Source organism: Akebia trifoliata, chromosome 3 (assembly GCF_017979445.1).
Source record: "Akebia trifoliata isolate Shusen 1 chromosome 3, ASM1797944v1, whole genome shotgun sequence".
Lineage (NCBI taxonomy): Eukaryota > Viridiplantae > Streptophyta > Magnoliopsida > Ranunculales > Lardizabalaceae > Akebia > Akebia trifoliata.
Window position 1 is genome coordinate 49,090,590 of NC_141377.1, and position 69,594 is coordinate 49,160,183.

General features: G+C 36.0%; 10 protein-coding genes across 24 annotated transcripts; 5 read left to right on the plus strand and 5 right to left on the minus strand.

Annotated features, from left to right (window-relative positions):
- Positions 1 to 1,410: 1,410 nt before the first annotated feature.
- Positions 1,411 to 2,504, plus strand: LOC147407606 (glutathione S-transferase F10-like). The gene is made up of 3 exons (XM_086436248.1): positions 1,411 to 1,656; positions 1,750 to 1,798; positions 1,884 to 2,504. The coding sequence occupies exons 1-3, from the start codon at positions 1,507 to 1,509 to the stop codon at positions 2,351 to 2,353; spliced, it is 669 nt and encodes a 222-aa protein (XP_086292374.1). The 5' UTR covers positions 1,411 to 1,506; the 3' UTR covers positions 2,354 to 2,504.
- A 3,005-nt stretch (positions 2,505 to 5,509) lies between these two features.
- On the minus strand, positions 5,510 to 6,563 carry LOC147407607 (protein IQ-DOMAIN 20-like). The gene is made up of 2 exons (XM_086432852.1): positions 6,081 to 6,563; positions 5,510 to 5,976 (listed from the first exon to the last, which is right to left on the minus strand). Exons 1-2 carry the CDS (start codon positions 6,318 to 6,320, stop codon positions 5,806 to 5,808), a joined length of 411 nt encoding a protein of 136 aa, XP_086288978.1. The 5' UTR covers positions 6,321 to 6,563; the 3' UTR covers positions 5,510 to 5,805.
- Positions 6,564 to 10,591: 4,028 nt separating this feature from the next.
- On the minus strand, positions 10,592 to 16,232 carry LOC147407608 (pentatricopeptide (PPR) repeat-containing protein). Its single transcript, XM_086436252.1, has 2 exons — positions 15,722 to 16,232; positions 10,592 to 15,632 (listed from the first exon to the last, which is right to left on the minus strand). The coding sequence occupies exons 1-2, from the start codon at positions 15,980 to 15,982 to the stop codon at positions 14,577 to 14,579; spliced, it is 1,317 nt and encodes a 438-aa protein (XP_086292378.1). The 5' UTR covers positions 15,983 to 16,232; the 3' UTR covers positions 10,592 to 14,576.
- Positions 16,233 to 17,011: 779 nt separating this feature from the next.
- Positions 17,012 to 21,875, minus strand: STR16 (sulfurtransferase protein 16). Its single transcript, XM_086436253.1, has 7 exons — positions 21,717 to 21,875; positions 21,528 to 21,617; positions 21,335 to 21,451; positions 21,140 to 21,213; positions 19,167 to 19,237; positions 19,007 to 19,060; positions 17,012 to 17,300 (listed from the first exon to the last, which is right to left on the minus strand). Exons 1-7 carry the CDS (start codon positions 21,776 to 21,778, stop codon positions 17,229 to 17,231), a joined length of 540 nt encoding a protein of 179 aa, XP_086292379.1. The 5' UTR covers positions 21,779 to 21,875; the 3' UTR covers positions 17,012 to 17,228.
- Positions 21,876 to 24,818: 2,943 nt separating this feature from the next.
- LOC147407610 (GPI mannosyltransferase 1-like) lies at positions 24,819 to 31,594 on the plus strand. 3 transcript variants are annotated; one of them, XM_086436249.1, is made up of 5 exons: positions 24,819 to 25,134; positions 27,261 to 27,533; positions 29,213 to 29,395; positions 30,227 to 30,774; positions 31,007 to 31,594. In XM_086436249.1, exons 2-5 carry the CDS (start codon positions 27,263 to 27,265, stop codon positions 31,319 to 31,321), a joined length of 1,317 nt encoding a protein of 438 aa, XP_086292375.1. In that variant the 5' UTR covers positions 24,819 to 25,134; positions 27,261 to 27,262; the 3' UTR covers positions 31,322 to 31,594. The 3 variants fall into 3 exon arrangements, with proteins under 3 accessions (XP_086292375.1, XP_086292377.1, XP_086292376.1); XM_086436251.1 differs by having other exon boundaries at positions 27,303 to 27,533; XM_086436250.1 differs by lacking the exon at positions 24,819 to 25,134 and having other exon boundaries at positions 26,303 to 27,533.
- Positions 31,595 to 32,349: 755 nt separating this feature from the next.
- LOC147407611 (Tetratricopeptide repeat (TPR)-like superfamily protein) lies at positions 32,350 to 34,707 on the plus strand. The gene has a single exon (XM_086436254.1). The coding sequence runs from the start codon at positions 32,698 to 32,700 to the stop codon at positions 34,594 to 34,596; it is 1,899 nt and encodes a 632-aa protein (XP_086292380.1). The 5' UTR covers positions 32,350 to 32,697; the 3' UTR covers positions 34,597 to 34,707.
- A 99-nt stretch (positions 34,708 to 34,806) lies between these two features.
- Positions 34,807 to 36,178, minus strand: LOC147407612 (uncharacterized). Its single transcript, XM_086436256.1, has 2 exons — positions 35,777 to 36,178; positions 34,807 to 35,682 (listed from the first exon to the last, which is right to left on the minus strand). The coding sequence occupies exons 1-2, from the start codon at positions 35,988 to 35,990 to the stop codon at positions 34,991 to 34,993; spliced, it is 906 nt and encodes a 301-aa protein (XP_086292382.1). The 5' UTR covers positions 35,991 to 36,178; the 3' UTR covers positions 34,807 to 34,990.
- Positions 36,179 to 39,905: 3,727 nt separating this feature from the next.
- LOC147407613 (F-box protein SKIP23-like) lies at positions 39,906 to 40,871 on the plus strand. The gene has a single exon (XM_086432618.1). The coding sequence runs from the start codon at positions 39,906 to 39,908 to the stop codon at positions 40,869 to 40,871; it is 966 nt and encodes a 321-aa protein (XP_086288744.1).
- Positions 40,872 to 44,362: 3,491 nt separating this feature from the next.
- LOC147407614 (Pseudouridine synthase family protein) lies at positions 44,363 to 46,448 on the minus strand. Its single transcript, XM_086436257.1, has 2 exons — positions 45,107 to 46,448; positions 44,363 to 45,025 (listed from the first exon to the last, which is right to left on the minus strand). Exons 1-2 carry the CDS (start codon positions 46,276 to 46,278, stop codon positions 44,713 to 44,715), a joined length of 1,485 nt encoding a protein of 494 aa, XP_086292383.1. The 5' UTR covers positions 46,279 to 46,448; the 3' UTR covers positions 44,363 to 44,712.
- A 3,325-nt stretch (positions 46,449 to 49,773) lies between these two features.
- LOC147407615 (putative alpha-amylase 2) lies at positions 49,774 to 62,308 on the plus strand. Of its 13 annotated transcripts, none has more exons than XM_086436269.1 (14): positions 49,779 to 50,181; positions 50,353 to 50,408; positions 50,555 to 50,686; positions 50,842 to 50,881; positions 52,535 to 52,566; positions 52,836 to 52,962; positions 53,067 to 53,293; positions 54,834 to 54,979; positions 55,075 to 55,187; positions 57,187 to 57,275; positions 57,408 to 57,530; positions 58,102 to 58,137; positions 61,782 to 61,880; positions 61,958 to 62,308. In XM_086436269.1, exons 3-14 carry the CDS (start codon positions 50,669 to 50,671, stop codon positions 62,147 to 62,149), a joined length of 1,242 nt encoding a protein of 413 aa, XP_086292395.1. In that variant the 5' UTR covers positions 49,779 to 50,181; positions 50,353 to 50,408; positions 50,555 to 50,668; the 3' UTR covers positions 62,150 to 62,308. The 13 variants fall into 13 exon arrangements, with proteins under 13 accessions (XP_086292397.1, XP_086292395.1, XP_086292396.1 ...); XM_086436270.1 differs by having other exon boundaries at positions 49,780 to 50,181; positions 50,848 to 50,881; XM_086436264.1 differs by having other exon boundaries at positions 49,781 to 50,181; positions 50,327 to 50,464; positions 52,529 to 52,566.
- The last annotated feature ends 7,286 nt before the right edge of the window (positions 62,309 to 69,594 follow it).

Genomic DNA, 69,594 nt, shown 5'->3' on the forward strand with positions numbered 1-69,594 from the left:
GGCAAAGTTTCTAATATTAACACATGAATTTCTTTGTTGGGATCCTTATTAGCAATCTCCTGTGGAAAATTTACAATTTTTTCATTTTTTTTTTCAATGAAAGTATTATTCTCTGGATTATTGAATTATTATGAATAATTCATGTATTTAAAGTTTATAAAGATTAAAAAGCATATTTTACGCCTTTTATGAATTTTTATAAAACTCGATAAAAAAATAACTTTAACTAGTTGTATGTTGTAAAATGTAAGTTTGTACGTTGTAACATTTAACACAAGTTTGACTTCGAAGCAGTCATGCTTTAAAATTTTGGAGGAATCCATGTAACAAATGTCCTTTCATCTATTAAAAAAACATACATGACCCTTTACATTTATTTGAAATGGTGCCTTAATTTTTCAAATTGATGATCCCTTGACTCTAGTTTTCTTTTATAAGCCAAAGGAATAATAACCTCAATGTTGTCATTATCACCACCATCACTATTACCATCACCACCATATCATCACCTTCACCATTAAAATCATCGATTTCATCATTCCCCATCACTATTAACATCACTATCATATTATAGAATTTATGATTTTTGAGTTTTTGAAATGAGACGGATAATAGACGTATAAAGCACATGCCGCATATTTTCCGTTTATCAAATTTTTTATCAGATTTTTGCAACCCTAAATCGAACATAACTCGAATTTTTGCAGTATTCCAAATTACTATGAAGGGTTGGATCATGATTTTAAAACTCGTTTTGACATCTCGTTTTGTCTATGAATAAGACCAAGTCATTTCGAATGAATTTTTCGATATGTTCGAATCGTCTCATTCAACAATGAGAAAAATTCTCGTCCATACATTTGACTTGTGTATCTGTCTCGTTGGTGGATAATATCAAGATGCGTCGGATGAGATTTAAAACCATGGTTGGGATTGCTTCAAACCTACCACTTATAGTGAATAACTCCGCTCCCACCACTTACAAGTTTTCTTGGAGTGCCTTTACAGAGAACTAGCGAGATGATAGATCTTGTCCTAGCAGACGGGGACTCCGTACCTTCGAATATATTTTCTTCTTTTTCTTTTACACTTTGGGGTCCAAAGCCCCAAACCAACCAAAGGCTTTTTTTCTTTTGGACTTTTGTAGGATTGAAGCTTTCCATGAAGCCGACGGTCAAGATAAAATGAAAAACACAGATATTCCTATAGATAAGTATAGATATTCTAGCGATTAGTACAATCTTATAGAGATCCATTATTTTGAAAATCCTTAGCATCTCAACCGTCGGATGTAGTCAACCCATGGTTGATGAGGTTGCTGTTTTGCTTTTCTTGTACACTTTGGTCTTTGGAGCCCAAAGCCCACTAACAAATCATGGGCGGCCCAACTATCTCTCTTTATAACTCTGAAGGATAAGGTAGGTGTGTTGTAATGGTGCACTTGTCATTTTTGTGAGGTTAGAAACACAGTGACAGAGAGTAACCCAATCCTCCAAAGGTCCTCTAATGGCAAGCGTGAAGGTGTACGGACCACCTTTCTCAACTGCTGTTTCGAGGGTCTTAGTTTGTCTCATCGAGAAAGAAGTCGAATTTCAGATCATCAATGTGGATTTGGCCAAGGGACAACAGAAGAAACCAGATTATCTCAAACTCCATGTAAGTACAATAACAACCCAAATTCATAATTTCCCATTACAGATATATTCGTAAACTTAAAATTGATTTTTTTTTTTTTTTTTTTTTTTACAGCCCTTCGGCCAAGTCCCAGCTTTCCAAGATGAAGATATCACCCTCTTTGGTAACTAAAATAATACCCACTTATTTCCTTTAGGTTTTGAGAATCTCGATTTATAGATTAATTGAGAAATTGATCTGTAACACAGAGTCCAGAGCGATATGCCGATACGTAACTGAAAAATACGCAAAACAAGGGAATAAGGGTTTGTTCGGGACAAACCCATTAACGAAAGCTTCGATAGATCAATGGTTAGAAGCGGAAGGACAGAGCTTCAACCCTCCTAGTTCGGCTCTGGTTTTTCAGCTTGCGTTCTTACCGAGGATGAAGATCAAGCAAGACCCAGGTTTGATAAAGCAAAACGAAGAGAAGTTGGCAAAGGTGCTTGATGTTTATGAGGGGAGATTGGGGGAGAGTCGGTATTTGGCTGGTGAGGAGTTCACACTAGCTGATCTCTCTCACTTGCCAAATACCGAGTTTTTGGTGAATCGTACGGATAGAGGAGAATTGTTTACTTCGAGGAAGAATGTGGGGAGATGGTGGGATGAGATATCTAGTCGTGAATCTTGGAAGAAGGTTGTGGAGATGCAAAATGCGCGTCCAAAGGCGAGTGCTTGAAAATGGGAAGAGTTGATATTGATATTGATATTGATATTGTGTGTTGAGTGGGTTTCGTTTTCTTGAGCTTTTGGTATCAAACTATATCAATTGTGTTGTGTATGGTTTTCTATTTTGCTGCTTTTTTTTTTTTTTGGTTGTTGTTTGCCTCATCTTATGGGTACAATTTTATTATTATTATTATTATTATATATATATATATATATATGGGAAATGTTCAGCACCCTAAGTTTTACCACACACTTTAACAAACGTTTTTTGTCTTACATGGGTTAGAAGTTTAGGAATGGGCTGATTTTTGGTGAGGATGATCTCTATGATTAGAAGACCATCCTCCCCAAAAATCAGCTCATTCTGAAATGTTTAGCCCCATGTTTACAAGTTGAAAAATCGTGGACCGTCCATTTTTTGTAAATCATTTTTGATGGGGTTAGAAGTTCTGGAATGAGCTGATTTTTGGTGAGGATGATCTCCTCACCATAGAGATCATCCTCACCAAAAATCAGCCCATTCCGAAACTTCTAACCCATGTAGGACAAAACGCGTTTGTTAAAATGTGTGGTAAAACTTAAGGTGTCGAACGGGACCATATATATATATATATATAGATATATTTATGGATATACGAATATTCCAAAGAAAGAATGTATAGAAGAAGTCTTGAATGGAGAGAAGATTTGTCCAGGGGAGGAGAAGAAGGAAAGTTGGCACCCCAACTTTTACTTATCATGGAGAGAACATTAACAGTTTGTAGTTTGTTTGGATTGAGAGAAACGGAGGAAGAGAACAAAAAACAACTTTCTCTCCACCCTATTTTGATAGGTAGGAGAGAAAATAATAGAATAAAAAGTAATTTGTTCTATTTTCTCACCTTCTCTTCGAATCTTTAGAGTTGGGGGAGAAAAAAATTAAACATTGTTCTCTCTGTTGAGTTTAGTCCCACGTCGAATACTCATTGTCTCATCTCTCTCATTAAAAGGTCTTGAGCCTTTTCACTCATTGTCAATTAGTTTTGAGTTGGATCCCACAACTTATCATGGTATCAAAGTGGATCTTTCTCTCTTCCACGTCATCTAGTTTATATCTCCATGTGTTTTGGTCCAGTCCGATCAATGCATGTGGGGGCGTGTTGAGTTTAGTCCCATACCAGACACTCATTGCCTTATCTATCTCTTTATAAGCTCCTAGGTCTCTTCATTCATTGGCAATTGGTTTTGAGTTCGATCCCTAAATGTATCACTCTCTCACTTTCTCTTCATTTTGCTCCATTAACTTTCTCTTCTCTTTTCACTTAACTTTCCAAACAAGATAAATGGAGAGAAAATTGATTAATTTCTCTTCTCTCCATTTCTCTCAATTCAAATAGAGTGTAAGACTCAATATTTTTCTCTCTAGTGGAGCTAAATTTAAGAGTAAAAAACAATACATCAACGTCAAAAGATCAGAGTAGATGATTCTTGTCCAATGTTCTCTTTAATGGATTGTAGGGTGGTGATTTTTTTCTTATCTAACTTGTAAAAATTTTATTAGTATATCATGAGAAAATTCCTTGCGGAAATATTAGTTCTCATTTTAAATATCTTGTGTTAGCTTTTATTCGGGATATGATAATAAATAATTTAAGTAATTGAGTTGTAATAAGTGAAAGTTAGAATGCCAATAGAAGTTCTCAAAAGAAAAGAGGAAATAATTGCCTATGAGTTGACCAATTGATTATTAGTCATAATAAAACATTGACCCTCTAATTCATAGATTCAGATCCCGATTTTTGAAGGGAATCGTGAATGTAGTAGACAAATCCTGAGAGGAAATTGATGGCGAGTACACCCTCAGAGTGAATAGAGCCTCACATGGAGAATGTTTGCAAGCACATCTTCCAAATGCGCAGGTTACTTAACACTGAGCATATTGGTTTAGAGGAAAAAAAAAAAAACACTGAAATCAAAGAATCTATAAATAGATGAGCAAAAGGAAAAAAAAAAAAAAGCAAATATACTCAATCTTTACTAGGTGGTCATACTCTATCAATTGCGATTTACTTGTCATCAAAGGGTATTAGTATGTTCAATCATACAATCAGAAATTTCAAGTGGCATCAACACAGAAAAAGATCAGAGAGTAATGATTGAGCAAGTTAAAAGAACCCCCAATTTCAAATTATAAACATCCTTAAAGATTTTTTTTTCCAACCTGGAGAGGATACGATTCGATAAAACAATATAGATTTGATGGCCAAAATAATAGTACGAAGATTCTTTTTCTTAACTTTGAAAGTCCTATGAATTTTTTCCTTCTACATACCTCAAGTTACTAAAGAAAGCGTCCTTCTTGTGTTATGACCTCTAGTAAATGCAAAGTGTAGAGGCAAAATCCTAGATGCTCCTAAGATCTTGCCCCATTGAGCAATGTTCTTCCTTTATTGCACGTGCATAGAAGATCACACCACATGCATTGAACTATAGAGACACAATAAATTTGTTAGCAAGGTTTGTCGCAAATCCAAACTACCTCCATAGGCTCCGAAGAGCATTTAACCATCACGAAGAAGGTTATAAAGCTATTCGGCCTCCCCACTCTCTCTCTCTTCTAGAAGACCCTTAATTAAATTAAATTAGAAAAAAAAAAAAAAAAAAAAAAAAACCAATCCCCCAATATATGTGACCCACTTTATACATATCTATCCAATCAATGAATGATTTAAATAAAATCTTTCTCAATGAATATAACTCTAGTTGGATCTTGCCATATTCATTATGTCACATGGCACCTTGATGGAAGGTGCATCACCACGACGGGATACATGACCTTTATTACCTCATGATATGTGTTGAACTACTTTTGCCTTAAGTCCCTATCATTATCTTGAGATACATGTTTTGGGGTCATGTGTCTGCTAGCATTTTTTTGCCCATGTACACTAAACACTAACAACAGAATTGGAAAATTCGCATACAACATCAAATTGATAGAAAATATAGACAACCATTGAATGGAGGCGATCATAGGAGCTGAGAGACCTCCTCAGCTAAAATCCAACTGATTGGATGACTTAACTGCTCACAATATTTGTGGTGCCATCAAAAAGAATTTGGGATAAATCTGATGGTCACAAATCGAATCACACCCTCCCCTGGCAAAAGATAGTTCAAACAGCATCCCAACATACTGAATGCCTCATGGCGCTATTATTAGCCCCATCTTGGCTAGGATTGTTTTGGTCTAGCAGATTCATCCTAACTGTGGTAAGTTATTATTTCTTTGTGTAGAGTTGCATTGGATATGAGCTTAATTCGATACATAAATTAAATCAAAATGAATCAAACAATACAATGTTCTTAGTTCCCAAAGATCAAATCAAATATTTCAATTCTGTTGCAAGAATGTCAGAAATATCTTTGTCACAAGGCATTCAAAAGCCAATGTTATTTGTGAAGGTTGTTGATGATGCATGATCAATAACCACCTGCCCTGCATAGAAGCTGCCTAGCTCGAACCCTCACCTGCAACTGGACAAGTGCGTGCATGCAATGCAGGGCGATCCGCGACTGCTTCCTCACTTGCACTCCACGAACCACTGCTTGCAGCTTCACCAGACTCTTCAATGCTCGAAACGCCCGACGTGCCTGTTAAATTGAAAAAAGTTCATAACCAGGACATTTAGTTGGTTTGAAGACATTTGAATATTTTCTAGTAAACCCAACAGATGATTTTTCATCAGTACACATACCAGATAACCTCTGAAAAACGCTTGAATCTTTATGGCAGCAATGTCTTCTTCAGAGAACTCTCTCTTATTCAATGATGAACAATCATCATCAGCCTCTTTGAAATCAACAATTCCTTCACTACCCTTCTCTTCTTCTTCTTCTTCTCTGATGCATTTGCTGTTGTTGGCGTGAACAATGATGATTGTTCTCTTGGAAAATTTTCTCCGGACAATGCCAACCCAATTTCGATACACACCCATCTCCCTCTCTCTCTGGATTGTTTGAGATCGAAATCTGTTTTTTTTTTTTCTAATTGAAAAGCAAAGGAGAAGGTCGCGTAAAGGTTGGAATTGTGCTCAACATGTACAGAACCAGTTGTTGGGACCACTACAAAGAGATCTTCTTTCTTTTTTTATTCTTTTAATGTTCCCCTCTTTTCCTCTACCTAGTAAGGAATGAGAACGTGGTGGGATGAAGTTTTTGTATGGTTAGACTGATGTGTGATTGTAAGTTTGAAGTTTTCTACGGCTCTCCACCAGACAAGATTGGCATATTAGAATTTAGAAGAGAGACCGGCATCCCAACTTTTAGTTAATCCATCCCAATTACTTATACACAAGTTAATCCTAAATCTAACAAATAGAATTCGAAACAAAAAGATGAGAGAGTTTCTATTAGCACCCCAACTTTTACTTATTCTCAACATTGACTTAAAAAGAAAAGAAAAAAGAAGGTGAATCTGATCCATTTCGTAAGTTGAATATGACAAAATTCCTAATTTGGTGAATTGTTCATTTTAATTCCCAAAACATGCATTCGTCACTTTTATAACCTACGAACTCATGAGTTCGCCACTTTCAATATCTACGAATTTGTAGATATATCAGTGAATTCATTGATTATGAAAGTGGTGGAATTAAAATGAAGTGTGTACCAAAACTGGAATTTGGACATAAGTTGCCTACATTTTGAAAAAAATCCCTATTTTATTTTGAATGTAACAAGTAAAAGTTGCGGTATCAATAAATATCAACTCTCTTAAAATATAGATGAATAATGCTAGATTGACTCAAGATTGACCTCAATTCACATTTGAGTAATGTTGGAGTGACATTAAAATTAACATTGATTCACACATTGCTGTTGTGGAAGTGTTCAAAGAACTCTAGATATTTTTCACTCGTATCTTGATGAAAAGCATCTATGACTTTGTACACACATCCCCATCAACACTGTGTGAATCGATGTCAATTTTAATGTCACTTCACCAATTTCCTTCACATTTTACTACTGTAGAGGCGCGCAGAGAACCATAGATGCTTTTCACTAGTATCTCATTGAAAATCATCTATGATTTACATACCTTGAAAAACAGAAAAGATGAGGAAGAAAGGATTCTCTCCTTGATGGGACCGACAATCAAATAGAACTTTATATAACTATTTCAATATCATCGTTAACCGGTTACAATGCTATCATGAATTAAGATAAGAACCAAATAATAGAAAAGAAAAACATAAAATATTCTCTAACAAGAGATGTTAGAGATGTGTCTCATTAACAACCTCCACGTCAGTAAAGTGCCAGATGAGGTCAATCGTTGAGGTAACTTCAGCATTATTCTATACTTTTTCCTCACGATTTCACGACCAATTACAATAGCACATGTACTGGGAGTTCAATCAAATTTACGAGACTACCCTTATTAGGCTTCACTTTTATCACCTAGCGAAAAGCCAGTGGGATCTGTGCAAAAGCTTTCTCCTTTATGTATCCCTAAATGACAAATATTCTTTTATCGATTATTTAAATTAACCAATATTGATTTCTAGGAAATCCTCCGTGTTTTTCAATTTTATTAAATTTGTTGGAGAACCTCAACCAGATTTGCAATTATAGTAATCATTTAAATATAATAAATTTGAGTTATAATATTTTGATTATCCCAATTCCCAAGAGCATGAATCCAACTTAGCTAAGTTAGTAAAAAAGCGTGTGAGAGTGTTGATCCCATGACCTTGATTCAAATTCAAATCTTGTTGAACCCACCGTTAAAATGAAAAAAAAATAACTGCCATGGTCCCTATCTTTTTCTCCATGAGACATCAGAACTCAAAAGCACCTTTGTAATGTTTCGCTCTTCCCACTTGGTGGAGTATTCAACTTGCATAAAGATTTGATTTTCGTGGGTACATTCAGATCTTCTAACATGTACACTTCCAATTGTGGCTCTCTGTATCCTGTTTGTGCAACAGAATGTATCGTTTTTTTTCTTCTTCTATATTATACAAATTACAGTAAGATACCCCAGTGAGATGCTTAAGACTTCCCATAAAACAAATAACCATACAAATTCGAAGTTACTCAAATCACACAAGAAATAAAAATGTATAAGCATCAGAAATGTCTCATCCAAAATTGAGTTACCAATTTTAAGTAACTAGTTCCAAGCGCAATATTCGAGCACGGGTTGTTGTGGAACCCCTTGAAAATAATTATCAGAAGCTGTAGAGCCTTAAAGAAACACATGCCCATTTTAACCTGAGGGCTTCAAGTTACAAACAAAAGGATAGTGTTTGTAGTGTATCATATGGCGAACCCCTTACGTCTATAAAACCGAAGGTAAAATTGAAGATCAACAAGAAATGCAAAGTTAATGACCATCTACATGTACATAATTCAACATCAAACCCGTAAATTTCACATGAAACAAATTACAGTAAAATCACAATCTCAAACGCTTGGACAAAATAATAAAAATATTAATTCATGGTCCAATGGGAAGAAAACGAAAAAAAAAATACTATGACATTGGTTTTAAGTTTACCGGGCATGTCAGCCCGAAACAATATCACAAAAGTAATCCTTTGGGCACTTCTCTACCATATGGAGGATGTAACCAAACAGGTTTTGTTGACCGATGAAATTTATCAACAGTACAACAAAATACATGTTGAACACTGCCATCCTCTAACACATACATCCCCCAAGCTTTCTTTTCATATCAATAGGCGAACTAAGTGCAGTTTTTCTCTAATAATATTGGGTAATCAGAGTAACCCTTACAAGCAAGGTCATCTTAATTGTTACAAAGATTGTGATATCCGAATTCAATTTTTGACTAAACACCAGCAATACAGTTAAATAATTCACTGAAAATATGTTCTTTAAATTATTAATTAGAGTGCACAACAAATCTAGAACAGTCTTTTCTCGATTGCAGATAAATAAAACTAATTTTGGTCCAATTTCAAACTCTCAAGACTAAACTGAACCGAACCAATTTGATTTTGATTCAACTCGGGTAAGAATTGGGTTTGGTCTAAGTTTGGTTCCGGTTCAAGTATTGATTTTTTTTTTTTTTTTTAACATCCCTACTGCATGGTTTGTTAAATGCAACCCGAAAACCTACCAATCAACATTAAATTTTGATTTTAACAAAGATTAATGTTGGAGTGGGAGACACACGGGGGACATCTTGATGTGGTGGCACGCGCATGCCCGTAGATGTGTTTTCTTCAAGATACGAGTAAAATGCATCTATGGACATATGTGGGCCACCACGTCTAGGTGTCCCCGTTGAGGTCCAGCACGACTCTTTAACAAAACCCTCCTCTTTTTTATAATAGTATATGAGATACTCCTACCGAACATAACAAAAAAAAAAAAAAGAATTTTAATGGTAATGTTTCCATCTTTTTTTTTTTATGATTAAATGAAAAATAAAAATTGAAAAAAAAATACTCTAAAACCTAATCTCCATTAATTCAACCTCTCACAAAACTCAAAAGGAGATAAATATGAAGAGAGAAAGAGAAGAAGAAGAAAAAAAAAGAAAAGTATTTTTTGTTCGACGGATTGTGAAGAAAACGATGGGTGTGGAGAGTAATTCAGTGAGGGTATTAGTGTAATTTCTTCTCTTTTTTGTTTTTTTTCAAAAAAAAATCTTAAATAAGCATTGAGTGCTTGCATGTTGAATGGTGAGGGTATTATTGTAATTTCCTTTTTTTTCTTTTTTTTTTTTCTTCTTTTTTCAAAAAAAAACTCTTAAACAAGCACTGAGAGCTTGTAAGGTGAGCGCCAGTAACACGACTCAAGGTTAAACCCATCCTGTTTATATTTTGTTTGACAACGTAATAGCTGCTATTGGCATTCAACTTTTACTTTTACAACCCATTTTTCTTAAATCATTTATGATACCCCAAGGCGTGTGACTCCCTTCCCCGAGCATGTGCAACACCCACACATCATACGCACCAGGTAAGTGACAGTGCACCCTCACAAGTAGTCCCGAGGAATTAATGCTCATACTGGGTATTGAACTCACGACCTATGAACTTTCTTTGCTTATCGATTTGAAATTGCCATTGAGCCAACTCGTCAGGAATTTTCATTTTATACCTGTTATTTCACTGTTTGAAGGGAATTTTAGGTCAGTCGATCATGTATTTCTATAAATATCACATAACCCTTTTTTTACTTTAATTTCTTCCGCACAATTTCCATCTCTTGTAATCTCTACTGCTCTTAACTTTTTCTAAAACACAACATACTTCAATTTTTAAATTTACTTGCAAAATCAGAAATAGAGTACGTAACAGATATAGAAAATACTACAAGTCGGAAACATCGATAAATAAATAAAAATCAAGAAGTAACATTATATTGGCCAGAAGCTTATTTCGTTATCTACAATCACGTTTTGAGTTGATGTTGGTGTAATTTTGTTTTAATTTATTTCGATCTCTACGTTCACATGTGGCAAGCTTTTACTTAGAGTAGGGCTGGCAATGATCCGATATTTATCTGAAATCCAATCCAAAAAAGTAGGATTCGGATCTAAAATTTTGATATTCGGATTGAATATGTCAGATCTGATAATTTTTTGGATCAGTTTTGAATCAACACCAATCCAACCCAATAAATATCCGATCCACATAAATAATTATATACACATTTTTAAATAATTTAACATATTTCTCAGTTCTGGCATATTATTTCATTTTTAAAGAATTATAATTTAACATATTTTTCAGTTCTGCATATTATTTCAATTCCAAGCAAAGTGATCCACTGACGGCCGACGCCACCCCCCAACAGAATACCTCACTAATGAATGATCTACTCTACTCTATGTGTGTGCGTGTGTTTGTTTTCTTTTAGTTCTAAAGCTTCTTTGGTAGAATGAAGTCAAAAGGGAAAGAAATTTTTGGAAAAGCTTCAACATGGAAGAGAAAACGAAATGCACAAGTCTGATGGCCGGAAGAAAAAAAAACCCAGAGTTCTTAAGTTCTTTGACGTTTCCATCAGTGTCACCAAGGAAAAAGATCTAAGCAAAGATGATTGATTTGGGGGGCTTGATCAGATTTCCCTTCTTTCTTCTCTCTCTCTCTCTCTGTTCTCCCATGGATATGAAGGAAAAGTATTGACAGATCCCGAGTATGACCTAGGAAGAGAATTGGGTTACCCTATTCATTTCATCTGTTGGATTTGCTTCTTCGATGGATGCATTTAATCTGATCGAATCTGGATCAGAGGATGATTATTTCGGATCGATAGAGGATTGGCATTGATCTGACATCGAACCGATCCGTTGCCAGTCCTAGTTTGGGGAGGGTGTTACAAGAGGAAGGACAAAAAATCTGGAGGGTGTTATTGAAAATGGGAAAAAGAGGAAAGGTAGCATAGAAATTAGAAAGTTACGCCAACCAGTTAGGGCTAGTTGGCTACTTGATGACTCGAGAGCCAAGAGCTGTTTTTTCCTTACCTATCCGACTAGCGGGTAACCATTGCTTGGCTTCTGACCCAATAACTGAGACCCTTCCCTCTCCTTACAATCGAGTATGAGCTTGCGCTCCCTCACTCTTGCTTCAAACATTGGCTGGTATTCTTAGAAAAAGTATCTGTTATCTGCCCTGCTTTCATCTCTGTGGAACTATAGAACTGCCTAAAGCTTACCACGCCTTGACCTGTGTTTGCTGCTGGCCCTATGTTTGTTTATCACTTGCTAACCTATGCGTGTTTAAGACCAGTAGAAAGAGGGCATTGACTTGACGCCTATTTTCTTTTCTTCCCTGGCTCTTTTGAGTACTCTACTCTGTATTTTTGAAAATGGGGTAGAAGAGAAAAGATAATAGAGTTGAGGAGTATTATTGGGAAGGGGAAGAAGAGAGAAGACAAAGGAAGAGGAACAACCATCCTTGAGACACTTTCTTTATGGGGTTGAGCAACCATACTCAAACTACGAACAACCATGCTCAAATACTAGTAGACTACGAACAATCATCCCATTGTCTTAAACCTCTTGTACGCCTACTAAATTAAAAAGAACCACTCCATCCAGCAGTGTTTAATTCGCAACGGTTCCAATTCTACTTGAGATTTGGGGTTCAGGAAAAACTTTAATAATTAGGAGCTAAATGAGGTAACATCTTTCCTTGATTTCCTGCATTCGGTTCATCTCAACGATAGCGAACAGGATAGGTGGGAATAGACGAGGGTTAAAGATTCGAGATTCTCTGTCAAGTCTTTCCATGAATGGCTCATCCCTTTAGTTGAGCGAACCACCTCAGAGCCTATCATTTGGTTCAAGTCAGTTCCCTCTAAAATCTCTTTTTTTGTTTAGTTGACTTCCCTTGGTAGGATTCTCACGATGGATAATTTGATTGTTTGAGGTTGGATTATTCCCAACTGTTGTCCCCTTTACTTGAGAGATAGGGAAACTGTTGGTCATATCTTAATCCATTGTTCTTTCGCTCATAATATTTGGTCAACTTTCCTTGGTCTATTCCGTATTAATTCGGTCCTTCCAAGTAAGTTCTCCTCGTTGTTAGTAGAGTGAGCCAGTAATGTTTTCCATTCCAGAAAAAGAATCTTGTGGGATATGCTTCCATCGACTATTGCTTGGGGGGTTTGGAACGAGAGAAATAACAAGGTGTTTAAAGACAAGATTAAAAGCTTTCATGCAAGTTTCTTGGAGATCTTGGGGTATTTATACCTTTGGATTAAACAGAACATTGAGTTTGCAGGATCCACTTTTGATGATTTTGTTTTTAGATGAAACTCTTTATGTAATCATTGACGTTTTTTGTTTGTTTTGTTGTTCTTACTTTGTTGCCTCTTTGTGAGGCCTCCTTGTACTTTGTTCCCCCTTCTTTTGTCAATATATTATACTTTTCAACAAAAAAAAAAAACCCTCTTGTCGCTCCAACTCGCTTTGGCTCTCCTAGTACGCTCCTCCTCCTCTCTCTCTCTCTCCACCACCAAACCCTAGGTATTTCTTCCCCAAAACCCATTGTCTCCAACCTCCACTCAAATCATCCATGTCATTCCTCAAAAGAGAATATGTTTCTCAATTTTTTCACGGTTAAATTTTTTCCTCAATTTCTTTGAAAAAAAAAAACACAAGTTCCTAATGATTGGATCGTTTTGGATTGAATAAAATTCTAATAAGTTTGGATTCAATTCAAAGAATCACTGATCCAATTGGATCCGAATCATAAGCCAAGGATTTTGAATTGGAAGCGGTTTGGTAATAATAAATATCAATCTAGTTTTAAGTGGTTGATCCCAATGTATAAGTTATACAAACTAATCATCATAAAACCGTATGTAATACCATAGATTGTATTGTGCATACCATTTCATTCACCAGATCTTTTCCACAAAAATGCCAATCTCCCTACTTATATGCTCAACTGTTCAGTCCAAGCATCTTTGTAGGTCAGGAAGTTAGAAGATAAATTGAAAATCTGCTTTTATGATAGTGTCCAAGAATGCTCAAACTTGTGGAGTTTGAAGTAAATCCCTTTGGAGATTATAGTCAATGTCCACAAAGGTACACACCCCTTATAAAGAAGACAATCTGTAACTTGCAACTCATGTTGAGAGGAGATTGATAATGTGAAAGAAAGGCGGCTATGAAAGAGGGAAAAAGACGTTCATGGAACAAAACATGACACACAGAATTACATTAGTTCTAAGGAAGTGTTGCAGAGTTCCATGACTTTATTTTCAAGATTTCCGTAGTTAGCTCTCTTTGAACACCAAGGGGTTAACCATTCAATTGAAGTGAATCAGGACCCAACTATGGTGTCAGGGAGATTTTGTGCACGTAACCCATCTAACATGCTTATACACAAGTTTGTATCTCTATACAGAAATCTAAAGTGTTTCCACGGAGAAATGTGCTTCATCATCAATAGTTTACTAACGCCACACCAACTGTATGCAATTCTTTGGTGATTTATATAGGAATTGGTGTGGCATTAGTAAATATGGTGTGGTAATAGTAGCACTTTAATAAAAATGGCAGAAACGAAGTTTGTATGCCAAGTACTGTATAGGATTTAGATCCCAAAGGATTGCATTTTTTTGCTTAACATTTCATACAAGCAATTAATGATATATTTTTTCAAGAATCTTTGATAAATTTACAGTGCAATGTCCTAAAAACTGGTCAAAAATCAAAATTGATGGCAGAAACACAAACCTCGACTTTTCCTCTGTATCAACACTCAAGATAACCAGTCCCTCACAGATTTCCCTTTGGCAACAAAGGTTGCAATGTTCTTCCTATCAATTCTCATTGGACTCTTCATCCGTACCATCATCTCTGAAACCAGAGCTTTAACAGGAGATTCCCCTCTAACGTTACTGTGCTTCCCTAACCCACAGACCACCTTAATCTCTGTCGGAATCTCTGCATTTATGGCACAAAATCTCGATCTTAGCTCTTCTAACCATTGTAACACGATCAAATACGCAGACCCCAAGTGCATTCCATGCAAATCCAACTTTCCTTCCGAAGAACACCATTCCAAGCTCTCCATTAGCACGGATGAATTTATTAGCTCCTGAACCAGTGAAGCTTCGTCTCTCTGCAGCTTGTTTACCAGTTCATCAATCGAAAGAGGGAGAGATTTGGGTTCTTGAAGCAACGACATGATGGTTGGGCACGAATTCAGGACGGAATTGTAGGTTCGAATGGAAAAGGAGATGTTTTTTGTATCCTTCATCTTTTGAATCCACAAAACCATTTCGGATAACTCTCCGTGGGATCCATAAGAAGAAAGAACAATGTTGGAGCAGATTGTATCCAACATGAATCCTGATTTCTCAATTTGATTGAGAAATCTTCTCATCTCTACGAACAATCCTGATCTCCCATAACAAAGCACGATCGATCTGAACTCGAATGCAGAGGACTTGAATCCTGCAATTCTCATCTCTTCCAACATTGCCTCGGCATCATGAGGTAGATCCAGCACACATAAGCCATTAATCATTGATTCGTAAGCTCGTCGATTCTCAGAAGACAATGATGAAAGTTCCTTCAGACGATTGTAAGAATCGAAAACACCTCGCTTCGATCCTTGCTTGGAGTAAGAATCGATCAGATCACAGTAAAACATGGAAAGATCTTTCTCTCGAAAGCCTAATTTCTGAACCGATTCTGAAATTAGGGTTTCAGCTTCATCGAAGAGTTCTAGCTTATCCAGTAAAGCGATGACACCTGCAACAAGTCTAGGGTTCCAAACAAACCAGGGAGTTTCAGCGATCCTTCGGTACATCTGCGAGGATGAAATCTTAGGGTTTTAGATGGCGGAATGCAATAAAGGAGAGATGATAGGGGTAAAGATGTAAAATTGTGGAGGCTTACAGGTAGAGCGAGGGAGGAGTGGGAGTGGATGTTGGAGGAGAGGAGATGAGAGAGGGCGTTGAGAGAGACGGCCTTTGATGATGAAGAGACGAACTTGCGGATTAGGCGGCGCGCCGCAGTTGGGTCAGTGGCTGCGGCGTCTAGGGAGGACATGAGGCGGTGTCCCTGTTTGCTGAGCGCGCACAGTAGCCGAGGGACGAGCAATGGTGATGGTTGGTGTTTCCATGTGATGAGGGGCAATGATAGCTGCTGCAGCATCATCACGTCAGTGCCAGGCAATGGTGCGCTCCCACTCACAGTCGACTCCCAGAGTCCCAGTCCCAGTCCCAGTGTCCCTCCCTACAAATGAAGAAGACAAGTTTCCGCTATCCGGTAGATTATAGATAAGAGTGGGACTCGCTCGATACCGAACTGACTCTCTCGAGTCATCTCGTCTGATTCACCGTTCAAATCATTCATGTTGCTCGCAGCCTCTCCAGGCTCCCATAACCCCCGCGAACAATATAAAATGCGTACACATAACAATTGCTTAAAAAAAGTTTATTACCAAAATACTCTCAAATGATAAATCCCAAGGTGTATTTATTGTACTTTAACCGTTAACAAAACCCTTAGGGCACACCTTCTAAATGCAAAAGCCAAAGAATAAATGACATCTTATCAAACTATTAAATTCTGAATCTTTGAGTTTTACTTGTTAGAAATCGAATAAAGATCATGGTTTAACGTCAAGACTAGATCATGGACAAGACCAAGTTGTTGTCATCTCATGTCGGATGAGATAAATTATTCAAGTTCGTTTAGAATTTTTTTATTTATTGAGAAGTTCACAATTATTTGTTAGTATATTTATATGTAGGTAATTATAATTTTTTATAAAATAAGTTAGATTAAAAGGTGCTTAGTCACAAAATCACATTTCATCCAATCAGAACAGCGCAAAAATTCTTCTATTGTAGACCGTGGATAACTTATATACTTGTGAGTTAAGAATTGTATATTCACCACAGATCATTTTCATGTGTATTTCTAATTTTTCATTTAATTTATATCTTTGTCCTGGATTCAAAGGTCAAAGAAAGCAGATTTTTTTTTTTTTGTCTGATTTCAATGGTTTCATATAATAGGTTCCATAGGTATTTCATATTTTAGTCTACCAGTGTCACAAGCATATGAGGTAAAGCCTGCAAATGATACGTTCCATTGTTTTTCCAGTCAGGGCGCTTGTGCTCTCCCTAGGCGGGAAGTGCTATAAATCTTCAAACACAAAAAGGAAGTATGCAAGCTATGGAACTTATGAAGAGTTGCTTCTTGACCATAGATGAAAATTCATAGTTTCATTCCACATTTAGCGATACATTTTTTTTTCAATATCCTCAGTAGACCGGTGGAGGATTTATTGCCCTATGAAACTGTATTCTTCTCATCATCTATTTTATTTTTCTTGTCCAAAGCTTTGCAATAAGTTAGGGTGTAGTGCATAGAAGCATATGATCTTGCAGGGCCACTACTCTGTAGGAAGTCCAATTTGTTTCCATGCAGAATACCCACCAGCTATGTCAGTGACACCACTGTAACCCTGAAGGAAGCAACAAAACACAGTTGATTTACCATCAAATTCTAGAACTACTTCAAAAAATGAGTTAAAATTAAATCAGTAATCGGAAGTAAGACAGAAAGGCACTTCTTAAACTCAGACGTTACTGCACAATGAAAATCATCTTTAGATATTCAAAACCCTGGAAATTGAAAACCAAATCAAACAAGTGAAACCCCACATATCTAGAATAATTTGTTCGTTGTATCCAAGGCCTATAATGGGGTGGTATGCATCTTTTTCCTTGCCCAGTCTTTCATATCTTTATCTGTTTCAATATTGAATTAATTTTGGGTTACATCACCATCCTAAGCAATTTCACCTAAAACTTCCATTTGCAGAAAATGTTCCTCACTTCAGTTGCTCAGGCATATCTCACTTTTTTTTTCATTTTCAGCATTCCTGACTCAGAACTAGCAAGAGAACATGACATACACATAGTAATCCATGGTGGAACAACACTCTCCAATTAGAACAGATACCACATTTAAGTGTTTTGCAACATCCAACTTTAACATTACCACATATGCTACCTCAGTCATGCTTTTAGAGATTAACCGCCAAGTAAAAATGGGTAATGTAGGATGTAAAATTGGACATCTCATTGTTAAATTTCCAAAGCAATGAGGCAGTGGGAGGCTGATTTCATCATCATCATTTAGGCTGTCAAACTAGTTATAGTCGACTAAAGAAGAAATGGAATTCAATATCAGAAAGAGTATAAGATAACCTTGTGGCACACAAAAAATTGGGAACTGATTAAGAATTTTTTTTTTATAAAATATGGCCCTCAATCATGCCTCATAAAATTAAACCAGAATAATTAACAACAAAACAGATATCATTTCACATAAAACTGAGGGACATTTCAAAGGAAGAATGAAGATAAGCATAAGGACAGAGAGAGAGAAGAGGATGTTTCCCTATGAGTTAGAGCTGGATTGCTAGAGTGAAGATATAATTCTGTAATGCTATATGACCAAAGAATACTGATCACATTTAAAAAGTTATTAGGGGTATGACTCATAGCTCAGTTGGTTTGACACATTGCAAAGCAAGTTTGAGGTTGTGGGTTCAAGTCCAACTTACCTATCAAAAAAAAAAAGTAAGCCTCATGGAGCAGAAGACATGCATGTGCAGAATGCGTACCAGAGATGTGTGGAACAGATTAGGAAGGATAAAGTAGAATGAGAAATCCAAGGTTTAATAACACTAAATGGGGATGAAATAATAACAGATCGATAGTTCTGGTACAGATTGAAGGCTCTGAAAGAGTGAGAGGAAAGTCAAAAATCCTTGGTTGGAGGTACTAAAAAAATGACCTTAATATATATGCTTTAACAGAGTATGTGTCCCTCGGTAGAATAGAGCTACATAACAGAATTTCAGTAGCCAACACCCAAAGGGTTGGAACAAGCCTTCTCTGATCATCTTAATGTTTGAGTGAAGAAAACGATCCCACAAAGCTGAACAGTAAATAAATAAGAAAATCAAAATCAAATGATAAACCCAGCCTTAAATGAGTTGACAGATTATGGAAAGAAAAGAAAAGAAGAATAGGACTAATTATCAATACATTAGTTTATGTTAATATGATGAAATCTCGTCAAAAATATAGGTGATAACAAGTACATGGGAACATTTCTTATGTTTCTGCAGCATAAAAAGGGACGAGTTAGAACACTTACAGCAGATGCAAGATCAGCTGCAGCCATGAGCGACCTCTTTCCACTCTGGCATCCCTGAAAAGGCAGGAAAGTAAATAACAATCTGCAATACTGTAAATCAATGAAGGCAATGGGGTGTTTCAAGGAAGTAAAATAAAAGATTTCTAGCTTGTGGACCCACAACAATTATCTCGGCATCCTTTCCAAAATGTGTTGATACTTCCTCCACAAATTTAGGATTTTTTGTCATTCCTACACCACAGAGGAAAATAGTCTATTACTCACTCACCAGTATAAAAGAACTATCAAAATTAATTGATGTAACCAGCATCCAAAGGAAGAAATATGTCCATATTATCGACTTATTTACTTCAATGACTTTATCTTTTAAGCAATAATACTTCCTGTTTGGAATTCTATTGGTCCCAGTCCCATCAGGGAAGCTACATTGGATATTTCTCTACTACTATATCCCTTACTGGCAAATTGGCCCACAAAAGAGAACCTATCCATGTTGCGGTTTTAACAAGGCCAGGTTTGTAATTGGTCTACTCACTTGGCCACTGCTCTGACTTCTATTTCGTAAGAGATTTTAGATTGATAAATATTTACTTGACAGCGATTAGTCTGACCTCTATCATAGTGAAAAATTAGAGAAACATGCGAGTTTGAAGAGATAATACCTCAGGCACATTGACTGACAAAAATGAGGAAGATGAAGGATAGCAAAATTACAAGTGAAGGGCTAAACCAGAACCAAATAAAGAGGAACCTTATCTCCCTGTACTCAACCATATGTGATTGGGTTTGAACCATTGGTTGTAGGTCATAAGCAGGCACCATCACAGAACACTTCAGGAACGAAGGTGAGTCTACAAGTGTGAACAATACAAACCACTGGAAAGAGTCCAACAACATCATTGTCATCATTATGCATTGCCATCATTATTGTGCGAGTAAGAAACGGGGATACACCAGTGTTGTCAGATCAAGTTCCTAGAGATTGCTAATGGGAGTACAAATTAGTTAGCCAAACTAAGAAATGGAATGCTGATTCTAGGCCATGAGCCTCACTGCATTGGAAGGGATAGACATCCGTTTCCAGGGCTATGGGAGACAGGAAGATACCCATCATCAGAGAAGGATCCCATTCTATAGTACAGGAATGGGATTCATAATGGTAGAATAGAAACACCATGAATGTGTCTGTAATCACCGTTTATCCAAGAAGATATAATGGCTCATCAGTTATGTTGAAAACGCGGGGAAGTAACCAAAAAAAGGTGTAAGCCTAGTCAAGATTATGGCCTTAGCCTGTTCTATCATATGTTTCAAGGAGTTCATGATTTATTGACAGGTTTTTCGGGATTTTTTTTCTTGTTCTTTGATTAGATTTGCCAATTCGGGTATCAAGGCATGGGAGGTTGTGGTTGTGCAAGAATTGTTCTTTGATTACATTATTATTATTAATAATTAATTTTTTATGTGATTTTACCTAAAAATGTTTCTTTGGCAAGTACCACCCTAGTACTTGGCATTCTCATCAAATGAAACACTACATGGATATTATTTATTATAAATCTAAAAGCAATTAAATGAGACAAATAAAGAACCATAATAATAAGGGATATATACGAAAAATTGATCAACATTTGACGAATTTACGATTCCGGTTCACTATTCATTTTATTTACCAAAACCTGAATGGTAAATAGTCACTTAAAAAATCTGTGAAATAGTCAAAAAACCTCCAAATTCTTTACCTTTCACATTTTGGTAATTAAAATGAACAGTGAGCCGGAATCGTAAATTCTTCTAATTCAGCTCACGAAATGGTAATTCACCTTCACACTAAGTTTGGATTGAGAGAAGTGGAGAGACGAGAAACCCATTAAGAGAAGAGAAACTCAGTTCCTCTCCACCATGTTTGGATTGACAAGAGAGAAATTGGGATAGCTTTGGAATTTTAAAATGTCTTAAAAGAGATCTAGGGGCAGAGTTGAAATTATAAAATTATTTAAAAGGGTTTCTCTCCAAATCTCTCCACTTTCGGAGAGAAAGAAAACTCACCTTTTTTCCTTTCTTTTCTCTCCCTCACTTAACAATCCTAACACAGTGTAATAATAACGTATAAACACAGAAACTGAATCATACCAGCTCCAGCCTTGAACATGTAGGGAACATTTATAGCCCCTAAAGCATGTCCAGCACCGAATTCCTCGGAAGTCCTTCAAATTCACAAAACAAAATAACAAATTCAATAACTATCTAACCTTTTCTTCTACAGAATTAAACAATACTATATAAATTCTTCCACAAATTCCTCAGAGAACTAAACAATCACACTACCTGACGTCCAAATAGTGGTGTCCAGCTTGAAGAAGCTCATGCGCTACACGGACTGGCACCGACTTTGGAATTCCAATCTTGTCTGGATTCCCTCCTGCAGCAGCCATTGCCATGGACCTGCAACATTATAGAATTAAAACAGAGTTTGAAAACCCTAATCTCTCACATTGCTTGAGAAACCCTAAAAGAGTACCTGAAATTCGAGAAACTCGTAATTCTTTTGCCGGAAACAAGCGCTTGTGGGAACTGGTACTGTAACTTTGTAACCATTGGTGATAAATGCCTGTAAATTGAGGGAAAATGAAAGATTATAGAGAAAGATTTATAGAGAATCAGAAAGAAATAGATGAAGTAGAGATTGGTGAGTGAGTTAGAGAGTCACCTGTTTAGGCTTTGAGGACGAAGAAGAAGAACCAGAGGCAGTGCGGAGGAAACGAGGGACATGGCTGTCAATTTTCTCTTCTTTTCCTTGTTTTCCGTACTATGCCTTGTACAAACACACTGTTTAAGGAAAGAATCGTAAGTTTTTGACTCTCCCTATCTACATACTATCCCTACGTGGCATTCTGAATAACCGTAGATTTTCTTTCCTCGAGCTGTTACATCCATAAACATGTACACTTGAGTATCTCGAGGAATAAAATCTAGGGTTTTCTCTCATGCCACGTGAGGGAGTATATCAGAGAGGGAGTCCAGAAAAATCACTTTTCTTAAGGAAACGTAGTAGTGGTGATGACGTATTTTATCTCTCAAGTATCCTCCATTGGAAGATAGAGTAGTACGTCCGTCTTCGACCTTTCAGGATTGATTGAATAATACTAACCTGACTAAAAAAACACACTCAAATACATTCAACTGCGTGAAATGTGCAAAGGACCAAATATTATTCTTTTTGAGTATCTCGATGAACAAATCTATGGTTCTTTGCACGTTTCACGTCATTTGAGTATCTTTGTTTAGTCCGTTTAGTACGGCTCGGTTGGATAAGTTTGGTTATATGGAGAAGAGACTGGGAATCAAATAGGCACGTGGGCTTCATGCATTCAAGGACAGAATATTGCCGATAAAATGGGTCCCACTCAAGGCATGGGCCAAAAATAGTGGAAATTTATCTCATTGGAAAAAATTGAACCTAGGAAAATAACGGGTAAAAATGAGTTGTTATTGGCACCCGAACTTTTTCTTACTATAGTCCAATTAAAAATTAAAAAAATAAAGAGATATTTCTCAAAATGTACGTAACTTATATCAAAATTCTAATTATGGCACACTATTCATTTTAATTATCAAAATATATTTTTTCAGTGAATTTGTTATTTTTATAATTAACGAATTCGCTAATAAATTGCCAACGAGATCGTTGATATGGTAAAATCCCTTATATTTTATCAATAGATTCTTTTAATAAATTGCCAACGAGATCGTTGATATGGTAAAATCCCTTATATTTTATCAATAGATTCTTTTAATAAATTGCCAACGAGATCGTTGATATGGTAAAATCCCTTATATTTTATCAATAGATTCTTTTATTATAAAAGTGACTAATTTCATTTGAAAATTGTGTTTTGGGAATTAAAATAAACAGTGTATCGACTTAGAATTTCATCATATTCAATGCAAGAAATGGAGATTCACCCAAAAATAAATGAATGATTGAGGATAAGTAAAATTTGGGATGCCATTAAAAACTCTCTCTTCTTTTTTTTTTTTTAGATTTATATCTTAGTGAATCTCTATTTCATGTGTTGAATATGAAAAAATTCTAAGTTCGATACATTGTTTTTAATTCCCAAAACATGCATTCGACATTTTTATAACCTAAGAACTCATGAGTTCGTCACTTTTAATATCTACGAATTCGTAGATATACCAGCGAATTCAATGATTATAAAAGTGACGAATTCACTTGAAATGCGTGTTTTGGGAATTAAAATGAACAGTATACCAAAATCAAATTTTGGACACAAGTTATCTATGTTTTGGGGAAAATCCTATTTTATTTTTGAGAGCTACTATTGTCACACCAACTTTTCCTAACCCCCATCCAACATGTGCAATTATTAGGTGATTTACATAGGAATTGTGGTGGCATTAGCAAAAGTTGGTGGGGCAATAGCAGCTCTCTTCTATTTATTTTTATTTTTTTGAATTTTATTTAAGTCTAATCCTAATTGTAAAAAAAATACCGACATTGTTTGAATGGGTGCTATAATGTTTTGTAATGTTGAGATAATAATTTGAGCCAAATTGGTTTGTAATGTTTGAATAATGTGTTTTAATCTCTAATTGGGGTGTGATAAATAATCTAAGAAATTGAGATGTAGGTCTTATTTGGTATGCAACAAATCATTTACATATGCAAATAATTTTTTGAAATCAAATTTACTCGTGCTAGGCTACACAATGCAAATGATTTGCATTACAAAAATTTTGCATGGACCACCTAAATTCTTAAGAAATTTCAACTAATGATTTGTGGCATAAAAAGTACCGCAAAACATTTGCAAAATCACAATGAAATTTTTTATTGCAAAGATCAACTAATCACAAAAAAAGATTTGTAAGAGATTTCCTAATGGTTATCAAATAATTGTAAATCATTTATCACAAAACATTTGCAAATGTAAATGATTTGTAGGCCCTGACGGGTACCATGCAAATGATTTGCAAACTCAAAAAACTTGCCGCACTTTTTGAACTGCAAACCATTTGTTGAAATTTGTGATGGGCTTAAGAGGGAGTGTAGGCAAATAATTTGCAATGCAAAAAAATTTCCTAAGGCAACCAAGCATATGTAAATTAACAAATCATTTGCATTTGTAAATGATTTTCTTTACCAAGCAGATTGTAATAAGTAAAAGTAGGGGTGCCAATAGCAACTCTAATAAAAAAGAGAGATTTACCTGACAGCCTAAGTGATGCATTTTTATTTTAAAAAATCTCCCTTGGATTTCTGACAACTCTAAGAAACCCACTTTATGATATTTGTTACTCACCGAGCTTTACCCTATCAAGTTGGTTACCCAGCAAATCTTGTAACATAGATCCACATCATAAAATTTAAATTGATGAAATTAATTTGTTACTTAACCTACTTTGGAGTGGATTTTCAAAAACATGAACAAAATTTTAAGAACTTTGAAAAAAAATTAATTTTTACTATTGAATTTTAATTTTAAACTTGGGAGTTTGGTGGTTATCTATTTTCAAAACTTACGATCAAGCTCAATTTTTTTTGTTTTTGAAATGTTTTCTTAAGAATTTGAGTTTTTCCATGAAATTTAAAAGGCTCTAGTGTTGTATTGCTGATTCGATAATTCATCTGGGCGTAACTATCCTTAAAAGGATTTGAAATCTTACTAAGCTAGTCTGATTCATAAAGTAAGATTTGTCTAGGTAACAAAAATGATAAAGTAAGGGAGTTTTTGTAATAAAGTTGCAACAAATAGGTCTAACCGGGTAAATCTCTCATAAAAAAAATAAAAAGGTTGGTTTTCAGGATTGGGATTTTAGAGTTTGCAGTGTTTTGAACCCGTCTGAGTCAACTTTGTTCTGGATCTGGATTTCTTTCACAATTGTTTGAAAGTTTTCCTAATCTTTTGGTAATTTTTCTACATGTTTGAGGGATAGTTTTTGATCCTTCAAATTTTATTAATTTAAGGTCAAAGATGGAAGGAATCATTGTTTTCTTCTACAGGGCGGCCTATAATCTATTCTAGTGGAAGTGGGTCTTCAAATTTGTTGGATTTCGCTCTGTTTCATAGTGTTTCACTTCTTTCCACTTGTTTACAAACCTGGTATTGTTTATCTTCTTCCCATTTGTTAAGCTATTGTTATACTCTCTTAATCTTAGTCTGTTGTGAGGGATAATTCGGAAATGATAATGATGATGATGATGATGATGATGATACTTTCTTAATCTTAATACTGTGAGATTATGTGGAGGATGGTGACATTAATACATAGCTCTTTGCTACTGAAAATTTCAAAGTATCCTGAATGTGTAGATACTCTTATTCTTCCATTGATTAGTGAAAATTAAGTGGTAGAATGGAGAAATTCATGAACATTCGAATAAGCAATGCCATGAAGATAGTTCATCAAATTGGATATTTTATATAATGAAGTGAAAGGCGATAGGTTCATATGTTCTTTTTTTTTTTTTTGCCTAGGCAAGCAAGGTTAGAGGTCAATAATTAGTAGGTGAAGGCAGGTTTGAACCTAGGTCATGGTATCAACACTCACATACTTTTACCAACTTAACAAAATTGGCATCTTCATATGTTGGCAGTGTTGTTCAAGAGAAAATTGGATTAGACTAAAAAGAATCGGCAACGGCCTTCATGAGTTCCCCCTCTTCCAATGTTAACAAATAAAATAAAAACCAAGGGAGAAAATAGGGATAGTGGTAGCCTAGTTTCTCCCTACAAAGTAGTGGGTAGTGCACTACCTAGTGCACTGCCTAGGTTTGAACCTAGGTCATGGTATCAACACTCACATACTTTTACCAACTTAACAAAATTGGCATCTTCATATGTTGGCAGTGTTGTTCAAGAGAAAATTGGATTAGACTAAAAAGAATCGGCAACGGCCTTCATGAGTTCCCCCTCTTCCAATGTTAACAAATAAAATAAAAACCAAGGGAGAAAATAGGGATAGTGGTAGCCTAGTTTCTCCCTACAAAGTAGTGGGTAGTGCACTACCTAGTGCACTGCCTAGGTTTGAACCTAGGTCATGGTATCAACACTCACATACTTTTAACCAACTTAACAAAATTGGCATCTTCATATGTTGGCAGTGTTGTTCAAGAGAAAATTGGATTAGACTAAAAAGAATCGGCAACGGCCTTCATGAGTTCCCCCTCTTCCAATGTTAACAAATAAAATAAAAACCAAGGGAGAAAATAGGGATAGTGGTAGCCTAGTTTCTCCCTACAAAGTAGTGGGTAGTGCACTGCCTAGGTTTGAACCTAGGTCATGGTATCAACACTCACATACTTTTACCAACTTAACAAAATTGGCATCTTCATATGTTGGGAGTGTTGTTCAAGAGAAAATTGGATTAGACTAAAAAGAATCGGCAACGGCCTTCATGAGTTCCCCCTCTTCCAATGTTAACAAATAAAATAAAAACCAAGGGAGAAAATAGGGATAGTGGTAGCCTAGTTTCTCCCTACAAAGTAGTGGGTAGTGCACTGCCATTGGGATCTCTACTTTGTTTTGAAGGGTCCTTTAATTTTATCATTTCTATGCTTGGAATACTCATATTAAGAGAAACATATCCTCTTACTATCAAAGGCCATAGTTACTTCTGCAATGTGGTTCACTGTGTAATTTATGCAAGTATATCTTCAATTTAGGTTGGAATTTGTTGGATGTTAGTTGTTTAACTTGATAGTAGTTTTGAGGAAAAATGAACAAAGAACAAAACTAGAATGTACATGGCACATAGACCATCAGCAAGTGAGACACCATCTGACTGTCCCAACCTGCAACAGAACACAAAAAGTTTCCGTTACCTATAGCCCTCGACTTCATTTTTCGAAAACCCAATGCAAAGCTTTAGTTAATCTGTGAAAGTTGAAGTTGATGGAACGTTTAGTGGTACCCCACCATAGAAATGGTCGCCAGTTAGATGGTCTGGATCCATGGCACAGACATTCAGATTATACTCAAGTACTAAAATTGGCATTGAAATGTAGTTTAATCTGAAAGCTATCAAGTAGTTAAAATTGTTGTAGATTTTGGTGATAGTGCATCAAAAAAGCAACCACCAATTGGATAATCTGTGCCAATGACACATTTACCCATTACAGATGGCACTGAATACCATTTAATTTACTAATAGAGGCATGAAAGTTCTCTTAATTTTCCTACAGAAAACTGACCACTAACCTAGAGTGGATTTATTTCTATCCTTTCAGAAATGGTGTCAATCAACGTTCGTTCGCTGCTCCTATTCTCAGGAGTCCTTCGGTTTGTTCTTATTGTCTATGGTGAATGGCAAGATACACATATGGAGGTTAGATACACTGATGTCGATTACTTCGTCTTCTCTGATGCTGCTGCTTTTATGGCTTTGGGAAAGTCCCCTTATGAGAGATCTACATATCGGTACTCACCTTTGCTCGCATTTATCCTTATACCAAATTCAATTGTTCATCGGTCATGGGGAAAAATTCTCTTCTCTGCTTCAGGTATAAAAGGATTTCTTTAATTTATTTTTCTTTTATGTTTTTATTAAAAGTCTATCTTTTACCATTTCTTATTCAGTTTGTATTTGTTGTTAAGGTTTATAACTGAGAGAAACTCTCTCAGCTGAAACAATTTTTTTAAAAGAGATGGGAAAAATAGTGAAACAAAATGTAACATTCTGAGTCAAACTCAAAATAATGCATTTGATACATAAATAAACTAACAAAAAGATGTTTGAAGCAAATAAACGCTTTTGAAATCATTTATTACGTAGGTAAACTTCCAAGTTCCAAATACCCATGACCTAATGGATCAAGAGAGTGCCTTCTAATCAGATGATTGTTGGGTCAACCCACAAGGTGTGCTTATCTATATCATCATTATCAAATTCTTATCCCAAAGATTTTGGGTTGCCTAAACAATCTTGTCATTCAATTCCATTCAGTCTAGACTCTAGAGCCGTGTCTTCTTATCTATATATCTATCATATTAAAAAAATATGATGTTTACTGTGAGAGGGTCCAATAGAGTGTTCCACGTGGCTTTTTGTGGAATGCCATAGCATTGTAAGTAGAAGATAACTGAGTCTACCACATGTTGATGAGAGTAGAAATTTGTTACTCCCTTGGATTTCGAGAATTAGATGATTCTCGTATAAAATATCATATAGCACTCACATTGTAGGATTAATGATAAAATCAATACATGACACACTTCTTGATGGAACTACATATTTAAAATCAGCATTATCAATGATTTCTGGCCATTAAGTATATTTGTTTCCATGCAGTAGTATCTAGCAGCTAGATTTGAATGATTTGCATATTAGTTTTTCTTCCTTGAATACTTTGTTTATCTGATGTTTGATTCGTCTCTTTGATTCAAACTGAGATATTTTAAGATAAACTAAAGCATTTCGAGACAAATGATATAAATGAAAAAAAAAAATTCGACTTATTTCACTACAGCCATGCCAAATGCGGTCATGCAGAAATGTATGGGCGGAGACTAACCAAAAACAAAATTTTGAACCATGCTTTTGACTAGTTGGTTGTTTTGGAACTTTGGGTTTCAGCATCACTTTCTTATGTATGTGCAATAATTGGTGTAATGTTAAATTTTAACAATTTTTTTTCCTTCCATGAAAAAGTTATGCTTTTTCTCGTTCTATAGTCTTGACGTCAAGTGACATAAGATGAATGTTACATTCCCTTTCTCTATGTTGGGTGTATTTGATGGGTTGTGTAGGATCTTTGTAATTAATGATTAATTATAAAATTTTAGGGCTTGCTACGTGTCATTTGTGTCAGTTCTTTCCCTTCATTCAATTGCAGGATCATACTTGTCAAAAAAAAAATGAGAAAAATCAATTGCAGGATCATCGTGGGATGCTTCAGGTTCAAATGTTCTACACTGCTAGCTTGTTTTTCTGCTTTTAGGGTCTGTTGAGATATGCCTTTAAATTACTGAGATCTTCTGTACTTGTTTTAGCTATGATGCAAAAGTTCACGTAGTGCCCAATTTTAAGGGGTTGTGCTATTGCCCAGGGACTAGAAGTTGACTCGATCTTTTATTTTACAAATCAAAGTTGATGACGATATCAAATTGCATATGAGAAGTACTCTTTACATACATCTGTAACGACAAACTCTATAAACTGCATTGTGTGTTGGTGTTGTAGATTTGCTTGTGGGGTTGTTTATCCACACCATTTTGAAGCTTCGTGGCGTTCCTGAGAATCTATGCTTCAATTCAGTAGGAGTGTGGCTCTTCAATCCATTTACCTTCACCATTGGAACTCGTGGAAACTGTGAGCCTATTGTTTGTGCCATAGTACTTTGGATTATCATCTGTCTCATGAATGGTGTAAGTTCTTCTCCCTCTCTGCATAATTTTCTTTAAATTAAAAGGTATTTATATGTTCTATTGATCTATATTTACATAAAATAGTATGGAAATTTACTGCTAAAGAAGCATGAAAAGTTATTTTAAAACTTAAAATGTAAAATTGATTTGGTTTTTGGTGATTGTCATCAAGTTTGCCTATGGATCCTAACCTTCTCTTCTGTTACTTCTACTTACAAACTGTCTACCCTCGCCAATCATCTCTGACTTTACCAACCCAAAATCGCAAGGTTGGTTTTGTCTATGTATTTATTCTGTTTTAGAATCCATTATAATCATGCTCCATTATAGGAATGTCAATGCAGAAATATAGTGCTATGTTCTCCACATGAAATCCCTTTATGAAGAAAAGGGTATTATTATATATTTATGTAATGTTTTTCCAATTTCCTGGACCGACTGTTTATATAGTTTATTATTTTGATTAGTATGTTTTTTTTCACATAATTTACTATAAGGTGGCATGTACAAACGCTCACATTTATCAGAAGGGCTTATTTGTAATTTAAAATATTGATTAAAAGGTTTTTTTGAAGATTACATGGTAAAAAAGATATTTTTGTAATCTTGAAAATTAAACAACGTATAATTGTAATTTTCTTGGTTTTTGACCAAAATGGATCTGATTATATTAAGTTTAAATATAAAAGTGGGGGCATTCATGACCACTCAAATTTTATCGTCAAACCACTATAACTCCACCTTCTCTCATTATAATAGTAAAGATAACTATAAGTCTATAATCACTAATTTATCTTCTCGCGTATCATTTGGTTTTTTCTGTTTACAGGGAAGGTGTTACAAGCAGCATTTTGGTATGGGCTTGTTGTCCACTTTAGAGTCTATCCAATCATCTACGCACTTCCCATCCTTCTAGTTCTTGATCCACATAACTTTCAATCTGGTAAGAAGCCCACCCTTCAACATTGGAGTCCGCGTCAACAAAAATCACACAGAAGTTCTAGTAGCACAAAACTGGTGCATCTATCTAATCCATGGCTTCTTGTGCGAAGCATGCTTACTAGAGAGAGGATACTGTTTGGCTTCTTCTCTGGGGCTGTGTTCTTTTTTTGGACTGGTCTTTTCTTTTGTCTCTATGGATGGGAGTTTTTGAATGAGGCACTGTTATACCATCTAACTCGTACTGACCCAAGGCACAACTTCTCCATATATTTCTATCGCATCTATCTTCATCACGAACAAGAGTTCACTCTGTTGGAGAAGCTTGTTATCTTCTTGCCTCAGTTGATAGTGCAGTTAGTTCTCATCTTCAGCTTCGCGTGGGACCTACCATTCTGCTTTTTTGTGCAGACGGTGGCCTTTGTAGCGTTCAACAAGGTCTGTGAGTTCGTTACTATTTTTGTTTTCTTTCACTGAATCTTTAAGCCTGAGTAATTTGCCAAAAAAAAAAAAAACGTGATCAAGAACACCACATGAATTCAATTGATGCTATATAGATCTTTTTTGTGTGGAAAATTCATAATTTTTTCTATGATATATCTCTAGGACAATCTCTTTATGTTATAGTCTTCCTTTTAATGGGTGATGGATGCGTCTTGTACATTGACAGGTCATCACGGCGCAGTATTTTGTGTGGTTCTTCTGCTTGTTGCCTCTAATACTGCCATGGAGCAATATGAAGCTTCGATGGGAAGGTTTATATTGTATTTTAGTATGGATGGGAGCTCAAATCCATTGGTTGATGTGGGGTTATCTGCTGGAGTTCAAAGGCAAGAATGTCTTCATCCAGCTCTGGTGTGCAAGCTTACTATTCTTGGCTGCAAACACTTGTGTACTCATCATGGTAATCCGTCACCACAGATTCTTTCCTATTTTCATACAGTTAGAGAACAACAGTTCCAAGGTTGCAACAAAACTCCAGTGAGGAGCAGTTTTTGCCTCACTGAACTCAAGACAGGCTTGGCCTTATATGCAATCACAAGGATTTGGGATTTTTCATGTATTTTGTTTTGCAATGTGTGTTACCAAGTGAGAAACTCCAAGATTAGCAGTGAGCCCTCCTTGGATCATTCATGTGTGGAGCCTGATTCACCTCTGTTAAAAGTATATGATATGACTCTGCATTCGGGACATGGGTTCCACATGTTCCGACATTGTGATCTTGTCGTCTGCAATGTTAATATGTATTGGCTGCTTACCATCAACTGGATTTGAACACTGGAGGTTCTTCTCGTGTTTGGAACACATGAGAGAACTTTTGGTGGGTAAGCTGGTGTTAGGTTTGAAGCAACACGACCTTAGTAACAAAAAAAAAAAAACAGTAGCAGCTTATTACAACGTTACATTTTTACAATTTCAAAAATCCTCATCAATGATTCAATGTAAAAATCGAAGTAAATGAAAAATGGCTCTGTCGGCTTCCTTCGTAGGGGTGGATTTAGAGTGGGGGCACTTGCTCCCACAAGAGTTTTCAAATTCTATGGATTAATGTACTATTGCGACAGATTTTAGTGGCGGATAAAGTAATCTGCCACTATTGCCTCCACAAATTTTTTTTCCACTCTTAGTTGCCCCTACAACTATTTATTCACTCTTAATTGTCCTCACAAAAATTTTTCTACTCTTGGTTGCCCCCACCTGAGCAAAAGCCTGGCTCTGTCCCTGGTGTTTGGGTTGGCATATAAATCTTTTTTGAGTTGTAATAAAATGACTCCCCCACATGGCATACTTAAAATTCTCGGCTGATTTGAGGTGTGTCAGAACTAAAGACTTTTAAGCCTTGGGATACACGATCACACATCCTTATAAATCTTTGCAGTTGTGTATCCCAATGAAAGAAAATATATGGTCCTGACACATCTCACACATCAAGGGAGTATGCAATATGCAATGTGGGTGGGGGTGGGGGTGGGGGGGGGGAGTCATTTTATCACGGTTCATCTTCATTTTTTTTCCCTCTCTTTCTGTTAAGAATAATGATGAATGCACACAGTTGGGTATGCGGCCGATGTGGCAAAAGCACAGAACTCGCACATCTTTTCCTGTGTATCCGGATAAAAAAGACCTATGGTTCTGTGCCATTTCCAGATCAGCCGTGTACTGCTTCTGATTTGTTTGCGAAGGATACCCCAATTATTGGGGACCATTTTTGTTATGAAAGAAGCCATTTTTTATTTTGTTTTGCCCATCCCAAGTTTTGGAACAAATGAACGGTCGAGATAAGATCAGTAAGTCACATCCTATGTGTGCTGAACTACCGTTGCTTTTTGGATCGTTGGGATATTTGAATTTGTATGATGGATGATGATAACAAGATCTTCTCCTTACTGGCTCTGCTGCTGGAATTCCAAAATTTTGAAATATGTCCATAAAAAACCGCCACTTCTATACAGTTTAATTACCGTAAGAAACCTTTGCACGGCTATTCTCGCTCAACATTCTTTCCAATTCGACCCCATTTTGATTCCAAAACTAGTTGTCCCACCACTCCTTTTTTCTCTTAACTCTTGTTCATTAATAACCGACTGCCAGATAATTCACACTCAGGTGATTAAATCTGGAAATTACAATAATGGGTTCATTGGCGATCGATTGGTTAGCAAGTACGTGGAATTTGGCAGTGTCTGTGAGGCATGGAAGCTGTTTGAAGAAATACCGAACAAGGATTTGGTCTCATGTAATTCCCTGATTTCGGTGTTTTCTCGAAGAGGGTATGTCGAGGAGAGCTTTAATGTATTATGTAGGATGAGATCAGAGATGGGTATGAAACCCAATGAGGTAACACTCATCTCTATTCTCCCTGTTTGTGCCGATGCACGGTCATTAGATGAAGGAAAATACATCCATGGTTACATCATGAAATCTAGTTTCTTATCTGAAACTAAAGTCGTTAATTCTCTCATAAACATGTATGGGAAATGCCGTTCTGTAGATGCAGCGTGTGAACTTTTTGAGTCCATGCCTGTGAAGAATTTAGTGTCGTGGAATTCAATGATTGCAATTCATGCTCAAAATGGGTTCGTAGAGGATGGAACCAATCTTTTTAACTTGATGAGAAGGGCTGGCATCAAGCCTGATCGAGCCACTATTGTGAGCCTCCTTCATACTTTTGCAGATTTAGCTGGAGGGACACTAGGGAAGGCCATTCACGGCTCAATTATGGGTTCTGGATTTGGCTCGGATGTCCCAATTGCGACTGCAGTTATAAGCTTTTATGCAAAATCTGGGAATTTGGATTCTGCGTGTCAAGTGTTCAATGAGATGAACAATCCAGATAGAATAGCTTGGACAGCCATGCTTGCAGCCTATGCCATGCACGGGCATGGTAGAGAAGCAATCAAGGTCTTCAATCTCATGGTGACGGAAGGGGTGAGACCTGATCATGTCACCTTCACACACGTATTGAGTGCATGTAGTCACTCAGGTCTCATTGAAGAGGGTAAGACATACTTCGAACTTATGCCTAAGGTTTACGGAGTTGAGCCAAAGGTGGACCACTATTCTTGCATGGTTGATCTCCTTGGTCGCTCTGGGCTTTTGAAGGAAGCTTGTGAGCTGATTGAGCGAATGCCAATCAAGCCAAATGCTGGTGTGTGGGGAGCATTGCTTGGTGCATGTAGGGTCCATTGTAACATCAAAGTTGGGAAGGAAGTCGCAGAGAGATTGTTTGCACTAGACCCATCGGACCCTAGAAACTATATCATACTATCTAATATGTACTCTGCAGCTTCTCAATGGAAGGATGCTTCAAATGTGAGGGCTTTGATGAAGCAAAGAGGTCTCAAAAAGGACCCTGGATGCAGTTTTATTGAACATGGAGACAAAGTTCATCGTTTTGTCGTGGGTGATCAATCACACCCAGAGTCGGAGAAGATATATGTGAAACTAGAAGAACTCATTGGGAAGATGCGGAAAGCCGGTTATGTGCCTAAGACAGAATTCGTTCTACATGATGTTGACGAGGAGGTGAAAGAGGAGATGATCAATAAACATAGCGAGAAGCTTGCCATTGCATTTGGTCTTCTGGTGACAAGTGATAGTATGCCTATAATGATAACTAAGAACCTCCGAATCTGTGGTGACTGTCATAGTGTCGCAAAGTTCATATCATTGATTGAGAAGCGTACAATTATTATTCGAGATTCGAAACGGTTTCACCATTTTGTTTATGGATTGTGCTCTTGTGGAGATTACTGGTGATTCTATTTGTTTATTAAGCAGATTATGGACAAATTACAATGTACTTGTGGTATGACAATCACACTTTGTCGAAACTTATCCATTAAAATCTTAGGTGATTTCTTCATTTGAGTGACTGTTTGTTGAGCTCCCTCTCGTCCTTTACTGAAAGAAAATGCGATTCAAAAGTTTTAGATAGAAAATATTCTTATAGTGATTTACAGCCCAAGTTCCAGAAAAACACAGTAAAGGGGAAATATTTAATTTACTAATATAGACATTTAATACCCATTACAAGTTCCAAACAAGCATCAAAGTCTTAAACCCTTTATAGTTATCTTATTAAAGTAGATGTAAGACCCTTCTGCATCCTTCTCACCATCCTCTAGATGAGACACCAAGGGGATCTCCACCATCAGCTTTCTTCATACTTCAGTCCAAAGTTTGAGACTGCACAATCTGTAGCGAAGAGATGCGAAGAGGCGAACTTGTCTGCACCTCCCATAATAGGCATGGCTGCTGCCATCTTGACTCGGCTATGATAACTTGATCTATAGGTCTGTCCTAAGATCCCATCAACTCTTGAACTCAGTGAGTTAAATTTGAAGTTGAGCTCCAAATGCGCGAAGCAATCGTCCTCTGTTACATCATATCCATGAACCCTTGATTCCTCCGGGGTAATGGGAACTACACGTGCTGCTATCTTGAACAACCCTTCCACTTCTACCGTTACCACATTAGCCTTGGCACGCCTTCGAATCCTCAACCCTGAATCCGCAGACCACCATGTCTCACCTTCACTGGGCGGAACAATGATGTCTTGACCATCTAACCGAATTAACATTTTTTCGATGGAATCCTTCCACTTGGCAACTTTCAGAGCACCCAAATAGAGCTGATGTGATTCAAACAATATACCGATGGACTGAACCCATGTAAAGTCTCTACCTTTCTTGCTTTTCTTACCGATGAAGTGGGCATTGATGTGGATGCCAGAATCTGAAACCAAGCAGAAGTCTTTGTCCTTCTTTCCATGAAAATAGAACATGACACCATCACCGCCGATAAAACGAGGATCCTGACAAACAGCTCCTGGTCTATCACAAGCTGTGGTGCAACAACATGACTTCAAATTAATAATTTGTTTATGTATATATTTGTTCATTAATTGAACCCATTTAAAATAAAGAGAAAAGCTTACCACAATAGGGTTTGCAGAGCCTGCAATCGACTTCACATAGTCTCGGACAACTGGTCGGACAAGTGTGAGGGATACCGTAGCACATTCCATAGTAAGGGTTGTGACATGCTGCTTTCCCAGCACTAACATGGATGTGTAGGAAACTGAAACATAAGATACAGAGAAGAATCCATGGAGCTCCCATCTCTCTTCCCTTCTTCTTCTTCTTCTTCATGTAAGTGTGACATGAAATACTTAATAAAGAACGTATCCAACTTAAGATGCGTTGAACTGTTGAATTATCATTTTATTTTAGTTGTTTTACACAACCAACTATGCAAGATGACAATAATATTAGGTGTTTGCTTGCACAAGAAATAATATATAATTATAAACAAGAGGTCAACACCAAACTTGAGTATAATTTAGAACAATGGGGTCCAGAAAAATGAATCGAATCTATTATTTACTGTAGATGCAAGAATTTGCTTTACACTTTTCCTCTCTCCTAGCTCGGGCGGACCTGCAAATCAGCCCACTGGCGTCAAATTGTAGATGCAAGAATTTGCTCTACACTTTTCCTCTCTCCTAGCTCGGGCGGACCTGCAAATCAGCCCACTCCGACGATCAAGTTAGACAAATTGATCAGTGTAATTTAGTTTTTTAAGAGAAGAAGGATTCGACCTTTTTTTTACCCATAATCCTCTTCCTTTTATAGGCGTTAAACTTGATCGTTTTCTGTGCCATCCTTTAAAATGACCCAAGGCAGTTAGGTTACTAAGGGTAGTTAGCTTACTCCCTGACATGTCAGCTGCAGGAGTTGTTGCAACTGCCCTGCCACTTCTAGGATGATTAGGGCTGATCTGATGTGATGTGGGGTTGTTAGTGCTGTCAATCAATGGTACATCTGTCAGATCCGTATTACCGACCTATGCTGTAATTGTCCGGGCTACTTAATTGGTCGGCAACCATATTCTGATCTGGTCATCCGTGCACCCGAAAAGTCTAATAAATTGGCCTCATATGGCAGTCTATCCGAGCTTAAATCCATTACTTCCGGGCTTTGCTCCAGCCACGAGTCCATGCTTAAGAATTCCCCCCACATTTACTAAGATATCATCAAAGCTACAGGGATAAAAAAATTTCACATACCTCAAGATTTATGTCATGAATTATATGGATTAATCAACAAAGAGCCAACTGAAAAAAAAAAAAAAAAACCTCTTTTTGGATCTTTTTCTTGGACTCAATTAGAATTGTGGTAAGGATGGACAACTGTCAGTAGTGGCTGCTCGATCCGGAGACAGCTCCCTTGGAATGATCGCTCGTACTCCCATTTGCGTTGACTCTATGGACCATGAACGATTCGCCTTTGGCCTCTGGGCATGTTGGAAACACATGAGTTCACCAGGGTGGAGCATAGACCACCAAATCATTGTAGGTTAGGTGCTATGGATGGAACATTCAACATGGTAAGCCCATCTTTCTCCATATGGAAGTGCTCGGTCACATAGAGATGATCGATATGGAGATAAATCGTATTAGTCGTATTCTTGAATTTTTGGAAGAAAAAGCAGAATAATGCTCCCTAGCACCAGACAAATAAATAAGGCTAATTAGATTGAAATAGCATCCACAAAATTGTTGTAACTTGTAACATAGAATTGACCATTTTTTAGAAGGCTCTCTCTATTGATATAAAAATCCAAATTGCTTGCGAATGGAATCAATAAGAACTGAGATGGGAGAAAAAAAATTTCGATGGAAATCAGAACCAAGAAAATTTTAACTATTCCATTTTTTATTCTTTTAGGAGCTGAAACGGAATCAACCCATTGACCAATCTTAAATTTTGTGGGTCCATGATAGATATAAGGAAATTGGGTAACCCTTCTCAACTCCTGGATTATTCGGATGATCAAATGCAAATACATTAAGTTATAAGAAAAAAAAAAAACCAGTGTACAAGGAGGTCATTGGACATGTGGTGTCTATGGACGGTTGAGATGGAAAGATATTGGGAAAATTATTTAAAGGACCCTCGCGGAAGGATTTCTTTATAAATAATTCATAAGTTTTACATGGTTGCTTAACAGAACATTTAGTAATTTTTCTTTCTAAACGGTCCCTCATACTGTTGAGCTCAAAAATTTTATTATTGAACTCGACTTTTTTTTATTTAGTGTTGAGTTCAAAAAATTTATTGTCAAACTCACCATTATTTATTGTTGAGTTTACCACTTATTAAATAAAAAGTGGTGAACTTGACATTGGTAAAACCCACCCATTTTCAATTTTCGAGTTTTTTCGACTAAAATATATGGAAAGATTGACTAAAAACTTGAGATAACAACTTGTTTAGATGATTTCAACTCAAAAGAACCATTCTTGATCGATTTTTATCCAAAAACTAAGAAAAAAAGATTTAAAAACCCTTGAAAATGGTTTCTTCTATCTTAAATCCTTTCTGACGGAATGGAGTCTCTAAAATTTGATTGAATATCAAAAATCCAATTTTTGGATGAAAATGATGAGTTCGAACAATTAAGGTATTCAATCATGAGAAAGGTGGGAGATGAGATCCAAGGACCATTGAGAAAGAAAAAGTTCACTTAAATGTCCTGTTAAGCAACTTCTAAAAACTCAGGGACTATTTAGAAAGATGTCCTTTCACGATGGTCTTTTAAGTAATTTTCCCAATTCTTTATAGACACTTTCCCCAATATTTATTTTCGAGTGATAAGAGTTTGTTTGAAAAAGCTATGTGTAAAGTTGTTATTACTGAATTAATTTGGTAAAATTAAGAGGAGTCGTTGTTTTTGTTACTAAAGCAATTTGCTGAACTGAGTGTACTATCTGGTAACTTATTCCAGTGTATTATCTAGGTGTAGAATTTTTTAATAATTTGTTACCCAACAACTATTGAATAAGTTTAAAAATAAAATTTCTTTAAAAATCATGTTGATTATTTTTTATACAATTCATAAGATGCTTAAAAGATACATAAAAATAGGATTTATCATTAAATATAAAAAAAGTATCAAAATGAGTAATGTTAGGATGCCAACACATTTTTCCTATACGGCTTAAAAGTTTTAGATTGGACTGTTTTTTTGTGATGATGGTCTCTATGGTAAGAAGATCATCCTTACAAAAAAATCAGCCTAATCTGAAACTTCTAACTCCATAAAAAATGGTTTAGAAATTGTAGACCATTTTTTTTTTTTTATCGAAAATTTATAAACCACTTTTGATGGAGGGGCTGATTTTTTTTGTGGGGGTGATCTCCTCACCATAGAGATCATTTTCAAAAATCAACTCAATCCGAAATTTTTAAGCCTTATAAGACAGCGTTGACTGCCAAACATTGTGCATTAAAGAAAATATACCTATTTATGATCGAGGAATTCAGCAAAAAATTAGCTGGCAAAATTGGCGTCCCAAACTTACTCTTTAGGTTTTAAAGTTGAAGTAGATGTTGAAAAATTGAGGTAACTAAAAATTCACCCTATTTTACATGCCAAAAATCCTCTCTTATTCATTAGCTTTGAAGGTTGAAGCCCAAGGTAACAAACTGTAACTAGATAACCGGTTTCAGGATAGCAAAATCAAGCCATCCGTAGAAGTTGAAGGTGAGGGTATTTATGTCATTTTAAATCCTTACCATGTTGTTGACCAAAGTCAAGGGGCATGTCATCAGTTGAAAACACAAGGGTATATCTCGTATTTTCCAAAACTTAGAGGCCTAATAAATAAATTTTCTAGAAAATTTACTAAGTTCCGCTACGTGTAACGCAACAGAATTAGAAACACGATCCTGACAGAATCCCTGTCCAACCCAAATTTGGAAAGGTTTTGATGCGCAGCTGACGTAACAAGCGCACATAACCATAGATCCCCGTCATAGGGATACACAGGAAAAAGATGTGCGATTCTGTGCCTTTACCACGTCAGCCGCGTACCCAAACGCGTGCATTTTACATTATACATCGGGAAACTAAAATATGGCTTTTTTTTTAAGTAAGTCGCACACTCACACTAGGATTCGGACTCCTAATCATACATCAACTGATACTTAAGCCTATATAAACTACTCCTCGTTTCCTTTTCAAGAAAACATTGCTCTTCACTTGCCAACAATTCCTCAGCCATGAGTGCGTTCTTTGAAGATAGGCTACCATGGCTAATGCTCCCTTCCAATGGAACCACTGATTCGTATCGACCATTCTTCGATATTTTCAACAACAAGACCTATCATCTAGATTTATTCGAGGCTCATCGAAAAACATGTTGCGGTTCATCACAAGGATGGCTGATTATGGTTGATGCAAATTGGACGATTTCTCTTCTAAATCCAATCACCAACGACAACATCCAACTTCCAACAATACCAATGTTTCTCGATGATTGGGATGAACGAGAGCAAGGCGACTTTAGTTCTTTAGTCCATAAGGTTGTATTGTCATCAAGTCCTGCTTGTGATCCTAATGGTTACATAGCCATGGCTATATATGGTAAGTATAAGAAATTGGCTTACTATAAATCGGGAGATAATATTTGGACTACAATACATAACACAAAATCTTATTACGAGGATGTTATATATTACGCGGAGAAATTCTATGTGGTGGACGAGTATGGAGGAATTGTAAGTGTCGATATCGAGCCTTATCCAAAGGTGACAGAGATTGCATTACCATGGCTCTTTCATGGTAACAAGATTTATTTGGTGGGTTCGAGTTGGGGGCTGTTAATTGTTATCAGATACATATCGAAAGATCCTAAAGATCGCGTGTATAGAACAACTCTATTCCAAGTTTACAAGTATAATTTAACTAAATGTCGATGGTTTAACGTGAAAAACTTAGGTAATTTGATGTTGTTCTTGGGTCAAAATCACTCCGAAGCACTCTTGGTCCAAGACTTCTCACAATGCAAGGGGAACTGCATCTATTTCACTGATGACAACGTCGAGGGACGCGTTAATGGCGTAATGAGCGGTCATGATTTTGGTGTGCTCAACTTGGAGGACAACAGCATCGAACCATTACCATGTTATGGAGGAGATTCAGAGTTAATTTGGCCGTCACCAACTTGGGTTAAAATCGGTCCTTGATGATTTGGGCATTCTTGCAAACACACTATTGGATATGTAGCTGGTTCAAAGCTTTTGTTTATGTTTCAATTCAACCTATTTTTAATGCAAATACACCAGCCATGAATATGTTGTAATGGCAATGTTTAATTTTCTTTTTGAGCAAATATTGTTTTCCTAAAAAAATGTCAAGTGTGTGTAGGGAAAATAATTATATTATTTTAATGTTCATTATAAAATTGTATGATCTTAAAGGCAACTTACAATGATATTATTTTTACCATAACCAGACTTATAAACATAAGTTTCAAATCTCATTCAAGGACGAGATGATTTGTTCAAGTAATTTATATCGTTAAAGAACGAGCAGTATATTCAATGTGATTGATCCTGCACTTTACCTCTATGGACAACCAAGATGAGAGATATTTTTAAAAATATCAATTTAGTAAAACTCAACTCTGCGTTTTTATATTTTAATTAAAATAATTATTTTTTTATAATTTAAATTTTATTATCCAAATAAAATTATGATCATACGACTAAGCATCTTATAATATTCCACCTTAGTTTATAAAAGAATTATAATTTATTTTATATGAATATGTATTGGAAAATCAAGTTAAATGATTCATATCGTCCTAGATGAGTTGACTCGGATGAGTCAACTGAGTATGATGGGGGTAATTAGTTGGATGGTTCAAGTCACTACAATAGGGGTGAGATTGAGTTCTAAAATTATGCTTACAAGATCTAACTACAAAATCTCAGGTATATATATATATATATATATATATATATATATAAATTTTTTTTTTAAAGAGCATCTGAATTATGATCCAACTCATGGTAAACAGAGAATTTGCATTTTTTTTTATTGGTTGGTAGCATTATCATAAAGTGGGTTGTTGTAAAACCTAGTAAAATTAGAGATGCAACTTGGTTTGGTTCAAATCAAGAATCGAATCAAACTGAGAGCTTTGAATTGGTTTGGTTCGGTTATGGGTTAACAAAATAGAGAAGCGACCAATTTGGTTTGGTTCTTGGTCATGCTTTGTAAGAATCAAATCAAATCGAGAACCGAATCCTATATTAATAATATTATTAATATTATTTTTATGGATAGATTAATGACTTTTTTTTTTGGATGGATGGAATTAATGAGTTTCTTTAATTGATGAAAAATCTATTGACTTCTTTGTTTTTTTGTTTTTGAATGGATACATTAATGATTTTATTTTATTTTATTGATGGATAGATTAATGAGTCATTATATGAGATTTCATATTCATAACTATTTATTTTTATTGAAAATATGTTGATTCAATTAGGTCTTTAAGTTATTGGCAATTCATAGAACTGGATTGAAGCAAACCTTCCTCAGCTCGCTTTGGGTTGGTTTGGTTCTATGGTAATTTGATTTGGTTCCAGTTCTCATTTAATGGAACCGACCTAGGTCGGTTTGGTTTCAATTTGACCTCAAACCGAACCAAATTGTACCCCTAAGTAAAATGGTAGGGAAAAGATGATATTTTGAAAGCAAATTACACTTAATAAGGATTTTGACATTTGTAACTGAGAAAAAACATAGTGCTAAACTGATAAATTAATGGCACTGAAAAAAAAAAAAACTTTGAAGTGAGCAGGCCGCTTCAAAATTTTGAAGAAACCCTCACCATTGGATTATTTTCAATTTGCAGAAAATAAGCTGATAAAGCTTCTTTCCAGTTTCTCTAATTTGCATAAATATTCATGATCTTGAGTTGTGCTTGCCTCTACAATCTTAGTGTTCATCTTTAAAGAAAAGGAGCACTTTGAGGTAATTGAAGTCTCTCAATTTAAAGCTGACTGTTTATTTTTATAAGTATTAAATTTAATAAAAACCAAAAGAGCGACCCAAGGACAGAGGAGGCTGAGGTAGCCCTAAGAAAGAAAGCAACCAAAAAAGATACAAAAGAAAAACAAAAGAGCCATCGAAGCAAGCCTACAAGTTACAAAGATCCCATATAAACACAAAATCCGCAAAGGAAACCACGAAGACCTCCTTGTTCAACTTAGCCCAGAGATACAAGAACCCTAAGATCCCCATAAAAATCACATGGGAGTTACTCTCCTTGGCCTGGAACACCCTATCGATCCTCTCTTTCCAAAGCTGACTGTTACTACAATGCAAGTCTTGGTGAGCATTAGACCCATCATACCAAATTTTACAATGGACCCACTTCCATAGGTTGTAGAAAAAAATATATTCTCAGTTATCCTTTGTACTTGCTATAAATAATAGCAAGTATAAAGTACAAAGAATCCAGTAATAGAAACCTTTATAAATAATAGTCTCAAACTAAGGAATCCTGCACATTCAGAAGTTCGACATCTGTCTTAATTAAGTATACTCACATTTAATTATTTTATGAAAATAATTGAAACTTTTAGATACTTAATGATCAAAGTAGAATACAAATAAAACGTTATCATCATCATAAAGCCTTGACCAAAAATTTTAGGGAGGATCCCCGAATGAATCTTGGATTCAATCTACATCCATTTCCTTTGTTAATTCTAGTGTGTTCACATCTGATCCATGGGCCTTTTTGTCTTTCTATTTTTTTGGGCCAGGTTAGAACCTTCAACTAGCAAATTCCCTCTAATGGAGACTGTAACCAACTTTTGTTGCACACAACCAAACCATCTCAATCGATTTTCCCTTAGATCCTCACCTATTAAGGCTACTTTACATCTCCCCAGATGCGACGGTCATTTCTATTTCTATTTCTATTGGTCCTAGTTTTTCCGTGTGTCCATCTCAGGAATTAGTTATATAACTTGTCTCCGGTAACCTTTGAGAATAACTAACTTCACAAATCATTGATCCAAAACAAGTTGTACATCATATCCCAATTGTATGCCCCTGGGATTCTACCTGATATGGCAGTTCATGGCGGCTGGGCGTATCTGAAGGTACTAGTCCTATATGTGCGTGTCCCAATTGTAAATCTTGCAAAATCACATATAAAGCATTTGTGTTTGACTAGTTTAAATTGATAAACTGGTACATGGTCCCACATCTAAACCATGTACAAGACACTTGTTTCTAAGCCCTCCGCAATGCAGGGATCAGTATTTTTCGATCACTTAAAAGATCAGTGAGAGATAAAATTTTGGTTAGCCAACCACACTAATGGAGATGGAGATCTGGCCCCGAAAACCTCTCACAGAGGGAGGTATACTAAATGCTTTGTGCTAAAAGGGTGTGAAAATATAGGGTAAAAGGTTAATTCTGAGGTTATTTAAAATCTTAGTTTCAGCTTTTCGAGTGTCTACAGGCATAGAAGGGTAACCTTTTAGAAGATACAAAACCCAATAAATAGATCTCTGTTTTAGCCAAATTACACATAAAATGGAGCAAGAAAATCATGCTCAAACTAAAAAATCATTATGTTTCAACGAACACAATAGAGTCATCGTAGATCAAATAAATGCTACACATCAACCGAATATTTATGAGACCAATAAGCACAGAACTAATGATTTCCATAAGCATAATTTTTAAAGAAGAGCACCATTAACTATAATCGCAATGCAAGTAAATTGTGACAATTTCGGGTTTGATTAAAATTTAAGAGTATAAAGTTAAAGAGACTCAAGTACAATAACATCCAATACAGGAAACTATAGCTTATCCTACAAAATCAAATCCAAATGCGTTTCTATTTGAGAAGAATTCGCATAAAAAAAATCAATACCGATCATTGTTTGCATAGTGTGCAGTTTCTGTTTCTGTCTGCAATTCCCTCTAAAACTGTTAGAATTTGCCTACAGATGCTATAACCAAGTCCAAGCACCACTCTCATATACCAGGAATTCACTCGGCCACAGTGTCAAATTGAGCATTTTCTTCATTGGAATGGACTTTGTTGGCCTCCACAACGCGCAAATCAGGATAATTACGGTGGTTCAAGGAGTGAAGCCAGAGGGCCACAGCCCCTTCCTTATGTTCTGTGGATGCAATATGAGAATATATTTGCTTCATTTTAAAGTCCTCCGCTTCTTCTGCATAATCTTTCATTGATATTTCTTCGTGTGTGTCTTTCCACTTTTGATTATACGAAGTGAAGAAACACTCATCCAAGTAGAGCCCAACTTCAGGAGCAGTCGGCACATTAATATTTACATCCCTAAGTATTATTTTTTGCAAGAATTAGTAAAATAACGATCAATACAATAAGAATTAAGGTATTAGGACTGAAAATACTTACTGCTGCAAAGCTGTGTCGATCAACGATTCAGGTGTGCAATTCCTCATGACAGAAACCGCAAGCCCAATCAACTTTCGAATCTGATGAAGCATAAAGCTTTGCCCCATGACTTCACACTTAACAAAATCCATCCCTTCAACTGTAACAATTACATTAGCCTCGAACGATAGAATGTAGCGCTTTGCAGATGGGTCTTCAGCTTTCGTCCTCGTCGTGAAATTGTGGAAATTATGGGTTCCAACATAATGATTCAAAATTCTATTAAATCTCTCCTTCTCCTTCTCTCCATAACAAAACCCACTCCCCTTCCCCTCTCCATTATTACATTGTACTAAATTCTCATCAAATTTTTCCTCCTCCAAAGAAACCCTAGGTTCAACCACTATTTCTGATTGCGAAACCGTGGAGTCCAATATGGCTTCCGAATTTGAAACAGCAACAACATTGTCCTCTGAAGAAAACCCAGATTCAGTTTCGCCTTCAATTTGAGAAACAATGTTCACTCCATTTTCTACAATATTCGATTCGCTGTTTCGCCGACCCATTACACCAAAAACCTTACGACCTCTCTCTGAACACTCCAAACACTTAACAAGCTGATTCTCTGAACCCAAACTAGCCAACACACTCTCCCTATCAGGATGAGAATTGGGATCAAGAGCGAATACTGGAATCAAATAAACGTATCTCCTTCGATCGCAAAATTTCTTCGCATTAAACGAAGCAGTAGCACGTTTGAACCCAAAGATTCGAATTTGATGAGGAAGATTGGAATTGAGCCGGTCGATCAGACCGGGTGGGTCGATGTAGAACCGGCCAGAGACCACCTGTCCCACAGCGCTGACTCCCTTATCGGTACGAGCCGAACGAGCAAAGTCGAACCGCTTGGGTTTGCCGCGGTCAGTTTCAGGTACAGCGCCAGAAAGATAAAGGGCTTCTTCGAGGTCACCTTCGATGGTTTTAGCTCCAGGGTTCTTTTGCATGCCTTGATAACCTACGCCGCAGTAAGCAAAGAATATTGCGATTTTGCGCCGTTTGTATCTAGGGTTTTGGGTGGAGATGGGTTCGGTGGAGGATGGGATGGTGGTAGCCTCGTCGTCGGATGTGGTGGTGGTAGACATTTTGAGCTTCTTGGGTTCGGGTTCTACTGGAGGAGGAGAAGTGGAGTCCATGGTTCAGTTGCTCTTGCTTGAGTTCTCCATTAGAGACTACCAACACAGAGACCCAAAAACCCTAAATGGTCATAGAACTTGGACCAACTTTACTTGTTTTTGGACTATTGACTATTGAGGGATATAGCCATCCACGATGAAGTTATTCTTCTCGTATTACCACTCCAATATATTCACTAAAAACCTCCGACCTCTTCGAAAACAAAAAAACAAAAATTAGAGAAAAAAAATGAGTTGTAATAATATGACTCACGAGGAGGCATACACAATAAACTCCCTGACGTGACAAGTTCGAGAATTATAGATCTGTACATTTCAGAATACATGATTGCACTTCCCTATAAAAAAAAAAAAGTGTATCATGAGAGAACTATGTATCTTAAGGCGTTCATATCTATGATTTTGGAACTTGTCTATGTCAAGGAGTCAATTGAGTATGCCACCCGACAAGTCATATTATCAAGATTAAAAAGAAAAAAAAAACACCTACTTTCAATATTGTTTGACAATATGCCATGGAACTACTTCTTGGGAGTAGATCCTCTATAGTGCATTTTCTCTATAGTTCTCTCATCATTGTTGTTATTTTAAACGATTGATAGGTGAGTCACATCATCAAGACAGTTACATCTTATCGTTTAAATTTAGAATTTTGTTCATCGTCCATTTTCAAACACTTGATTAAAGTTTTTTGTTTTTTCAAATCTAATCTAAACGACGAGTAGAAGATTAATATGTTGTTGTTTTAGTTAAATTGGATATGGACTGTAGAACTAGAGTTAGAGAGAAAATGGGCTATAGAGGTTTTGCTCCCCCCATTTTCTTGCTCTCATTAATGTTCTTCTAAATTATAGTCCAAAAATTCAAGAAGACATTTTATATCATTTAAGAAAATCGAGGCATCTTTGTGAATCATTTTAGTATCACTCATGAACAGATGAAACAAAAATTCAAGATTGAAAGCCATGCTATTACAAGACCATCGACACTTGAACTAATAATTTTGAATCACCCCTCCAACTTTTGGTAAAAGTTATAGTTATGTATCCCAATTAATGGCATAACCTTAGTGGTGCACTAAAAATACCTTAAAAAAATGACTTATGATAAACATTGTTAATTTTTTTTCCCCATTCTTTCTGGAAATGCATTATCTACGACCTCTAAGATATTTTTTTTAACCTATTGTACTTCAAGTTTGTCTTTTACCCATTATCTTCAATCTCTTGTAAAAAAAACCCTCATTTTTTTCTTTCCAAAATCTATCCTATCCTAAGGAGTTTGATGGCGGGAGATATAAACATTAAGGATATAAAAAAAATGATCTTAAAAGTTAAATAAAATAAATTTTTAAAGGAAAATTCCATGATTTTGACAAAGATTGAAATTGAAGGCATTTTAGTCATTTAATCTCTCTTGAAAGACCAAGGTCTAGGGGCATGCCCCATTTGAAAACATGGAGGTACTCCATATTTCACCAAAATATGGAAGAATTCTTCTAATTGTATGAAATAACTGTCGAGGGATATCATCTAAATATTTCACAGATATTTTAATTGGGTGGGATAAGTTCAACTCTTCATTAAACGTGAGAGTTGTGGATTCCAAGGGTTGCAACTCTTTAGAATTTGTAATCCAAACAATAGAAGTAGAGTTGAGTCACAAGAGTTACAACTCCAACTCCAGAACAAAACCTCTCGATGTTTTCTTAAGTTAATTGAAATTTTCTATGTTATATCAAAGTTATTTTTATGATCAATAATGAGATAAAAATAGTAAGATCATTTATAATTTAAATTATGTAGTATTTCAACATTTTCATTATTTTAAGAAATTAAGAACAAATATTTACTTTTGCAACATGTATATCAACTTGTACTTGCACTATCGAGTCATACTAACCATTTAGAGTTTGCCACTCCGAATCCTATCTTATAATTTGTTTTGACCTTGGCCTTCTTGTCTTTCAAATATTATCATCCCTTAGTCTCATACTTAAATCTTATCATAGGTTATTGTTTTTGGTATTCTTCTTTAGTCAACCCAAAAGTTACCCATCCAGCATACATGTTCGCCTATGATAACGTGATGATTGAACTGGTGCTAGCCAAATTTTTTTTTTTTTTAATCAATCTTCAAGCAAAGATACATATTAAAAAGAAACCTACTTCGGGCATTGTCGCATTGACCATGAATAATAAAGGCATCAAAGTAGTCATCATTGTCATATTTTGCGGACCCATCAGTGCATCTAAATTTGAGAGATGGTTGATTGGGTTTGGAGGTAGGCACCCTCTCTAGATGGGAAAAACTTTGAAACAGACAGTGCTTCAAAGTTTCGGTAAAACTCTTTTCTTTGGATTGCATGTGGCATATCCAAGGAGGTATCTTAAGTATTGATGAAAAATTAGGGGTTCGAAAGAAATACAATAAGCCACATGTCATGTGGTGTAGAGGGTTCTACCGAAATTTTGAAGAACTTCAAAGTTGGATTTGAGATGGATTTTTTTTTTCTTATCATGGGTATCCCCACCCTTCGGCTGAGACTAATCTCACGGTCAAAAACACCGCCCCCTAAGAAAATCCTAAGTGAGATGGTTAATCCTCTAAATTATTTTTTGAATGTGACCCACTTCTTAATTTTGTTCTTTAAATAAAACATTTAGTTTTGTGTTATGACTTATAATATTAGAGTGCTTAAAAAATCTTCACTCGATCAATATTTCGTTAACGTGTTATGGATACAGATCAATATATTTATTTTCTTGGAATGCATAAATACATATTTTTATGGGGATTTGTATTTGTGTATTTTGAGAAAACAAATTTATGATTTTGTGTCCGTAACATGTCAGTTAAGTATCTACAAAGTAAAGACTTTATATATGGTTAGAAAATCATTATTCATAATATTAGTATACTCCTAACAATTTTGGCCAAATTGAAAAGGGATTTCTATACATTTGGAGAAACTCACTTTGTGGAAGAATAAATGATGAATGCAGACGATAAATCATACCTGGTTGATGTGGTAAGGACACATGGTGCATAACTTTTTCCTTGTGTATCGAAAAGAAAAAGATCTCATAAAGGTAAATGCTGAAATGAAAAAAAATATTTATTGCGATTCTCACAAGTCTGACATGGGATGTGCACATAACCATAGATGTGTTTCCTCGTGATACAAGTAAAAACCATCTACGATTATGTATGCATGTCCACGTCAGAATTGTGAGAATCACAGTAACTCCTGTGTCACCCCAGCACGACTCAAAGATCTATGATTGTGTGCCCTTGCCATGTCAATCCACTTCCAATCGCGTACAAGTATGATTTACCTCGTTCATTCGTCGAGGCAAGGCCGTGCGTAACTTTTGAACTGCATACACACTTTAGATCCGTTGATGCAATACATGATCAACACCACTGGGTGTGTACGTGTGGCCGATGCCCCTTCATCAATAAGCACGTGTCACCTTTTTGTGTTACCTAACTGAATATGGAGTGGACCACAGTATCTATGAGAGTGTTTCACATGCAACGGCCCTGTTGATATTATGAACGACGAACGAATGTGATATCGACACCACCACATTTCTGTTCTTCGTCGAATATCCAGCAGAGAGGTACAATAGGCAGATCGAACGAACTTAAATTCGAAATTGGTGGTACCCCCTTGGAGCAAAAGCTGGAGAAATTAGAAGAGAGGATCCGAATTCGAGCTTTCGATCTCCATATGATGGATGGAGATGCGTGAACGTGATTCCATTCGGTCCCAATCGAATTTTCAGATTTTCTTTCAATTCAGAGGACGAAGGAGAAAGAGGAACCAACTTTCACTCTACATCAAGCTCGCTTCGCTGCATTGTCACTCATGCCAAGTTGAGATACATCGCTCTCTAGGTTTTGTTTTTCTTTTGACTTTTGAATCCCAAATACCAAATGTCTCTTGACATTAAGAAAACTGCGAATTTATATTTTAAATGTTTGATGATATATCCAACGATCTTTTACATTAAAGAATTTTGTTGGTGTGTTTGGTAATTAGGTTTGTGTGATTCTGTTTAATGTCAGTGGCGTAGGAACTTGTTGACATACGTCTCCCAACACACCTCCTGACATGCAAGAAGGTGTGATCCTTTATTTTAATGTTTTTTTCTATAAAAGAAATTAACTTATAATATGGGTTGGTATAATTCATCCTTTCTACACTAATTTTATTAAGTTGTTAAATACAACTACGATTTAATATTTGTGTGGAATTTTATTTGTGTAGCTTGACCTTAACCTTAATGCAAGCAGAAAACTACGGCCCTCACTACAACTTTTTAGCCTCAAATACGGTGTTTGGATTAGAGTCGATTTTTGTACAGCTACTCAGTGATTGGATATGGATCACCTGAATAATGTATGGATCTCACTTTGTACCCCCATTGTCTTTTCCTGTTTGTTATGTGAGATCCATTTTTTATGGATGCTATGATCATCTACTAAGTTTCTCTAGATTTTTAGCGAGTTAGCCTTCTCGACTCCCTTCCTTATATAAAGTTGCTTTGTGTTAAGATGCAGGGTTTTGACAACAGTTTACCGGGTGAAGAGCAGGGTATGCTTCTTTTCTTGGATATTATTTTCATTATTCGACATCATGTCAAAAACATATAAGTTTGTAACGCAATTTTGAAATGCAAATTTTCTTTCACATTGTGGGATTGCATTGTTTGACCTTTTTTTCTTGTATACATTCAATGGATGGTGATATATAAGATGACTCTTCATTTTCCAAATAAAATTGTTTAGCTTGGTGCCAACAATCCATATTCAAATTCTAGGGTTCTTTGAGTTCTTTTTTTGAAAGCTGTATGGTGACTTCCAAAGTTTATATATATATGTGAAAGTCAATGCATTAAAGGCGAGCAAGAAAATGATTAAAAATGTATTGAGATCAATTGGTTGAGAGTAGCTATATTTTAGTTGTACAAATACAAGTGGTGGAACCTCTTATGGATTTTCAAGTTCCTTGGACATGAATTCTACCATGCATTAATTATTTTCAAAACCATCCTCTTTGTGATAGTATTAGGTGGACATACACTGAGTGATATTCTATACCATAAAACACACCCCACACAAAATAAAAATGTCCGGATTTAGAATCCATTTATAAGCTTTCTAGATATTTGCATAGGTTACCATGGGTAATGGGTTATGTAGATTCATTCTTAAAAGTGAGGATATCTCGTTCTTGTAAATTATACTATAATTTTAGAGCTTTGTAAATTCAGTTAATTTACTATATACTACATTATATGAATTACCAGAGTAATCCTTACCAGGATTTAGAATTCCTATATGAGGTTATAAAATGGCAAATGAAATTTCTAGATATTTGCATAGGTTACCATGAGTAATTGGTTTACATGGGTTCATTCTTAAAAGTGGGGATATCCAGTTCCTGTATAGTTTTAGGGCTTTTCAGAATGTATTGATCAAAATAATCCTCGAGTCCATTATAGTAGATGGTCCTGATTAAATATGTGCAATTGATGATGCAAGCTTATGAGATCTGGTATTTATTATTAGGTTGAATGAACTTGCTCTTGAATTGAGAGTCCTAATTTTTATCCTACATAAAAGCATTGTAAACTAATGCTTATACTCTGATTAGCATATGCCATATATTTGTACCAAGGCAGTGTGTGAAATCACGAAATCTAGATTCAGGGTTGTGGAAACAGTATCTCTTATATGTGTATCTATACCTATATATATAGGGTCGGGTTATTTTGACAAAATCCTAGACAACATTCTAGACAAAGTTTTGTCTTATATGGCTAAAAAGTTTCGGAATGGGCTGATTTTTTGTGAGGATGATATCTATAGTGAGTAGATCATCCTCACAAAAAATCAGCCAATTCTGAAACTTCTAACCTCATGAACAGTGGTTACAAACTAACGGTAAAAAAGTGATGGTTCATGATTCTTCAACTTGTAAACTAGAGTTAGAAATTTCAGAATTGGCTGATTTTTTGTGAGGATGATTTTCTCACCATAGAGATCATTGTCACAAAAAAATCAGCCCATTCCAAAACTTTTAGCCCATATAAGACAAAATTCTTTGTCTAGAATGTTGTCTAGGATTTTGTCAAAAGAACTCTAACCATATATATATATCCAGATTTATATCTGTGAAGGACATCAATTGTGGATCTTGTAAATGCTGACCAGAATATAATTTTGGAATCATTTGTAGGTGCAGTGCTACAGAATGGAAGAGAAATTCTTTTCCAGGTATAATTCGGCATCCCTAAATGCTATTGATACCAAGACGATATGTACCAGAATTGGTTTAATTTCTTATTCAGTTGACCTGTTGGAAGTGGTTTTGTGATTGTCCATGTGTAATGGAACTTGTTGGTTGTTGATTAGCATGTTTAAAGAACAAGCGGTGGTTAATTTAATTTCTGTGAGCTTTTAGAAAGATATTGTTTACATATAATTACATCTATTTCATGCCATACACTCATACTGTAACACCTCACAGACAGTCTGATTAACAGGCTTTCAACTGGGAGTCTCACAAAAATGAATGGTGGAGAAACTTAGAAAGTAAGGTTCCTGATATTGCAAAGTCTGGGTTTACATCGGTGTGGTTACCCCCGGTGACTCACTCATTCTCACCAGAAGGTGAGCTACCACATAACAGCTCTTCAGATTTATTTTGTTATTTTATGCATACACTCTATTGGAAATTTGGAATTATTTTCTTTTTCTTTCTCATTGTTTAACAGGTTACCTACCACAGAACCTTTATTCTCTCAACTCCTCATATGGGTCCGATGACCAGTTAAAAGCTCTACTTCAAAAAATGAAGCAATATGAAGTTAGATCAATGGGTGACATAGTTATTAATCATCGTCTTGGTACTACTCAAGGGTATGGGGGAATATATAACCGTTATGATGGGGTTCCATTACCATGGGATGAACGGGCTGTCACGTCTTGTACTGGTGGATTGGTAAGCATTATTCATTGCATCGGATTTAGTTAATACCCTCACTCAAGTTGGGGTGCATAAATAAGTTTCAAGAACTTATATTATGCACCCCGACTTGAGTGAGGGTGTTAAGATATAAGGATTGAGAACTGGGTTTAGATACATAGCTCAGTTGGTTTGACACATTGCAAAGCAACTTTGAGGTTGTCGGTTCAAGTCCAACTTACCCATAAAAAAAGGTTCTAGAACTTTATTTAAAGATACTCATGTCTATCTGTGATCTTTCATTTGCTGAGAATGTTGTGACATGTTCTGCTTCTTTTGATTGTCTATGTTAGATTGGATTAAAGAGGATCCATGTTGAGACAGATAATTGAAATAGAAAGATATTGAAGGTTTTCTAACTTTGCTTGAGCCTGACAGTTTCCTTTGCTAAATATATATGCTCCTTTCTTACATTTGTTCTTGGAACTATTTCAATTTCTTGATGTGAAATCTTACATCAAATGATACAATGGACTGATTGATCTTATGGTATTAGATTTTTCTCCCCAATCAACTTTGGCCAAGGTTATCAAACATCTATACTTGACTCAGTCACAATTTAACCATCATTTGTTTTTCATTACTTGTCTATCTAAGAGTGTTAAACTAATTCTTGCATGAGAGGCCTTATTATTCATGAAACTAGAAAATCGTTAAATAGTTATCTAGGGTCAGATTCAGTGAAATAGCTGCACACTCTGGTTCAAATAAGTGGGGTACACAAAGCTAGTCACTTCCTATCTACACCTTCATATACTATTAATATCAATTTGTTGAGATGAAGGGGGGTTGTTTCTTCAAGTCTTATAAGCTTGCATGGTCCACATTTCTCTTTTTCTTTCCCTCCATTTTGTTTGGTTGTGTGTTTGGGGGGGGGGGGGGGGTGGTGTGGGGGGTGAGTGCTAAGATCATTTGGCAGTAGAGAGTGAAAAGCAAGAGATTGATAAAGAAGACGATAGAAGAGGCCCACCACTACATAAATACAAAAAACTAAATAACAATAACTCTAACTTAGAGAAATTAAGTCTACTTTGAAAGCTTTCCTGAAACCAAACACATGGATTTATGATGTGCATGGATGTGTTTGTGAGATGTCTTGTATTCTTATTGGGCTTGGACTTCAAGAGGCAAAATAGCATCAAAGGGGACCTTTTCCTCTCGCTCTAGGCCTTGGTCCGAAACCCGACTTGGTCCATGTGGGGTTCGGGGGCAGCGCCCCTAAGGTGAACTTTTTTGGGTATATATAATTTTCCGGGTAGGGTTTTTAATTTTTTTTTTCTCTGTGAGGTTCCTTGCAGCTGAGAGAGTTGTAGAGGACAGAGAATGTGTAATCTTTATTGTTGAAAGTGGATTTTTCTCCCTCTCCTCTGTGGACATAGGCAATTTGACAAACCACGTAAATCTGTGTTCTTTGTGTGATTGTTTTCTTCTTTGTTTTTGCTATTGTTGTGCTTCTGCACAATAATATTCATAGTACTGTTTACCATTTTCAAATCCATAAATGGTTTACTTTTAGGGGAACCAAAGCACTGGTGACAACTTCAATGGGGTTCCAAACATAGATCATACCCAAGATTTTGTTCGAACAGACATTATCCAATGGCTATTGTGGCTCCAAAATATAGTTGGATTCCAGGATTTCCGTTTTGACTTCGCAAAAGGGTAAGTGAATCTGAAATGTTGCTATAATCCACTTGCAAATTCATTTTCTGGCTTCTGTCTCAGCATTCTTGTTATTTCATGTCATTTAATTTTAGCTATGCAGCAAAATATGTGAAAGAATACATTGAGGGGTCGAAGCCCATGTTTGCTGTTGGCGAGTACTGGGATTCTTGCAACTACAGTAGTTTAGATTTGGACTACAATCAAGGTATTCTACTCTTTTAATCATTTTTATTGTATATCTCCAATTAGAAGCTAATTCTGCATATACAAATAAAAACGAGCAGGTAAAAAAACTGTGCCAAGAGATCAATTTTCAAATTATTGGAAGCTTATTGTCTGTCACTTAAAATATTAGATATTCGGTGCCCTTATATATATATAAGCTTCTCATGTTTAAAGAGAAAATAGAAACTTCTGCTTGTTCTGTGTGATATAACATTTGTAGGTAACTAGATATGACATCAGGGTTGATTTGGATAAAATCTGTACCACCAGGTTGCAGACCATGAGGAAAGTCTACAAATGGCCACCTATTACATGTGGTGCACCTACAAAGAATGGGCCTCTCACTTAAATGGATACCATACTATCAACTAGTGAATTGTCTTTGCTCTGGAAAACTGGAACTTGATTTGATTCGATGATTTCCTTACCGATCTATCACTGTCTTTGGGATGCTTGGGATATGAAATGACAAATCTTGGAGGACTCTATAGATAACCTCAATGGCAGATAAAATATAGGAAAGTCAATGGAGATTATGTACATCGAAAACTGATAAATGTACTTGAGGAGTGCGTATGCAAGTTTAAGACTTTAAAAAGGTGGGAAGAAGGCTAGGGATTACATGAATTGAGGTGGTAAGAAAAGATAGAAAACAAATGCTTGACAGAAGACACAGCTTTCGATAGAGTTGAATTATGAAAGAGGATTCATGTTGGCAACCGCTCAACGTATTTATAAGTGAAAATAAGGAATTTACACATGAATAAGCCATGGGGTTCCTGATTCTCTAGTAGGTACTGTTGACAATCATTTACCCCAAAAGACCGATCTGATGGGGAGAGGCGCAACTATGAATATAAGAAGGTCATGGGTCAACTGGGGCACGATACATGAGCACGTGACACCCAGGAGTGGAGGCGGATAACTCAACCCCCCTCACCCTTAAGGGTGGAAAATTCCTTCGAGGAGATTCGAACCCATGACCTATACGAGCCTAGCGCTCTAATACCATGCTAACCAACCAACTACTCCAAAAGATCTGTTGGAGAAGGGGAGAACTATGAATATAAGAGGGTCACGGGGCTTAACTAGGGTATGACTCACCCGAGAGTGGAGGAAAATGTACACTCAACATTGAGTGTTGTGTTCCCTGCCTCCACTCTCAGGTGTCACGTGCTCACCTATCGTGCCCCAGTTCGACGCATAACCCTCTTATATTCATAGCTGCCGCTCTCCCCATCAGATCGATCTTTTGGGGTAAATGATTGTTAACATGGTATCAGAGTGTTGGTTCGTATAGGTCACAGGTTTGAATCTTTCCACCCTTATGGGTGAGGGGGAGTGTTAATCCCCGTGACCCTTTTATATTCATAGTTCTCCCCTTCTCCAATAGATCGGTCTTTTGGAGTAGTTGGTTGGTTTACATGTACGAACCGCAATTATTGAACGCATTTGCATACTTGCATGCACACTGAACCATCCCAAGTCAACAGATATGCCTAGGAAACAGGTCCCATTTCTTCTTGTTTTGCAAGTTTTGTCAAGATTCAATGAGTTCTCTCTGTGGGAGTAAGAGCTTCTTCACTGAATAACATATTAATCACACTTTAGAGTTGTGAAAATATGTGATGTCAGTACTTGTGTCAGATAAAGCTTTAGCTTATGAGCTTCGACAAATAAAAACAATGCCTTATTGGATGACTATTAATAACAGTTCCCTCAATTAGTTTCTACTTTCTAATCATCTTTGAAGAAATTTTGTACGAGTATGATCAATTGAGATTTAGAAGTCATCTATTGAGTCTTCTTCCACTTCAGTTACAACTTTTTCGTAAGTGGTATCATATTTCAATATGCTTGATCTTTTAGTTTTAGTTCATTTTATATATATTTTTTGGGTGAAAGGATCTTTTCCCCATTTAGATAAATTATGTGTAAGTGGCACTACTGTCTATGATTAATTGAAATCCACTGTGCAGATAGTCATAGACAGCGGATTATCGATTGGATTGATAACACAGGAGGGCTTTCTACCGCATTTGATTTCACAACTAAGGGGATTCTTCAGGTATACATTATTGGAGCTATTATTGTTTCGAAACGACGTTTGACCTTGCCTACTTGCATAATATTGACTAGCTGCTAAAAGAGTTGACTTTTTAGGGGAAGTATAAACCTGAAGATGTTCTTCCCCATACAGGAAGCTGTTAAGGGACAACTATGGCGCTTGCGTGACTCTGAAGGGAAGCCGCCAGGCGTAATTGGATGGTGGCCTTCAAGGGCCATCACATTCATTGATAATCATGATACGGGGTCAACACAGGTATTGATCATCATTGCACCATAGCCGATTGAGAGCTTTATGGTGGGAAGAAAACATCTTCCTTGCCTCTGATGCACATGTGGCACACATTCTGGATTTTGATACTTACTACTCCATTGGTCCCACCACGGAGTTACCATAGGTCAACAATCGACTTGACCAGACTATCCTAATTCCTAACCATCGCATCTATTGGAAGGAAAAAAAATTGGCAGAGTTGAGGGCCATAGATTAGATGGTTAGTATCATCTGATCAGAACGACTTTTGGTGTGGATGATCTTATTTGTCTCTACCCATCGAATGGTTGGTTTCAGCCACATTTGTGTTGTGCAGAAGAGGCAAGCAATAGAACTGGTCTTGTCTTGATTTTGATTATTCCTCATTTTTGAATTACATGTGTTTCAAGAGCTGAATAGTCTTCATTCACATTTTCTTCTATTACAATCTTTATTTTTATGCGACCGAGTTCTTCCATTATCTGTGGTTCTTAATGAACCATCTTTATGCCTAGAACCCAAGCGTATGCTCCTCATTTCAATTCCCTGTGATAACATTGTCTAATTCTTACAGGCTCATTGGCCTTTTCCCTCTGACCACATTATGGAGGTATGTAAACTGGGTTTTATCGACGAGTATGTCTGCTTACCATAACACTGGAATATTTACTTTCCATCATCTGTAAAGCCATTTCTGATTTCAAATATGATAGGATTTATGCTTTGTTTATTTTACTCTGTTTTCTTTCCAATTTTCCTGAAAGCATATAACAAATGCTAGGTGAACTCATCCAATTTATAATGGGAAATTTAGCATGCATGTTGTTTATACCTTATGTTGCATGTATTTTTCTATCGGGTGAAATTTGCAAGGCTATTGCAATGTGGTGCGAGGCCAGAATTGTGAATGAATTGCATTTCATTGATCCTCATTTTTCGGATTAACTCATTGCACGAGTCAATTCTTCTTCCCCTCCATTAAATCCTATAACTCAAACCTAACACTAATCTGCCCCAACCGCAACATCTGCAACCACTCCAAACTCCACCATATTTCCCCAAACCTATCTCCAATAACTCTGCAGAAATTTTATGCACATCCCTCCACAAACCAATTTCTTTGAAGAAACTGGCCTGTATAACCCATCTTTATACCCAGACACTAACCATGCCAAATTTTCTTTATCCTAAACCCCTAAAATTAAACTCCAAACCCATCACCAAGCCCCACACCATAATCTAAACATAATTTAAACCCAAAACTAGATCTGAAATTTATTTCAGACCGCATATCTGCAATCAAACTAGTGTCTATATCCATGAGCCAATCTGAAACTTATCTCCAACCCTTCCTTAAGTAGAACAATCCTAGAATCGAATAAAACCTAAGTTGTCCTACATCAACTTTCGTATCAAAGCAAAGCTTGGAACATAGCAAAGATTGGAGATAGTATTGGAAGTTAATACTAGATTTGTTTTAGAAGAATTTGAGAAGAATAATATCAAGCCTCTTTTTGAGAGTTTGGCAGGAATTTGTATTAATTAAAAAGGTCAAATTACAGAAAAGCCCTTACAAATAAGAATTAAATAAAAGACTATTACTACTAAGAAATTATGACTAAAATAGCAACTAACTAGATTATTTCCAATAGTTTTACCTCTCAGGCAGTCATTGAGGGTTTGTTCAGTGATGAGTATGAAGAGAACCTGATTTCCACAAGTTTTGTTCTCAAAATCTTACAAGATGTCGAAGATCAATTATATTGTGGATATAATGAAGAAGGTTTTGTCATCAATTCTGTTGCGGAAAGTTTATCAATGATGCTGAGTAAAAAGTTGTTCCTCTAAAGGATAATGTCATGGTGGAAAAAACTTAGATCACAATTGTACAAGCTACCTTTGATGCAGAATAGCGCTTTCTATCTATTATTTCAGGCATATGATATCAACTCAAGGTATCATCAGGGAAATCAAATCCTACGATACAACCATTCCAAGATAAGGTTGATGAAAAAACAGTTGAGTTATTAATTTCAGAAGATGCTGTGCAGCAAATCGGACAATTGGATGAGGCTAAAAGGTTGAATGACGAGTTAAAAGTGCCTCCAATAGTTGTGCATGTAGTTCTAGGATCACCTAAGGAGCAAGGTTGTTCTGTGGACGGCACGTCAAAGGAGCCTAAGGAAGATATCTTATAGGCGACATCTACATTTTTGTCCGTAATGTAGCTATACTATCAATAAATATCTCACACGGACTATTTGGACAAGTACAATGGAGGTTTTACTGATATAGAAGTGCGTGTTTTCATTCCTAGTTATTGTTTTATTTCAGGAAAATTTTACAACCAACTTAAATGGGAACGCTATTTGAGGTTAATGGCACAACACAATATTAAGACGAGAGGGCTAGTATTCTCCCACAAGGAAGAATTGCTGAAGGTCATGATGATCCTCGAGTATTTCAAAACTTGAAAATGAGTTTTTCTTCCAACCAGGGCAGAATAATGCAGTTTGAGAATCAAACTGACAACCATAGGCTCCAATAACAAGTTTGTAATTAGTAGGGTTTCCACTTGTTTGGTCCAAATTTAATTTTTTTGTCACTTTTTTTTTTTAACGGGGTTAGTTTTACATTAGCTAGATTTATTACATTCTAGTTTTGAGTTTTTTTGTGTGGTTATTTTAGGAGTTCAATTTGAGTCCAAGTACTATTTACGTCTGTTTTCTTTGGACCTTATTTTTAGGGATCAGAACTTATCCTATAAGGTTGATTTCATGTCATTTGAAAGGTTATTCAGTTACCTATCCATGGGCCCAGGATTTTATGAATCCGATATATTTTAAGAAAGTTATGGCTAAAATATTAGTATGGTATCACTTTGTGATGGGATTTGTATCTTGTAGTTAAAAAGGTCAAAGTTTAAGTCATGTTAGGATTAGAGTTAGAATCTAAAACAAAAAAACCTATCTATATGGCTATCATAATTGATTTCTCTAAGTTTTTTTTTTTTCGAATAAAATTTATGGATTTTTCTTTTTGAGAAATTCTCCAGTGATTGGATTTGGACCAAGAAACCTTTGGAGTTATTTCAAGGTTAAGTTTGCATCGTCCTGCATTACGTCCCCTCTTTTGTCATGAGATGCATGATGAGCCCATTGTGTAATATATTTTGATCCTCATTAATATATAAAAATTCGATTGTTTTTTGTGTTTTAATTTCAAAATTTGATTCAAACACTTGAATCCCATTTCTGGAATGCGCAAAATGCGGCATTCTATGCTAATTGATGCAAATGTGTATGTGTGTGTGTGTGTTGGGGGGGGGGGGGGGGGGTTGTAGATACCGTGGAATAAGCTACAATGCCAATGAAAATGGACGATCTGGTGGCTAGCAGCCCCAACCCACTATCCAAAACTTCTTGAGCGAGGAGGATCTCAAGCTCTCAACTTCTGTCTCCTTTCTTTTAAATTCAATCCAAGGGTTCAAACTTCTTACAAATGACAGCTTTTATACCAAAGCCCTATCCCCTAGGGCAATCCTAGTCCTTGGATTGTTCCTTCAGATCTTAACTGTTCATTCTGATATAAGAAGTAAACTTACAGAAAATAGTCTAGACAATCATGAAAAACACATAAGTGTCCCCTCTGCTGCAAAATTCAAAGAAAAAGCAAGACAAAATTCCTTCTTCAACCAAAGGTCTTCCCAAATTGCATCTTTGGTGGAGGGTTATTAGTTGCTTAAAATGACAGTGGGTACAAAGCGGGGAAGCAACTTTTACAATCCAGTTTTGATTGTATTAGTTTAGGAGGCAGAAGTGGGCACAAGATTACATAGCGGGAGGCATTCCAAGGATGGAAGGTTCATGTAACTATAGGTGGATTTCAAGCCTTGTTGCAATACCTGTCTTATGTTGGTACACTTATATTAGAAAGGTGTTATAGGTTATACTGAAATCAATGTATCGTTAGGAGATTTTACATTGCGAATTCAGAGAAGTGTGCTACAAGAAAATGCTTTTTTGCTTTTAAATTATTGCTGTTCCTTTTCCTATGTTGTCCAAACCAGTACATGACAGACCCGAAAGGTTGCTGTGCTAGATTTTATTGTTTACATGTCATCTATTTGTAAATTATAGAATCTGGTGATTTGTTAATCGGTCGAGTGAGTGAGTACTAGGATCGGGAAATTTTTGTTAATTAATCTTGCTTCCTTTTTTTCTTTATTAATTAAACATCCCTGATGTTCTACAGGGGTATGCTTATATACTGATGCATCCAGGAATGCCAACCGTATTTTATGACCATTTTTACGAATGGGGTGACTCAATTCATGACCAAATTGTGAAGATGGTACGCTACAAAACTCTCTATCAAAGTACCTTTCTGAGGCTGAAGTTAGTCTCTAATATCTCATTGATTCTCTGCAGATGGACATTCGAAGAAATCAAGGCATTCACAGCAGATCTTCAGTCATGATTTTAGAGGCCCAGCCGAATCTCTATTCTGCAATCATCGGGGAGAAAGTGTGCTTGAAGATTGGGGATGCAACATGGTGCCCAGACGGCAAAGAATGGACACTGGCAACCAGCGGCCACAGGTATTCAATCTGGCTCAAGTAATATTCCCTAAAGCTACTAGTATTATTAATCGTGCCATATTAAAGTAGACGTTCTTCAAAATTGTTATTCCTATATAAATTAACATGCAATATCAAAGCACATTTATGTTTCGAAATGTATATTTATGAAAGATGGTAGACTTTGAGAGTATTTATAAAATAGCACTGATGAAGTTTTACGAGGCACTAAACAAATGTAGAAGAACCATCTTGCAGAGTTGGTAAAGTTTGTGAGTGTTGATACCTCAGAGCTGGATTTAAAACCTGCCTTCACTGACCTTCTTGCCTAGTTTATACAACTCACCTCATGGCCTGCCTTTCAAGAAATTGACACAAACCAACTCCCAAATACAAATGGTTTGATAATCTAGGTGACATTAACTGTATTTACACTATTGCTTTCGAGAAACATTGTAGCCAGCCTTTAGGTTAAGGCTTTGATAATGATGATACTTTGAGAAACATATCTTTAGAGAATGTGGAGACTAAGATATAAGTCTAGGATGAAACTTTAATGCAGGAACATTGGGATTTTCTTAATGAAGAGTTCTGCTTGTGCTGGTTAATTTTCAGTTTTAAAACTTTGTAACAAAAGGATACCTATCAATAAGTAAAACTCATCTATCTAGATCATCAATAAGTGGGCTATCTGTTGTGGACTTGTGGCTGTGACACCTAAATCACAATGCTTGTAATTATATTTGAACAGTCAGTAAAATATAATTATTCCGGCAGTGTGATTTGTTTGCTATATCATTCAAGAGGTAACCCACCATTAATGGTAGGTTGTGGTGGAGAATGATACATTAGTATTTTCTACATTAGGATGTTTAAATTTAAATATTAAGGGTGATTTAGATTAATTAGAATCTTTATATTAGATTTACCTTTTCTATCAATATTGATGTAATCTTTATAAATATCTAATCAATGTTCATGAAATGATTATCTAAAGGATTATCAACAAAGTTTGTTTTCTACAGTTCCATAAATTATGAAAACGGTTAGCAACCATTATTATTTCAAGAACTCTGCTATGGTCAGTGTTGTCAATGAATCAGATCAGACTCGATATGGACCCAATTTGATAAAGATCTAATTTAATATCTTATTAGATGGATTATGAATCAACCACGATCCAATTTTGTACTCATCCAATCCAATAATGTGTTTGAAAATACATGTATTTTCGTATATAACTATAAAATAAAACACAACCGTTGTTTTCCCCCATGAAGAGCGTTTCAGATTCAATTGTGCATGCATCTCAAGGAGCAATTTCAATTTTATTCCATTTTTTCCCCTCCTCTTTCAAGAATACCCCTTCAGCTTTGTTGCCTTTTCTCTTCTACTCATTTCCAATGATACGTAATCCCTCTAATTTTATTCTCTTTCTTCTCTCCTTTTTCAATAATATCCTTCCAACTGTATTGTCTATACCTTCTACTATTTTTTCAATAACATTTCTACAAATTTTATTGGCTTTTCTCTTTTCCCCTTTTAATCCCAATGATAACGATGGTGCTTGTAGGCATAGTGACAAAGTTCGGACTTAGTAATTATTCGATGGGGGGTTTAATTCGGTTATTTTGAATGAATTTGGGAAAGTTTTGTCAAAAAAGTCTCCAAAATTTCGAAGAACAAACAAAATAAGTTTGTAGGTTTATTTCCAAAATCTATAATCTTCAACCTCTTTAAGAATCCTAGTCTTCTTCTTGATGATTGAATATTGAAACAAATAAAATTTTGTGAGTGAAAGGTAAAAATGTCACCATATTCTGTAATTAATTGAGGAATCATCAATTAATTCGTTAATTCACATATTTAATCCACTTACCCCTAATTTGGGAGAATTTTATGAATTTTTTTGAAAAATTCAGATAATTTTGTGACTATGCTCATAGATATGGGCAAACTCTAGTATATTTGTGCATCATATGATCATTTTCCGAGTGAGTTGCAGCCCGCAAATGCAGAGGTCGTCAAATATTGCCTTCAAGGGACAATCTTGATGGCATGGTAAAATTATGAGTGATTGAGACATAACCCCATATGTTTTGCTGAATGGTAGAGATACCCTTTACATTTTGAGATTGATGACATGTATGTATTGACCTTAGTCTTCTGAATAGACCAAGGGGAAAAGATTCAAATGCCCTCAACTTTAATCTATAGCAAAAAATTCATATTTTTCTTCTCCAAAATCAATCATCTTCAACCTCCAAGATAATTTTAATCTATTTTACCATATTTTCATCCGTCATTTTTTATATTGCCTCCTTTTGTAAACAATCATAGATTTTTTTATCCAAATTTTTTTTATTTTATGCTTTCTCAAAAATTGTATCTTTTCTTGAGATTTGAATGTTGAAGACTTAAAGTAGATACAATATTAAGATAGACGATGAGGGTTAAACTTTTTTCTAAAGAGATTGAAGATGATTGATTTTTGGAGAAAAAAAATATATGATTTTTGACTAGAGATTAAAGATGAGGGCATTTGAGTCTTTTCTCCTTAGTCTATTTAAAATACTGAGGTTGAGGTCAAGGTCAAGGTCGAGGGATGCATGTCATCATTTTCAAAATATAGGGGTATCTCTAATACTTAGCAAAATATATGGGGATATGTCTAAATCACCCTAAAATTATAAAAACATCCTTGCTTCTACATGACAATTGGACAAAAAAAAAATCTTAACTAGAGTGTCTTTGATCTATGAATCCAATAGAACTCAAAAATTAACTTTAAGGCTGTGTTTGGATTGAGAGAAATGGATAGAAGATGAGAAAATAAATGAGTTTCTCTCCATTTCTCTTGTTTGGATTGTTAAATGGGGGGAGAAAAAAAAAGAATTGGAGAGGAGAGAAAAAAAAAGTGAGTTTTCTTTTTTTTCAAAAGTGGAGAGAATATTTTATAATGTCAAATCTACCCTTAAATTTTTTTAAAGATATTTTAAAATTCTAAAGTTGTCTTAAGTTTTCTCTTGTCAATTCAAACATGATGGAGAGAAATTGAGTTTTTCTTCTCTCAATCCAAATACAATCTGAGAGTAATTTAGATAAAGATTAGAGCATTCATTTAGTCATGGAATTCAAATGAGCAATCTTTAATGGATGAATCCTCTATCTAACCCTTCTTTCTCAATAAAAATTACATTCATATGGGTAAGGAGGAGTAGGCATAATGAATGAGTGAAAAGTGCCATATGCCAAGGCCATGGATTAGGAAATGAGTCATGCAGGAGTGATCTCATATGGCACATCTTGACGTCAAAGTGGATAGGAATCATAAATGCTTTTTCACTTATATCTCAGTGAAAAGCATTTATAATTCTTACACTTTCACGTCAATATGTGTTATATGAGATATAATCTTATGGGCACTTCAGCATTATTTTTTGAGAAATATCTGACGTGTTTAGTGGTGGCTTAGTTCTTTGACATTCCCGTATTTCTTTAGTGAACCCCAATATACGCATTATCTGGTGACAAACTTTTATTGTTTGAAAACGTCTACTTGAATGCTACTACCTACCAAACTAATCAAACAGAGCGTAAAGACAAGCCCATATATAGATTGGCAGGTGTGATGAAGTAATGGAGGGTGGTGGGTGTCATATGACAGCATCGCTGGAAAGAGGACTCCCATCACCATCAAACATCATATATATAGTCATCACTCTCATCATTCCCTTCTTGAAAGTTATAACTCAAAAACATATGTCCTCTCTCTCTCTCTCTCTCATCACGTGATACTCTGCCTGCCACACTCATCATTCTTCACCTGCCCTCTCCTCTTTCCTCAATCATCCATCCCTGTCCCTCTAGTTTTTCTTCAAGACGTTTCTTTCCAACAACGGACCATCATGTCTATGAATCGCAAAGCAGAAGAAGCGTTTAGGGAGGGTGAACCATATTCAGTGCTCTATGAGTCCATAGAATTATTTCTCATTTAAAAATACTAAACTGACGTACCACAATAATACCTTCTATATTACGCTGACGTGGTGGAGTGCACAGAGAACCATAGATACTTTTTTTTATCGAGATAGATCTGTTGTACAATTGATGAAAATCGTTGATTCTCTATAAACACAGTGTTGTGTTGTAGGAAGTCAGTATATAGTACGGCTCTTTCTCATTTAACTATGAATCTATAATAATAAAAAAAGATGACATGATCCCCCTCCGCAGTCCGCACCCTATTTCTTGAATTAACTAAAGAAAGTCAATTGTTTTATTATAATAATCAAATAGGCATAATGATTACAGATGCCAAAAGCCTTACAAGACCTCTCTCATCCACTCTTGCCTGCCACTCTATGTCTCGCAATTGCCTCCGTCATCTCTCTTACTTACCAAATCCCTTGTAAACCATATATTATTAGTACCCATATATTGGTGTAATATATAATTCGTCCCAACCATGGCTGTTGACTGTTGTATAACTAGGAAGCTATTTTAAGCTTCAAGAGAGATATTGGATACTGTTCGAAGTCTAGAGAGCTCACAATCATGAAAAGTGAGGATTTCCATGCATGGAGCCGTTCTACCTGTTCCCCCTCAATCCATTCACTTACTCACTAGTCCGAAAATTTTGAACGAATCCTCTTCGTTACAAGACACACCTGGGGTGTTTAAAATTATTTCACATCCCCATATATTTTCACGAAATTTTGGAATACCTCCTTCAAAATGTCACGGGTAGTCCAATGGGGAGAGTTTCTTCAAAATTTTGAAACAACCTGCTAGCTTCAAAGTTTTTTCCCTCGCCCATAAAGTCCAATGGACAAGAAAGTTGATCAAAATTAATACTTCATAGACTTTCGATACGTTGGATTGAATTCGATACCTACCATTACAAAGAGAGTCAATCTCAATCATTAAGGGTGTCTAACAAGCCAGTTTTCCATTAAAATAAGTAAATAAAGAACTTGAATCGAGTATCATGGAAAGTTGAAGAAAGTCTTTAAGGAGATCAGGATCCTGTAAAGGTTCGATTCCTCCTTGAATTGCGAGATTCTGTCCACATAACCCATCAGAGACTAAATTTTGAGTGTGTTTTTTTTTTTCGAGTCAGTTTATTATTAACTCTTAAAAAGAATTTAGGGAAAAAAAATGTGTGCAAGGTTGAGTCATGTAAACGTGATGTTTTATAATAATCCATTTTGATTATCGGGTCCCACCTAAAATTCCCTTGTGCTGGGAAACAAAGGTCTTCTTTCGAACTGTTGCCTGGAAGAATTAATGTGATCCATACAATTTCAAATTCTGTAATTCAGGGAGTTGGATAACTAACAAGTTCCTTATCTCCTCGTTTGTGAACGACTGTACAATCTTTTGACCCATGGATATCTATCTATACCCCCTTACGAAAGCCCATTGGAGAATGAAATTCATGGTGTGGATGAACAAAATCTTCATAACCATTTCTCCCAAGATCAATTAATTCAATCCAAGGCAAATATGGCCCAAATCATAACACTAAACCGGTACACGAGCCTATGCGGACAGACATAATCAATATTTCAAATTGAAACAAATGAAAAATATGCATAAGAGACGGAAGGCTTTGGAAACACTACTTTTGAAGGTCTGCCAATGCACTTTTTTTATGGATGAAAGTAGGGGTGGCAATGTGTCGTATCATGTTGAGATAAGGATATTCTGAAAATTTGCCCAACCCAAACCCTAACTATCTAAAAATCATGTCGAAAATTTGAACCTCTACTTAACACATTTATTAAATAGGCAACTTGACTTGACTTGTATAATTTATTCAATAAAATTGTAATCTTAAGTGAGAAAACAAGTTCCATTTCCACCACAACAAAGTGAAAAAATAAAAAAATCAACTTTCTTATAATTTTGTCCTTTGCATACCTATGGCATCGGATCATGTTTTTGGATGCCACAAGATAATACAGTCAAGAAACTTTCCCTACTAACTTAGTAAGGAAGGTATTTTCCTTCATCAAGCTAAAAACTTAATCTTTAATTATTTGAAAAATATCTTAAACACTCTATATTTTATAAAATTTGAAGAAAAAAAATGGGTTATAAAAAAAATTTAGGAAATTTTAGTTTAAAATTGGGTAATTTTAAAAATTCTTAAATAATTATTGATATTTAACATACCTCTTATGTTTCATGATTTAAAACTACATGTTAATGGCACAATAATTGAATGTGTTAAAACAAGGTAAGCGGGTTGACGTCCCTAATATAAACATGACCCATTTATTAATCGTGTTAGATGGATCGACATTATTATGATCAATCCCAATTAAGCTTGACCTAAGCCCACTAATTTTGTGTCATTTTTGAGTCGTGTTCACGAATTGTATTAAGATTATCACCCCTAGATGAAAAACATTACTCTAATGCCATAAAAAGCCCCTGTAATGATGAGCAACAAGTGAAGGAATAGTGTTTTAGAGAAGGGGTTAGTTGGAGTTTAAATTTATTTGGAGATAAGTATCTTCTCTAAATTTAGAGAAAATGCTAATTATGAGGAAAAATTTAAAGACATGGGTTGGAGTTGCTCTACAAAAAAGAGTATTAATCCCTAAAAAGACAATATTAATCTTGAAAAAATTTATGTTTTTCCTCTAATCCTAATCGTCTGTTTGATAGAGGATCCATGCTACAAAGAGTGTTACATAATGCACAACAGAGGTGTGGAGTTGGATCACCAAACTCCCTGAAGTTCAAGATCGGATTATCATAATTAAGTTAGCTGTGAAGCTTACAAATATGCACGAAAAGAAAGATAACATGCATGAGAATTAAGGAAAGCAATGGCTAGGATCATTTGCAAGTAGGATTTCTCAAAGGAGTAGTTTGGCTACAACGATTATTCCATCATAACCCTAATTTTTAAAAAAAAAAGAGATGGGTTTTTTGATCTTTTGAGAAGATTTTAACAAAGAGAGAGAGGAGGGGGGGGGGGGTTAACTATTGATTGCATTACTTGTTGAGGGGTGCTTGTTTGAAGAATCATAAATGCGAGGGTGCAAGACAAGGGAACGGGTAGGGGAAGCTAGCTAGGTGCCTAGGTCAAAGAAAACAAAGACCCTAGGTCGTCGGCAGAGCGAGTAAGACTTATCGCAGGTCAAAACGGTAACATTTCAAATCGCAATCTCTCACTCTCTCTTCTTGAGTAATGATTGTCTGATGCCCCTATCTAACACACGCCCCTTGACGAGGCCTGTGCTAGAATCATAGATTCAAGAAATCATGATTTTTTTTTTTTAATTAGAGTCGTGATAAACTAACGATCAAACCTGATGCTCTTTGTAACCATGAGTCGTGCTGGAGTGACCTCATATCTTACCCTTTAGACGTGGAAGGGTGTAGGAACCATAAATGTTTTTTTATGAGGTACAATCTTGAGGTCACTTTGGCATTATTCTACAACAATAAGTCATGTTGGAGTGACATCCA

Bases quoted from the DNA above. Each gene is read 5' to 3' on its own strand.
- LOC147407606 (XM_086436248.1), top strand. From the start codon at position 1,507: ATGGCAAGCGTGAAGGTGTACGGACCACCTTTCTCAACTGCTGTTTCG. The intron at 1,657-1,749 runs GTAAGTACAATA...TTTTTTTTACAG, and splicing joins CAGATTATCTCAAACTCCAT to CCCTTCGGCCAAGTCCCAGC. The intron at 1,799-1,883 runs GTAACTAAAATA...TCTGTAACACAG, and splicing joins TGAAGATATCACCCTCTTTG to AGTCCAGAGCGATATGCCGA.
- LOC147407607 (XM_086432852.1), bottom strand. From the start codon at position 6,320: ATGGGTGTGTATCGAAATTGGGTTGGCATTGTCCGGAGAAAATTTTCC. The intron at 5,977-6,080 runs GTATGTGTACTG...TCAATTTAACAG, and splicing joins CGTTTTTCAGAGGTTATCTG to GCACGTCGGGCGTTTCGAGC.
- LOC147407608 (XM_086436252.1), bottom strand. From the start codon at position 15,982: ATGATGCTGCAGCAGCTATCATTGCCCCTCATCACATGGAAACACCAA. The intron at 15,633-15,721 runs GTAAGCCTCCAC...TCATCCTCGCAG, and splicing joins ACTCCTCCCTCGCTCTACCT to ATGTACCGAAGGATCGCTGA.
- STR16 (XM_086436253.1), bottom strand. From the start codon at position 21,778: ATGTCCCTCGTTTCCTCCGCACTGCCTCTGGTTCTTCTTCTTCGTCCT. The intron at 21,214-21,334 runs GTAGTGTGATTG...GTGAATTTGAAG, and splicing joins CACCACTATTTGGACGTCAG to GACTTCCGAGGAATTCGGTG. The intron at 17,301-19,006 runs GTAAGTGTTCTA...TGCTTCCTTCAG, and splicing joins CAGCTGATCTTGCATCTGCT to GGTTACAGTGGTGTCACTGA.
- LOC147407610 (XM_086436249.1), top strand. From the start codon at position 27,263: ATGGTGTCAATCAACGTTCGTTCGCTGCTCCTATTCTCAGGAGTCCTT. The intron at 27,534-29,212 runs GTATAAAAGGAT...TTGGTGTTGTAG, and splicing joins AATTCTCTTCTCTGCTTCAG to ATTTGCTTGTGGGGTTGTTT. The intron at 30,775-31,006 runs GTCTGTGAGTTC...GTACATTGACAG, and splicing joins CCTTTGTAGCGTTCAACAAG to GTCATCACGGCGCAGTATTT.
- LOC147407611 (XM_086436254.1), top strand. From the start codon at position 32,698: ATGATGATAACAAGATCTTCTCCTTACTGGCTCTGCTGCTGGAATTCC.
- LOC147407612 (XM_086436256.1), bottom strand. From the start codon at position 35,990: ATGAAGAAGAAGAAGAAGAAGGGAAGAGAGATGGGAGCTCCATGGATT. The intron at 35,683-35,776 runs GTAAGCTTTTCT...GTTGCACCACAG, and splicing joins GCTCTGCAAACCCTATTGTG to CTTGTGATAGACCAGGAGCT.
- LOC147407613 (XM_086432618.1), top strand. From the start codon at position 39,906: ATGAGTGCGTTCTTTGAAGATAGGCTACCATGGCTAATGCTCCCTTCC.
- LOC147407614 (XM_086436257.1), bottom strand. From the start codon at position 46,278: ATGGACTCCACTTCTCCTCCTCCAGTAGAACCCGAACCCAAGAAGCTC. The intron at 45,026-45,106 runs GTAAGTATTTTC...AATAATACTTAG, and splicing joins ATCGACACAGCTTTGCAGCA to GGATGTAAATATTAATGTGC.
- LOC147407615 (XM_086436264.1), top strand. The intron at 55,188-57,186 runs GTATTCTACTCT...TCCACTGTGCAG, and splicing joins AGATTTGGACTACAATCAAG to ATAGTCATAGACAGCGGATT. The intron at 58,138-61,781 runs GTATGTAAACTG...GATGTTCTACAG, and splicing joins CCTCTGACCACATTATGGAG to GGGTATGCTTATATACTGAT.